At 44.7% G+C, this 72,089-nt stretch overlaps 1 protein-coding gene across 1 annotated transcript; it reads left to right on the top strand.

The window, feature by feature from the left end:
* Positions 1-25,171: 25,171 nt before the first annotated feature.
* LOC146184004 (chromosome-associated kinesin KIF4-like) lies at positions 25,172-38,914 on the top strand. Its single transcript, XM_084608470.1, has 5 exons — positions 25,172-25,397; positions 29,900-30,090; positions 34,892-35,153; positions 35,743-35,853; positions 38,733-38,914. Exons 1-5 carry the CDS (start codon positions 25,172-25,174, stop codon positions 38,912-38,914), a joined length of 972 nt encoding a protein of 323 aa, XP_084464596.1.
* Positions 38,915-72,089: the final 33,175 nt, after the last annotated feature.

Below are 72,089 nucleotides of genomic sequence, written 5' to 3'. Positions count from 1 at the left end.
GTCAGAACAATGGCGGAAAAGGCCCGCAACCTAAGCGAAAAGATATTTCAAAACAAGATGGTGGGTCTTCCAGCGAAGCCGCGGGGCAATTCTACAGAGCAGCAAAAGGGGAAAGTACTCGTGAGATGGAGTTCAGTAAGAATTCGGTACTCGAGTGCGTTGTTATGAAAATCAAGTCCTATATTACATAACAATATGAGAAGAAATCAACTTTTGGTTTTGAAATGTGAAAACACATTGCGGAAGTATTAGTGTGCTAAATATAGCTTAGGATTTATCGAATAATGTTTTTAGCGCCTTGAAGGAAAAAACAAGAACTACGCAGGTTTTTCGAAGACATTGAGGCCTTTTTGTGGACGAACTCAAACTTTGAGAGCAGTTGTCGGCCAAGTCATTAGGCCGCGTCGAAGGCATGGTTTATTTAGGTCCCTTTAAGCCACTCAGTGAACGAGAGCAGCTGCGTGACCACGGCATGGTTATTATGTTTTTACCGCTCGCGGGAAAGTGAACGCAAGTGATTGTTGTGTTCGGCACACATGGAAATGTGAAAGGGGAAGTTCTGGTAAAGATTCTTGCCGAAGCCGTGATACTTGCAGATGAGGCAGGCCTCCACGTTGACTTCGTCACGTGTGACGGGGCATCGTGGAATCGAAAGATCGTGAACATTTCTGTGAATCTGCATGACGGCTACCTCAATTACAGGTAGGATCAGGCATCCAACAGACAGCGGTCGCTTCCTGCACTTCGTGTCCGATTTCCCCCACTTGGTGAAGTGCACGCGCAACAACGCCCTCTCACATAATGGCATTACACCCGATGGCTTGGTTGGGTTTTGATATCTGTATTTCTTTCCTAACTATAGATTTGTTTCTCATCGGAGGAAAAAGTACGGGGCCTCGTTACAAAACAAAAAGGTGCCGGGCATGCACGATTGCTATGCAGTTGCTGTGGGGAAAGCATACAGTTAGGTTTGTCTGAAATAAGAGAAGTTAGAATATATTAGGCGCCGTAGCGGTCTGAGCAGGATAAAATTCTGTACTATCGAGTTCTGCTAAGATCACTGAAGTTTACCTCCGTCAGTCATATGTTTTTACCGCAACGCGCCCAGTTATGTGATGTTATTGCATGTTAAAGAACCCCATGTCGCCAAAACTTCCGGAGTCCTCTTCTACGACGTCTCTCATGTATCCTGAGTCCCTTGGGGACGTTAACCTCATATATATACACCATGTTTTTTTGTGTGCGTATGTGATTCTTCTGTACGGCCGACCTTAATTAGAACATTCCGCAGCTGACAAGGATTTCGTGCTCTTTATTCTTTCGATAAGAACGCCTGGGAAAAGGCATTACAGTCAAAATGATGTGAACGCGTGTACGCAAAGATAAACGGCTATATATTGGCGTGTACTTCAATTTGATTTCAGCTTGACTCGACATCATCAGGAGGGTGCACGAGATAGACGGTAGCGCGGTGACCCTGAGAGTCATGCACGGCATAACCGAAACCCATCTAAACCCGAACAACTTCGAGAAGATGCGCATGGCCTACCAGCTGTTCGGCCCACAAGTCATACTTGGGCTTTGTTTCTTCAGAGAAAGAAAGACAGTATTCGCCCCATCCTGCAGTTTTCGATTAAATATATAAAATAAACGCAGTGACCGTAGTTTTAAGCAAATCGGGAATACGTTTTTGAATGCATGCGACGAAACATATCGGTCTTCGCCTGAGGTTTGCGCATTCGTGGGATACAGAATGAGCTTAGTGAAGCTTGGTAAGATTTTTTTCTCAAAACAAGCCAGGCAGTTTACGCGTCATAGCAGACCGTGTCACAACACGTGAAATGACGTATACGACACGACGCTGGTCAGGATAAAAGTGAGAGCACTTCGACGTTCTCATATATATATATATATATATATATATATATATATATATATATATATATATATATATATATATATATATATATATATATATATATATATATATATATATATATGTATATATATATATGCTTAAGTCCGTATACAGGCAAAGGAAGACTTTCGGCCTCATTTGCGCCAAACGCTCTAGAGGGAGATTTGTGTAGGTAATAGGCACAGCTCAGTTTTCGATATTGCAAAAGGCATATTCTACGAAGGACACTTTTCGAGAAGACATAATGACGCACTTCCTGTTTTCTTTCTCCATGCAGGATGGTCAACACCATCGTCGCAGTCATGTCTGCACGTCACTCAAGGGACGCGCAGCGGAGCAACTCACTGGCTGCTGACTGTCTTTCGGCATTCCTCGCTTACCTTGCACAATGGAAGGCGCACACAAACAGTCTGATATAGGTTTTCTAGGGCAGTCTACTGCCAATAGGCTAAAGCTTACTCTCAAAAGCACTATCCTTTTGTTGGACTTCATCACGATAACCTTAGGCTACAGGTACCTAATGACAGCACGGTTAAGTCAAGAGTTCTTGAAGAACATATTTGGGATAGTTAGTGCGGCGCTTGCAATGACCACACAACTCCCAAGCAGTTCCTTGCGACCATGAGTTGGATAAGTTTTTTTCAGTTCGCTCACCAGATAAGAGGAACGCGGTTGAAGCAACCTTGAATACTCTCTTGAATCCAGGGACATCCGCTGCAGCGGTATCTTAGAGGCAAATGCTAAGTGAATTAAAAGATCGAAGCAGCAGCTGAGGGCACAAAGCACACCAAGCTTTTCGCTGGAAGTGATCTCGACTATGCCTCAACGAGGAGCATCTGGAGACTACTTCGTTATAAAAGTGGCTACGTTGCCAAAATGTGAGTCATGCCGTTGAAGTGCACTGAGTACGAATTATTGATTCTTACATCGCAGCACGAAGCAGAAAGTGACTGCGTTGAATTCACAATGCAGAACAATTTTGGCTGACTTATACCCATCTCTGCAGCTTTTAACTTGGTTTTCTTTCTTGAGGGTTCGAATGCTTGAGTGGCAGACGTCATCATCACGACAGCATGATAGATCTCATAGGCCTCTTGAAAACGAAGAAAGGAAGCTCAGTTGGATGTGGGGAGCACCACTATGAGCTCACTACGCACGTCATGTGTTTTTATATCATTCCAAGGCTCTACTTTTTCGTGAAGTCAATCAATCACCAAACAGTGTCTAGGCGGGAGTCATCGCAGTACAAAAAAATCAGCAGATGCTCATAGGGTTTATTGTCTGCACAGCCTGATTCAGCATGAAGCTCTACCATGCGACCTCTCCGGACGCCCTGACGCAAGCACGTGTGTTTCGTTTGGGATCGGCTGTTGTGAAAAAGGCGTTCTACACCTGAGGTTTTACTGAATTCACTACATGTCTGCATCGCAACCATGTTCAATTCGGAAATTCAGGGATGGGACGTGTCTGGGCACGTTGATCTCATCGTTAAAGCCTAAGGTGTCGCTTGCTTGCAATTAGGCCTCAAATAACACACCCTATTGTTCACAATTGCTCAACTATGCCTGGTGCGATACCTAGTAGTGAAGGCTTGACTTTATTCTTCACGAACTTGCTGTGCTCTTCCAGCTTTCATATGCATCCTCTAACGGCTTTGTCGTACTACTAGAGTTTTTTTTATTTCACTCAACCGCTTTACCAAGCAGATTGGTTTGTTGGGCGAGTTGGTTGAAAGTTATGTTAAAACAGCGCCAGAACACGGATAGATGTGTGTTTGTCTCTTTGTATCTGCCCCTGTTCTAGCGCTGGTTTAACATAACGCTTTGTCAAACCAGTTCACTGAGTTCATTTGCAGGCATCACTTGTCAACAAGCCCGATACTCTTTTGTCACTGAGCGTGCAAACTCGTAGCTCTTTTTGGCATATCCATGTTATAATTGGTAATATTGGAGTGTACGAGGCATAATGAAGGGACTAGAAAGTCTTAACCACGAGGCACGTGGATGTCTCGTCTAGCGCAATGTCCTACGTGTCACTCACTCATTGAGAATGATAAGCTGACACGCTCGTGATACGTGCTCCTTGTCCTGTGCAACGCTGAATTCGCTCACGGATTCACGAAGGCAATGGAGCACTCATTCCGTCCACAAAGTTACGTGGTCAGCGATTTTTATTATTCGCGCAGAGCGCCGATGCAGGGCTGCTTCTAAAATCAAGCCCCGTCGGTCACATTGGACGGCCGGGAACAACCTGGATGGATATGCCATGCGTATATTGTTTATATTTGAGGGCTTCCTGATGCTCACTGAGAGCCTAGTTACATTGATCAGCGTTTCTGAAGGCAAGTCTATTCGACAAGGCAGCGCTGCTATCCAGGGACATCCACTGGAGCGGTATCTCAGAGGCAAATGCTTAGTGAATTAAAGAGAGAAGCAGCAGCTGAGGGCACAGAGCACACCCAGCTTTTCGCTGGAAGTGATCTCGACTATGCCTCAACGAGGAGCGACTGCAGACTACTTCGTTATAAAAGTGGCTACGTTGCCAAAATGTGAGTCATGCCGTTGAAGTGCACTGAGTACGAATCATTGATTCTTGCATCGCAGCACGAAGCAGAAAGTGACTGCATTGAATTCACTATGCAGAACAATTTCTCAGCGGTCACACGAATGAAACCAATGCGCTCAGTACCCAACGTCGGCGGGGCAGCAAAAATAATGGGGTCTCGGGCCTTATATACCCTGCGACGCAGAACGCAGGGGAGCACTGCCTATTGCAGCACACAGTTCAGGCAGCGTCTTCTAAGACTGTCAGTGCCATGGTGAGGTTCGTATTCCATGAACTGAATGTGGAGTGCCCTTTATTGCCGTCACTCATGCTGGGGCGCCTCCTATACAGTCATTCCCGAATTACTCATCATCGTCCGGGAAAACCTCACTGCTGCAATCCCCGTGTCATGCGCACCAATCTCAGCGAGCGCGGAGGGCAGGCACCGGCCAAGACTACGCCGAAACTAATTTAAATTGTCTGATTTTGTGGATTGATTTGGGAAACGTAGCTAGCGTAACATTTCCGTAAATATTCCGGCATCATTTCTGTTTAGTTTGAAGCCGGAGACCACTATTCGAATTATATGTCATGAAAGGTGCTGGACGTGCACTGATGGCACTGGACCGACTGCCAAATCTCTACGTCGTGTTTACTTCCAACAGCCGCGAAGGGGAGAGGATATATGAAGAGAATATTTTTACTGGCACTAACTAGGATTACACAGGTGATATGGTTACGTGGTTGGGGGTTTAGGTGGTTCAGGGCACAAGACACAACACACTTGCCCGAAATATCGCGAGATCCATCCTGATGCTTTAGCGTAGTTTCGGCGAACACTCAGGAAGCGTGGCCAGAAAATGTTGCTGCGCAACTGTGCACCTTAGGTACCTTGTTGTCTATGTACCGAAGAAGTCAGCGAGTATATAGACTAGCCTGACTCGATAGCAGTGTACTGGGCGTAGCCACACTAGAACTGCAAGCAGTCGCCCATGTGGCCCGCATAAAACCCAACCACTCTCGTGGAGATGACGTTTCTCCTGGGGAGCTCCGGATGTCATCCAGAACATTTTAAAGACATGAGGAAGACTGTTAGAGCGAAGATGCGAAAAGGAAAGGGGATCGACGTTCGGCCTGCTGCCTTATTGGCCACACCTAGAGCATTCAATTGACATATATCGACTCCAAGCTACCTTCCCTGCACCATTATAAATAACAAACAACGCTTATTTATTAAAATACCTCTTTTGTTCAGTTTGGTTTCAGCGGTGCAACAGTGTACGTGTGACGGAACAAGTTTGGTGACGACGCCACGTATACACAATTTGCAATATTATTGCTCTAATTAGCGTTTTTATTTTGCGCTATCCTATCCCACAGGCCGATATTCCATTGAATGAACGGAAAGTTATGCACTTTTGTATGCCCCCTTGACCTCACACTTAAACTATTTGCCTGGCAGACCGAGGCGAAATTTCACACGATGTTCTACATTTAGCGAACTCTTGCGTATCGTCCTAAATAGATCAGTATTCCTCTTTTTTGAAAGCAGAGTTTCTAATGTTTGTTGAATTGGCACAAGACGGCAACTGCCTTTTCTGAGCAAAAATGTTGTATGTAGTGACTACACTGACTCCTTTTTTTATTAACAAAGCTCAAAATAATTCCTGATGATTGAGATGCCAATTTCTCTCAACAGGTGTTTTTTTTATTAGTGTTGACATGTCACATAATGTTCGTTTCTAATGTGCTTCGTTGTTGTCATAGCAAAGCAAAAGGTCAACGATTGCTTGGGGCTGCGTTTTGTCGACCCACTGCATGATGGTGTCCCAAATGAATCGAGAAGCATGCACATCGAATGCAAAAAAAAATGTAACGAATAAACATTGCCTAATTTCTTCAGGAACGTTAGATCGTTGTCAGAAAAACAGAAATAAAACAAAGGAAAGAAGTTGCATTATCCTCCATTTTTTGAAGTGCGGCTTTGCACTGGCGTCATACACCAAAACAGATGTGCGCCAGTGTGGCTATCATCAGAGTTCAGCGCAGCATGGACGATATGGTAATGCGTTCCTGCAGCTAGGCAGTTGCCCCATTTGCCGAATTGCCGTACGGTTACTGCATTTAGCGTATCTACCATACGACATATTTGCCATATCTACAATACAAGTTCTGCTTTGGAGCCAACGCACCAGCATAGCGACTAAGATAGTAACCGATACCCTTGCAATAACACGCACACTGTTGACGCGAAAAAGGGATCAGAATGCAATCTTGGCTTCTAACATTTACACATAAAATTACGGGATGACATTACAAACAAATGATTTTCTTTTTAGTTACGCATGAAATTTGGCTTTTATTTAAAGCGCTGCTTGTTACTCGCCAAAAAATCTTTTCTCACGCGGCATATGTCCTATAGAGATTGCCCCGGCTAATTTTTCCTTCCTGCTATTGACGGTTCTGAGAAAAACAATAAATAACATTTATCTACGTCACCCTTAGTGTAGAATTTCGACCTGTGAACGATATCTATTTGCAGCACATATTCTCCCATTCCTACTGGGCATAGGCATGTGTACGCTCCGTGTTTCATAAAACCACCTATATCCTTACTACCGATATACATAGGATATGCATTGGCTCTAGGAGAACTACGCAAGTGCTTACCCTTCTATCATAGTCTACACTGCTTCTGAGTAAGTTGAAAAGAATTTAGCAGTTGCAAGGTGTTTATTAGAACGTCAGCACGGTATACGATGACTGTGTACCGAGTGACTGAGTGTCACTCGAACCAGCTCTCAAGTGTCAACCGGGCTTCGTCTCCACTTAGTCGACCTCTTCGGTGGGTCGGGTTAGCTGGTGTCGATTGTAATTATTATACTGTGATACTCCGAAATTTCCCTGACGTCCAAAAAAACGAGGTGGAAATCGATTCATGCTTCGCAGTCATGCAGGCAGTGCATCACTCGGCCGCCCTGTTTAACATGTGGCCCCGGAAAATATGGCTTCGCAACCAATGCCAAAATGCGAATAGAACGAGCCGTCAAAAAGACACCATGCGCTAGCTTTCACTCCCTCCTCAAAGCGGAACAGACGAGAAGTAGTGCCATGGACATGCAATCCGTAATAATATAGTTCATTGGTCCACTATTGCTTTCTCACCTCCTCTCCTCTTCTACCCTCCCCCTTCAGTCCCCCATTTCCCTTCCCCAGTGCAGGGTAGCCAACCGGAATTCAATCTTTCTGGTTAACATCCCTGCCTTCCGCCCTCCTTTTCTTCTCCTCCTCCTCCTCCTCCTCCTCCTCCTCCTCCTCCTCCTCCTCCTCCTCCTCCTCCTCCTCCTCCTCCTCCTCCACTATAGGTGTATTCAAGTTTAAAAGGTTGCTAGAGCAATAACTTCAAGCAGTTCGCAGACGGCTTCTTTGAATCTGGCGCCTTGGTGGGGCCGCAGATCCCAGAAATTAGGTTGAGCGCGTGAAGCTTGTTCCAATCGCCAGGTGACCACACATAATCTTCAGCTATGCAGGTCTTTTTTTTTTTTTTTTACAAATGTATGCCGACACGACTCGACTCATCTGCAGTACTGCGCTACACGGCTTTGCATGAAAGTCAATAAAATTGTACCGATGTCACGAACTGAGAGACGAAGTGTTCTGACCGCTGTAACATATTTTTTTTAACATGATAGTGATTACATTGAAACAATGTCCTATATACATGGACTATGTACAAATGGTTCAGAAAAGAGCATCAAATCAACACGATACGCAATTGATGCACCAATTCAACAGAACTCTAAACAAGAGTCAATGTAAAGCACATTAACAAATAGTGAGTGCCACTTTTAGTTTAAAGTCACCCTGTGCATAAAATTCCGTTAAAAGGACAATCATCCTACAGAAATGGTGTTTTGTCGAAACAACAGGCTGACACTTTATGTCTATCATGCGCTTTTTTCAGAGGCTGTGTAACCCAGTAAGAAATAACGTGTCTAGAGGCTTATCAACAAATGGCAATACAATGAGATATCGTAGAGAATGCGGCGTCAAATCAAGACTTTTTTTTTAAATGTCCAATGCAAAAATCCCAGAACAATATTCCATCTTTACAATAGATAAAACAGTGCTCAGTGGTTTCCGGAGAACCACAAAGGCGCCAATTTACTGTAACGAAAATGCCCTTTTCCTTAATCACGTTTTAACAGGCAGGGTCTCAGCGTGTAACTTATAAAAACAAAGCATTCGTATATGGCGAAAGCGGCATTTTCCGTACTCTTTTGAGTACATCATGTCCCGGTGAACCAAAATACATATAACGTGTATGGGAGGACGAAAGAGCATAGAAATTAAATCTTTCTACATACGCTTCCACGATACAGAAAAACAGGAACTCAGGGGAGAAACGAACAAGTCGAAATCGAGGAGATAAATGCGCCTTATCCATTACACCACATAAGCACGGGCGTTCAGAAACGTTATAAGACACACAAACATTTGGTAAAACACGAACGAGATTACCTTGCAAAAATGCACGTACTATCGGATGGGAAATGTCACGAAGAAGAAAGTTTTATGTGGCTCAGCTTGGTTAAGCCCGGGGAATTGCGAAAGCAATTGGTCCTGCTTATACATAGACCAAACAGTTCAGCTAAACATTCAAGCTATGCCTAGTTGTGCCAAGCGTAGCCAGTCGGTATTGCTTTCGCAATTCCTCGGGCTTACTCAAGTTGAGCCACAGCAAACTTGGTCCAATGTACGCGCTCCTTTTCGAGACGTTTCTCTCGTTCTTGTGAAGTGTCTTGAGCGCGTCGCAACCGCTTGGTTTCATTCCAACGTTCAGCATTGGAAAGACTTGGGTCCTCACGAGCGTTAAGTGCACTCATTAAACTGGTTTCAGACTCCCTAGAGCTAGAACGCGTTCGACGAGCTGCATCTTGCGCCCGGCGTTCAGAAAGCCGTTGCTCCCGTTCTTCAGCAGTCTCCCCAGTCCTTCGTCTCTTCCTGGCCTTTCATTGGCGAGCAGTCTTCTCCTTCTGCTTACTAGTCGATGGCATGACCAAGCGTGGCCTGTGTCCCGTGCGGTGTTCTCCAACGAGCCGAGCTGAGGCTCTATGCCTTTTCTCTGTAACTGGTATGACGTCACACCAACAGTAGCCCCACTGGCGAGCGGCGTTCTCCGACGAGCCGAGCTGGGGCAACACCCCCTAGACTAAGATAAGGCCGGCGCAAGTCCCCCTTTCCACTAGTCCTACGTCACAACAGTGAGATCTGGGGATAGATCGGCGGCACCGAGCCCAAGTGTACGAAAGCAAGGCTATCTGGAACGACTCGGCCTGAGTGTGCGTGTTTTGAGCCTGTGCTTGCTGCCTTCCTAATCCGCGCTGCATAGCGCTTGCAAGCAAGGTATCTACAATGTCTGGGTGTTGTGCGCTAAACCGTCGCTCTAACTATGCCAAAGGATCCAAAGCGCAGGTGTACAAGTTTCCGTCGGACTCGGCTCAAAACGCAGCGAGGACAAATGCTGTGTCATGGAAAAGCTTATTACCGATGAAGTGCACTGTGGTAAGAAAGCGTTCTTGTTTTCTTCCCATACTCGTGCTGCTATTCACCACAACTTGATTGAGCACAGTGTATTAAAGCGTAGGCGCGCCCATATCGAGCACACAATTTGGACAGCACAGCTACTAATAATCGAGTAGCATTCGCCCTGTTTTGAGTGCGGAACAAAATAGTTTTGCAGCCTAAAGTATTTTTTTATGGAAATAATTTTATTTGGCTAGTGGCCACGTGATCATAGTTGCCGTAGTAAATGACTGGTTTAAAGCCAAATTAGCTGCTCGCTGCGTTAATATTGTCATGGCAATCGCTGCTCCCAGATAAAGCAGCTTTTTATATTTAGGTTACAGCTTTGTGACAGCACGTCCGTGAAATTGACCTCGTATTCACGACAAGCTACACGGAGTGTCGTCAAGGTCAACGTTCTGAGTAATATCTCTGCCTACCATTCTTAGCTTTATCTATTCATCTAACAAAAAATGTGCTCTCAGATTAAATTCGTGCCTGTCTTAAATGTGAAAATTTTCTCGCAACTTCATTTCTGACATTGAAATAAATGCCAGGTGTATTATGTCAAACTTCTCATATACTGCAAAAGATAGGCAATATTAGATAACACAGATAGCACAAGTATAACGCTCTTCATCGCTAGCACTAAAAATTTCAATAGGTAGCTCCAGAGCAACGTTGAATAAAAAAAAAACGCAACCGCGTAGGGTGCAGCCGACTTTCAGTATGATCTCTCTAAGATGACGTTGCATAAGCTTGCACAGCTTTGTAGTAGTCTAGGTGTTGTTGGCTGGGGCCCCTTTTCTCTGCACCTGGTATGACGTCACACCGACAGTAGCGCCACTGGTGTGCGGCAGGCTAAGCGCGGCGCGTGTCAACTGCCGTGTCACGCGAAGGGCTTGAAAATGCGCGTAGTATTAAAAACACGAAACGCGAAACTATCTGCCGGACATACAGGTGGACGAGGCCGCCGGCGCTTACAGGCCGGAAATGTTATCACGCCTCATTGGTTCAACAGATGAATTCCACACAAAAGTAGCGAACACTTTGTGGAAACGCTGGATATAGACTTGCAAAGAGAATTACTTTGCTGTACATAATAAATTTTATTGTCCTGAACCAGAGAAAGAGGCGGTAGCTCTGCCAAAATTAGAGTCCATGAGGGATAAAAGTTAGAGCGTAGAGCTGAAGAGTCAGCACGCCGTCTTTCCATAAGGTGCACTATTCTTATAGGCACTCAAAGAAACTCCAAGGTACTTGAGTGGCCTAGATGTCCTTGCCACACCAGCATATTCAGCGGGCATCGATCCCCAGATTCCTAACCAGAGACCGCGACTCTTTGATCGGTTGATTCGAACACCTGACACTGAACCGAAGTCTCCCATTAAGCAAATAACGTCATCAATACTTGATTTGTCAACGCAGAAAAATACGAGGTCATCTGTATAAGGTAAAAAAATTAGTTCTTGACCCATAATATCAAAACAACTAACTTTTCTGCTGTTTATGACACTTATTCAATGAAGCTGCAAGTATAGTGCGAACAAGGGCGATGACAATGGGCATCTTTGTTTAACAGAGGACTCGATGGCCAGGTTGTGATCGACAATAATTTGCAATCAATCGTGCGGAAGATTCTTTTTGTAACAGAGGCGTACCCTAGTAGAAGAAATTGAACCAAGGCTGGCGCGATCTAAGAGAGCAAAAGGGATGGGGCTGGGGAGGGGGGGGTGGAGAATGAGCCACACGATCAAACGCCTTTGCCAGATCAATTTTCAGCAGTGCCAGCTGCTCGTGAGCACCACTGCAATATTGCAACACCGCACGCGCCACATGTACATTAGACTGTATTGACCGGCCTCTCAAGCCGCATGTTTGATGATGTCCAGTAAAAATATACATTATAATCTATAGCCGATTGGAGATTATTTTAGCGAAATACTTATAATCAACATTTGAAAGCGTGATAGGTCTGTCGATAAACCGGAGTTCTTTATCATCAATTTTTGGTATTTGCACAATATAACTTTTGGTAAAAGACTGTGGCACTAACCCGACGTCAATACTACCCTACTGAAAAATTGTATGAGGCAATAACCTCATATTTTCTCACAGAATCTCTCAATTAACATACGAAATCACATACAAGTCGCATATAATTGCATAAGGTCTCATAATTTCTTGAACATTATCATACATTATGTACGATATTTTATATGGTTTGCTAATTTCAAAAAGAAAATGAACGCGAAGCTAGCTGGTTACGAATACGTGAACGAGACCAAAACGGCCAAACTTTTTTGGAAGTAGCAGGTTATTACGACGCATGGGTTCTCACTGCGAACACCATACTAAAGTTGTGAATATACTATGTATTGCGTGCACCTTCTGTCTCGCAAAGTGCAGAATTTGTAGGACGCAGGCGAGCTTTGCAAACAAGAAAGTTGTACAAATTTGCGTGCGAGCAAACATCGAAAGTTCCCGATGTATTGACGCCAGAGTTAGTCACATAATAGCTACGATTTCTGAATCTCAATATGCCGCACGCCCCGCCGGGGTGGCGCAGTGGTTACGGCGTTCGACTACTGTGCCGAAGGAAGCGGGATCGAATCCCGGCCTCGGCGGCCGCTTTTCGCTGGGGGCGAAAAGCAAGACGCCTGTGTGCTGTGCGATGTCAGTGCACGTTAAAGGACCCCAGGTGGTCGAAATTTCCGGAGTCCTCCACTACGGCGTCTCTCAAAGCCTGAGTCGCTTTGGGACGTTAAACTCCACAAACCAAACCAAACCAATATGCCCCACTGTTACGGACCTGATGCAGAGGAACCCCTAGGTAGTGTAGGTGGCCAAAATTATGTCCCTAAAGACTCGATCTCGTGCCCCATTGATCAAACCAGAATCTTTTAGATTTGTCCAAAGTGCCACACCGATGCTGCGCAAGAATTGTTCAGTTAAAAGCCGAGCCTCAAGCACACTCTTATCGTCACAACAAAAAAACGGCGTCACTAGCATAGGGAAAATCTTAATTTCACATTGAGTCAGGGATGAACCTCGAATAGCAGCCCTGCATTGAGCATTATTAGTGATAATTCTGAGACAAAGGGGTTCAAGATATAGGACGAACAGCAAAGGTGACAATGGACACCCTTGGCGAACGCATGATTTCAGTGGAATTTGTTTGGTTAGCTTTCGGTTTACGATTAGCCGTGTGTTGGGCTTCTTATAGCACAGTCTTATGCTCTGGAGTAAAAGATGACACACATTTGCATGCTGCAAGATCGCGAACAAGAAATCGTTACGGCCTGTATCAAACACAGTAGCAAAGCCAATATGAATTACAGGTAACTGGCCAGTTTCATCTGATACTCTAATACCAAACGAGAAGTATGGATATGGGTTTGTATACAGCGGCCTCTACTGCAACAGACCTGGTGCATTCATATTAAGGCCACAAAGAGTTAACGAAAACATTGTAGTGTACATTGCAGATGAAAATTTTTACGATACCTTTCAATAGTTTTCTAGCTATTTCTGTCTGCTTTTAGACACAAATGTAGTATATTCAGAATAGAAAGTGGGAGGAAGAAAACTACCATTGTAAGATGCTTGGAAAACGTGCAGCAAAACAGGTGCAAGGCAAGACGAAATGTTTTATAAAACTCGCCAGTAATATCATCCTCTCCACGGCATTTCTGACCCTTAAATTCAGAAATAGAAGATATAACCTCTTCTAAAGTGAGAGGTCCCTGTACTACAGCATGTTGCTCATCATAAGTTTAGGAAAAGCTTAGAACAGGTGATTGAAATATGATCTCTTCTTTTGGCCCTCACAGCTCCCAAAGAGCTTGCGATAATAGCCGAAAAAAGAATCCAGAATTACAGGTGCAACACTGTAGGTGAAACCGTCATACCGAATTTCCGATATCTTCTTCGAAAGAGCAGTCTATCTGTCATGACCTAGGGCCCGTCAAGAGGACTGTTCTTCTAGAAATCTATTGGAAATTTATTTAAGGCCCCCTTATATTTGTCAGTTTTTAATTGTAAGGTCTGCTTTAACATAATTGATTTCTTCTGTAAAGGCCTGAAGGCGTACTCATTCAAGCTCATGTAACTCAATGTACGCCTTAGCTGACAAGTGATACCTCTTCAGGAATGCGATCCTTACTGAAGCTTCAATGGCCAAATGCTTTCTCTCTTATTTAAGTAAGTCTCACTTTTGAAAAACGAAGAGGCCAATGCGCGATTTCAAACAAGCAAATACAGCAGGCTAAAAGATTTCATCTGACAGGAGACAGCTATTGGTATGAACCTCGGTTCTATAAGTCCTATTGGTTACACAATGTTCATTGTGGATATCAATTTTGATTATATATATCCATCTAATATGAAGCACTTACCTTCAAGTCTAATATCTCTTCTACCGGGTCACCTTGAAAAGGTTTCTGATCACCCTGTAATCACCCCTGATGTGTTGGTGACTGCGCAGAAAGCAGCGATTAGAATTTTTTCAGTTTCTTTCATGGAGTTTTTCGGTGCGCATACACGATTGCACACCAATGTTTTTAGCAGAGTTTATGGCAATTAGGCTTGCACTTTTAAAAGCCCCTGCGATCAGCCAAAAATAATTTTTCTATCCGACTCTCTTTCTGTTTTATTGTTACTGGAGTCAGCACAGGATGCTTTTTTGAGCCGCTGTGCTCAAAAGAGCACAGCGGCTGAAGCCATACTACCAACGATTATGTACGGCCAACCCCTGTTACCGTACCTGTAACCTTCACCCATCCCGGTATGAAGTACTGTAGTATTTCATACCGGGATGGGTGAAAGATATACGCTTCATCTGGGTCCCCGGTCAGTGCGGTATTTTCCAGAATGAAGTGGCAGACTTTCTTTCTTTCTTTCATCTTTATTTGAGACAATTCAGTAAAAATTGGCTCAGGAGGCAATAGCAAAAGGCTCGGAAAGAGCTAAATCAGCTCTTGATGCATCTGCTCCATGTACCATCCCTAATATCATCATTCTTTGAATGTCCCGTTTTCAGCGTTATCAATACATAGCAGCCTCATGGAATGATCCCTTGCTATCTACAGCAGGATACCAACATCTAATGTACTTATTATTATCTAAAAATGAATAAATCAGACTACTTTGAGATCAAAACTAATGAGGAATCAAGGCATTGTCATAGTAGGTTCATTCCATTGCCGGCTATAAAAAATAATTGCTTCAAGTTTACTTATTTCCCGCGAACTTGTAAGGACTGGAACTCTCTTCCAGATTCTGCTGTTCGATCATCATCATTATCTGAATTTGTACGCCATTTAGAAAATTTCATCTATGGCACTACCACAGGGTGATGAGGTTCTATGCTGTTGTGTAGGATGGCTCTTGTTCCGATTTCTGTGTAATTCATTTTTGTTTTGTTTGTGTGTGTGTGCATTTAGAGACAATTTTTGATTGACTATTGATTTTCATCGTGTTCTATATTGCTCATTTTTCGTTTTTATTTTCCACTCCTGTTATAGCCCCTTATGGTGGCTGAGTGTATTAATAAATGAAATGAAATGAAATGATAGAAAGTTCGTTGATATTAATCACGGCAGTGTGAGGTAACGCTGACTCTCATGCGATGCAGGATTCCCCGCCTAAATCTCTACTTTTGTAGATGCGGTTTCAGCCCCACAACCCTTTGAGAGACTTGCGGTGAGATTGAAAATATTGAACATTTCCTTCTCGCTTGCCGAAGGTTTCCACGTCACAGAAGGGTACTTTTATAAATTCCAATGGCACAATTAGGACTTACGTTGTCGGTCCCGTTTCTACTCTTATTCGGTGCAAGTGCAAAAAAGATTTGCGTTGCCTCAAATTTGTCACTATTTACATTTCTACCATCACAGCTACGGACAAATTCCCTTGCTAATTGTATTCCAAATTTACAAACTTCGAAATTTTTGCTCCATATTTTTTTCCTTTCATTCAATTCTGTGATCTTAAATCTTAAGTTTTTTGTTTCGTTTGTAATTATTTAATAAACTAATTCATTATCTGTGGACATTTGGCAGTCCATACTGAACCCTGGTCAATCCCCCTTTGTGGGTATGCGCCATTTATCAAGGTAGAAGAAGAAACAGACTCGCGAGGGTGCGTGTTGCGTTCGTTCGCCCGTGGCTGCGCTAGGCCACATAGGTTTCTTCGGGTGCTCCATTGTACTGATAACTGGACGGCCCCAAACAGGTAAGCCCGAATTTGACTTCGGTTGCAGTGGCGCCGAAGGTATTCTACTTACGGCTCCCCTATAGCCTATGGATGCACCTGGGCAACATTTTACCGTTACCGGCCTGTATTGACTTTGTAGCAACGTCTTATGCCACGAACCAGTTCTCCGTCAGTGTCACTGCTTTACGCAGGCTTGAAACTGTCGCCACGTTCAGCGAAAGAGAGGTTCACAGTCAAAATCACAATGGAGCCCGCTGCCTTCTTTCAACCCTCTCAGCGCTAGGCCACGTCGGTTGCGGCGGGTTTCCCCTCTACTGATCACTGTATGGCTTTGCTAGCGTATCAAGCCTACCGGGCGACATTTTACGATTACAAACCGTTTTTGATTCCGCAGCAACTTCATCTGCCATGCACCACTTCTCTATCTGCGTCACTGTTGTTCACCGGCTATAAACTGTTCCCGCGTTCAGCGAGCAAGTTTACATCCAACATCACGATGAAGCCCGTTGCGTTCATTCGATCCTGGCGGCGCTGGACCACGTCGGCTGCGGCGGTTGATCCTCTCCACTGCTCACTGAAAGGTGCCAGACAGGTCAGTCTGAATTTGGCTTCCGTGGCAGTGGCGCTGAAGATATTCTGCTTGCGACTGCTCTAGCGCATGAAGCCGCCCGGTACACACTTACCATTACCGTAATTTGTTGATTTTGTAGCGACGTAATGTGCCACGAACCGCTTCTTCGTCAGTGTCACTGATGTATCCGGCCTCTAAAATGGTCGCCACGTTCAGCGAAGAAGAGGTTCGCATTCAAAATCACGATATAGCCTGGCGGCGCTAGGCTACGTCGGCTGCGGCGGGTATTCCCTGCTCATTAAATGAAGCAAAACAGGTCAGTCCGATTTTGACTTTGGGGGCAATGGCGCCAAACGTACCCTGCCTGTAATGCTGTTAGCGTATGAAGGCGCCTCGGCAAGAGCTTTTGCTATTAGGCATGGAATACTTTTACCTCCTATGTCAGCGACGTTTAGGCGACGTAAAAGCGGAAAGGGAAGCAAAAGCGGAAGCTAAGATTTCGGAGACTACAGCGCAGTAGCGACACGGACAGAACAAGAGACGGATGCAAACATGGGCGCTAATAAAAATGTCTTCAACTGGCTTATATTGACGTCAGTTTTATGACAACAAACTGTAGTGCTTAAAATGATTGACCACGAAGTCAGCCACTTCGTAGTAAGATTTTGACAAACATTTCCGTTAATCCAAGCATGAAAACGAGATCCTCTCAGTTCTGAACGAGATGTAAAGAGAAGAGTTCGCTCTCATCCCTCGTGTGGCTCCGGCATACATGGAGGAAGGAAACAACTTAGGAGAGGCCCTTGCCATTCCATCGGAGAAAGTGTGGCGGAAGTGACGTCAAAATTTAGGGTTAGCCAAGTCGGGCCATTAGCAACGGCGACGCTGTTGCTATGAAAACTCAGGCCACTAGCAACAGCGTTGCTATGGGCCCTATGTACGTGAGCGTTGCGGAGAAAAAAATGCGGAGGGTAATGGAGGAGGAGAGACGTTGCAGCGTCCGGCCGCGCCGCCTTCAAAAAAATGACGTCAGGGCCTCTCCTAAGGTCTTTCTTTCCTCCATGCCGGCATACTAACGCTCTGTGCTGTACAAACGATTACCGATTGCGTACTGTTCGAGCCGCAATAATGAAATCCGCATAACTATCCATTTCTGGAAGGACACCTCAAATGCGTCTTGAAAGGAGGCTCATGAATTCTAATATACAATAATTAGTTTACTGGAATGAAAATCGGTAGGACGCTTCAGCTCCACCTTTAAGAGTGGCATGCGATAGCGTTAGTGAACACCGCTCGCATTGCGTTTCATGCGTTTTGTTGCAAGCGTCTTAAGCCCGCTTTTGGCACATGGCGTCCCTGGTGGTGGTGGTGGTGGTGAGGACGTTTATTGATTCTTGAGCCTTATTATTGTCTTCATGATGGGTCTGCTCAATATCGCGTAGGGTGGCCGGGAGGTTGTGGCTTTCAGCGACTGTTAGAGCACAGCCCACCAGCTCCTTTTGTGCAGCTGGGTCCGAGCTGGACACCGCGATCTCCCATCGCTCTATGTTTGTTAGTTGCCAATTGCTGGGTGGCTGGAGCTTAGAACAAATGTAGAGGATATGTGGTGGATGTCTGCTTTGGGTGCTCCGCAGAGGGTGCATACAGGGGAGAAAAGGCCGGGGTGGATATGGGCAAGGTGTGCTGGAGAAAGAAACGTACAAGACTGCAGCTGGCTCAAGGTCACCTGCTCGAGTTTAGAAGGATTGAGTCGTCGCTCCCTGTAGTGGGGGATAATTTCGTTATAGGTAACCAGGCATTCGCGTACACTGCCTGAGTCTGTAGATGGTTCTGGTCTGTTGACGTGCGCTCGAGCTGTGTTGTGGGGAGCTTCAATCCCAGGGTTGCCCACATGAGCAGGTACCCATAGGAGTTCAACTGATCTAGTCAAAGGTTGAACAGAATGAAAATGTTGAAAGCAGGCATGTGAATCCTGCCTTGTGCAAAATATGTGAGTCAACATTAATATCCAACAAGTTCCCGAGGGTTCAGAACAGAATTATTCAGAACAACGGCAAGAATACTGCCATTATTACTAGGCTCACAAACACAGTCCACCAGACCATGAGACTGATTAAACGAATTGCGAACCATCATCAGGGAATGTGGGAGCATGACCTCCGCCACCTTATACAAGCGTTCGTGGTGATTCGAGTGGTGTGCTTCCTTCTATACTTGTTTCTTTTCAAGGTGGAGGAAGAAAAAGTAAATTCACTACTCACGCAAGCTTATAAAACGGCCCTCAATCTCCCCAGACGCACTTCAAATACCCGTCTGCTCATTATAGGGATTCACAATACCCCAGATGAGCCTATCGAAGCTACTCGCACTGCACAAGTTGACCGCCTATCATGCACTGCAATACGGAGGCATATTCTCTCTTCCCTAGGCGTCAACCCTATTAGCTCCCTCAGACCCATCTACTCCAACTTTTAACAATCCATCCACTCCAAAAAAACGTCCACCTGGTCCATCACCTAGCTCGCCGAGGAGCCAACGCCGTGGCGCTGAGCAAACACTATCACGCAGATACCAGTGCAGTTCATGTGGACGCCGCAGAATATGCTACTCATTTAGGCTATGCCTTGAGCGTAGTTTCCAACACACTTCACTTTATAGTTTCTGGTTAGATTAAAGCTACATTCTCGTTAAAAGCAGATGAAGCCGCAATTTCTTTAACAGTCTCCTCACCCATTCCCAGACTAATCTTTAGTGATTCAAAAACAGCATGGCGTCCGCCTCCCTCGCTCGGTAGTCAACATCTTCGGCCCGATTGCGCCGCTTTGCTTCCGCCTCTCGGGTACGCTTCTGTCTCTCTGCCTCCGCGTCTCGTGCGCGCATCTCGGCATTTTCGCGCCGCCTAACCCTCATCGCCTCTGCTCGCGTAGCGTTCGTCTCCACCTCCTCGGCTTCAGGCTTTGCCGACTACGCCGCCGATGACCGGACGTAACGGTGCGGACAAAAGTAAATGGAGCACGCTATTTGTAAAACTTCGCGTGGTGCATAATTGAAATTGAGAGTCATAGTATGTGCATACTTGTAGTAGACACCAGTGCGCATTTACTTGGACAAATAATGTTTTATTATCTCAAGTACAAAAAGCGTGATTGTAACTTGAACGGCAAAGCGTGCTTCGTTTATTTATGTCCGCACCAGTACATGCACCGTCCACACTCGTAGAAGCCTCCGATCAGGAGCAGGCATATATACCCAGTCGGCACTTCTAGATGGGGATGACGAATCATACGAACGTCCCGCCCTGTTAGTCGGCAGCGTATATCCATCACACACGTAGTCACCGAGAAGGTATGCTCCGCGTCCAGTAAAATTTGCACAGCCAGCATACAGCGCCTGCGCTTGGCCGGCCGGCTGGTGATAGTTGTGATAGTGAGCTGGTGGCACCACAGTACGGAAAGAGTGCGAAGCGCGTCTCGGATGGAATGGATGGATGGATGGAATATAGAAGCGTCCCCTTTGAAACGGGGTGGTAGCAGTAGCTATCATGCTCACTTTTCTCCCTATATCTTAATTATTGATTTAGAATGGTTAACTAAACCATCATTCTATTTATTAAATTTTTGTTCCTACGTTACTAACATTATGTCACTTCTCTGCTTTTAAGCCACCAATCTTCCAGTCTTTTTTTGCTAGTTTCCACCGCCCGTTTATTCACCCGGCCACTGTTATCTCTAAACCCCAGAGCTTCAGGAACAGTGATTGCGCCTGCATCAACTTCCGGATGGATACCATTACATTCGAGTATATGTATGGTCAATTGTTTGACTGGAGTTTCCACATACAGCACATGCGTCATCTCCATTGTTAAATTTCTTTTTGTAGCTGCGTGTTCTAAGGCACCCTGATCTAGCTTCAAAGAGTAGGGCACTGTCTCTTGAGTTGTCAAAGAAATCTTCCTTCCTGATCTGCATTTTTCACTTTAGGTATAATTCCATACACTGTTTCTTTTCCATCGAATTTATCCAATTTTTACCTTCTGTGCTTTTCACCTGTTGCTTAATGCTGTCTATTCCTCCGTCCTTGTCTCTAGAATACTTACTGGTTAGTTTCCTAGTTTTGTTCCTCCATTGTGAGTCAACGCTTTTTAAGTACAGGAATTTAAATACTTTAGCTGCCCATCTGTTACTGTACAATTTCCTCAGGCGTTAATCATATAATATTTTACTCTGAAGTTCCCGTACTTCGAAAGATGCCCAGCCCATATCTCCCTGTACCGCCTCATTTGTAGTTTTGCCGTGGGCACCTAGTGCTAATCGTCCAACGGATCTCTGATTTATTTCTAATGTCGACTGTACCTCTGATTTTAGGCACAAAACCGCCTTCCGAAAGTAAGTACGGGCACCATAATTCCTTTCCAAATACCCTTCAAAACCTCATACCTATTGTATCCTCACAATGCCTTATGCTTCATTATCCAGGCATTCCTTCGCCCTTTGGCCTTAAGTGATTGCTCATGCTTTTCAATGTATGCCAATCCTTCGTTTACCCATACCCCCAGATATTTATATTCTGCTACTCTAGGTATTTCATGGCCTTCTGTTTTAAGACCCTGATCAGTTGAGCCGTTGAAAATCATCTGACCTAGAGCGTCCCCTTTGTCTCCGCAATACTTAACTAGATTTTGCAATTCTTCCAGACTATCAGCTAGCAGCACAATATCGTCTGCATACATCAAACCGGGGAGGCGCTGCTCTACCGCCTTTCCACCTAATCTATATGACAAGTTAAAACCTAGGCTACTGTTTGTATCCTCCGTTCCAGGTTTATCATATAAAGCATGAACAGCACCGGTGATAGAGGATGGCCTTGTCTTAATCCTAATGCATACTTTGACATCGTCCGTACTTCTTATCCCTTCCCACGTAATTTCTACTTTAATATCCCGGTATATTTTTTGTAGGAACTCTATTATCTCATAACCGATACCTTCTTCTCTTAATATGTTCCACAGGAGTTCGCTGCTTACGTTGTCGTATGCTCCGTTTATGTCTATTTACAAAGGTCTGTTTTCCACTCTAGATATTTCGATGCATTGGGTAAGGACGAACAGTTTCTCATCTAAGCGCCTACTATTTCTAAAGCCGTTCGGAAGTTCTCCGAGTATCTTGTTACTTTCTACCCATGCTTGCATCTTTAACTTTACCGCCTGCATGGCTAACCTGTACATAACAGATGTTATGATAATCGGTCTGTTGGATTTTATGTGCATCCTGTCTCCTTTCCCTTTATAAATCAAATTCATTTTACTCTGCCGCCAGCTGTCCGGAATTTGCGTATTCGTTATGACTGCTTCCAGAGTTTTAACAACGTTTCCTTACTTTTTGGACCGAGTTCATTATTCAGCTTGATTGGAATTCCATCTATTCCTGTAGATGTGTTTTTAGGAATATTTTTTTCCGCCTTTTTTCAGTTTAGATTGGTCAGTTCTAAGCTGCTTTGTATTCTGCTACCTTGTGTTGCTTCCTGATTTGCGGAGATTACCCTATCGTCGCTCTTAAATGACTCGGCTATAACTGATGTAATGTAGTTCACTACGTGTCACCCTTTAAACAATTTCCCGCGTTATCTTGAATCCGAACCTGCCTTATTTTACTTTGGACGAGGGCCTGCACCTGAAGTTTCTTTTGTCGATATGATTCCCATTTTTGGTCGATTTCCTTCTGAGATACCTGTGCTTTCTTTGCCATTCGATGTTCTCTTGAGCAGCCCGTCGTTGTTCAATAGCTTCCCTTATTTCCTTATTCCACCAGCTCCGTGGCTTCCTCTTTCCATTCCAGCGGTTTGCTACTTTAACCTCCTGAATTTTCCTCCTTATGAGTAGTTCTACCGGTTCATAATCCCAGTCTTCCATGGGGCTTTTCTCTATTCCTTCCTCTATGTCTGCTGCTATCTGCGCTATTTGATCGTCGTTTAATTTTGCGTTTACGTTTTGTCTAAGTTTCATTTATCTTTTCATCATGGGCCCCATCTGCAGACTAATATGTTTATGATCACTTCCCAGACTATACTCCCCTTCTTCGCCTATTTCCAATTTTGTGACCTTGCTATAAATTTCCTGCGACATTAGACAATAGTCAATGGTCGTTTGCCTGTTGCAGAATTCCCACGCGATTTGGCTTTCACATTTTGTTTCTCTATTTACTATACCTAGACCGTGTCGCTCAAAGAAATCTAGCATTAGCTACGTGGTGGTGCCATCTGCACTAAAGAAGTCGTACTAGATAGAGTTCTGGTTTTCGCCGGCATCATATCGCCATCAAATTGTATGTTAGCAATGCGCAAAATTTTCGGAAATGTACTGTTACTTGCTTAATTTCTTTTTAGTTCCGTAACAGATCATTTCTAATGACATAGTGTGTGACAAAGCTTACACAAAACACCCCTTTACTCAAACGAAATAGTGAGGATCTTTGATATATCGGTGGCATGCTCGTCTCACAGTAAGAAGCACAGGAGAAAAATCCCGGTATGTTCGGAGTACTTTCATTTACTTTTATTTCTTTCATTCATTTTTTATTTTTGCGTTACAACATAGAAGAAAAACAACGCCGGTACCGGATTTTCTGCGACACGGGGCCCTTACGGTTTAGAGTAAAAGGCACTGTATCGGTGACTTTTCTCCTTGGACAGCTGACCGCATCGTAAGAGAAAGTAGAAATGTGGGAACGAAAACACCAATGGGAGCAGTAGTAGAGGGCTACAGAGTATTTTGACCACCTGCGGATCTTTGACGTGCACTGAGATCGCACAGCATACAGATTATAAGACGTAAAGGCGGGGTATTTGTCACACTTCTCGGTGCACTCCAGAACCTCGCCTTAAGGGAAGAGAGGTAGGAGGTACTGAAAGTGTGCCATAGTGGAATACTACCGAATCATTTCGAACACCTGGGGATCTCGCGGTCACTGACGTCTTGGCAGCATGCGAATACCTTTTTTAATACGAAAACCTTTCTAGGCTCCCTTGTGAGTGTTTCTGTGTTCTCGCTCGGCCATTGTTTTATTCCAGCAGTTTTAAAAATGAATAAGCTATGCGCGTAGCCTGTGTATCGCGACTGTGCACTGATGTGTCACTCGCAAATAGCGGGCGCACGATCAGGGAGGTTATGAATTAAAGCGACTACTGGTGGTAGGTAAATAATAAAAATTATAGGCCTCGATAGAGTATGGCTATTCCTATCGACTGATAATGATAATTAATGATGAATAAAAATGACTTCTAATGGTGAATATGCAAAAGTATACGATCGTAATGACCGTCACTAATTGGAAATGAGTAAAAATGCTTAGCTATGAATCGTAAGCACTAAAATGACTAGACATGACTCGTCATGACTACGAAACGACCAATACGTCAAACGACGACTTGAGTGTCCGCAACTAACTAAAAAGAAGTAACAATGCTTACCGATGGGAGGCAAATGATAGGAGATGAGGGGTAGGCTTTCGCCGTTCTTCTCTTATGATTGACATCTAAGAGACGCGAGAGCTTCAATGCGCTAGGAGAGCCAAGGCTGCTGTTGCCGGGAGTTTGCCCTGCAAGGGTCCTTGACCTAATTAGGATTGGGTGTCCCTGATTCCGAGATGCCTAGCCAAGATTATTCGCCTTCCTTCTCCAAAGCCTAACTTAAACAGATTGGATTTGCCCTTCCACATGCGCTCCACGTTCACCCCCATGGTGCGTCTGCCTACCAAGCGCGCAGGCTTCTGCGTATATTAAGCTCTGCGGCTAGTCACGTTGTTATGCGGGAGCCCGGAGCCGCTGTGGAGATCCGGCGTGGAGAGCCGACGCAGCTGGTTGCCATAGCGATGGCGCATGCGCAATTAAAGCCTTGGCCGACCACGGCGAAACTCGCGGAACTAAGCCAGTAAAGCTTTCACTTTAAAAGCATGAAAGCGACACCATAGTTGTGCACGGGCAGATTCCTCAGCTGGTTGCTGCTTTCAACCCCTCTCTCTGTTCCTGTTTATTTAAATCGAGCATAGATGTATTCTTTAAGCAATTCTCTGTTGTTTTTTCCGCATTCATCTGCTTTAAGCGCTGGAGAAGCTTGATGAATTTAAACGTACCGGATTTGTGAGGCTCTTGCATGAATGCGTCGGCTCATTTTTGAATTTGCAGTGAATTGCGGCAACTCATTGCAATGCCAGATGCGCAGCACACCTCTTTGTAGTAATGTTTCAAGCTACTGCTGTACCTCCAAAGTTTCTCTTTCATTTCCTCGTTAGCTGCTTTCGGAGAAAGTTTTATCCTTTGATTACCATTTTTCTCTGCAGACCTCTTGCTCAATCAAAACCGGAATGGAGAAAACTATCCCCGTGAAAGTGGCGGTGCGCTGCCGCCCACTAGTGTCCAATGAAGTACTGGAAGGGTGCCAAGTTTGCACACGGACAGTGCCGAATGAACAGACTATAGTTTTACGTGGTGAAAAAATGTTCAAATTTGACTACGTTTTCGGTGAAGAATCGAGCCAGGCTGAGGTCTACGAGGCATGCGTCTCCAGCCTGCTGCCCAGGATATTTGAAGGTGAGCATATAGAGCCTGCCCACTAAAATAACGATTAAAAGTTTTCATTTCTATCCCACGGGTAAACTTGGTTCTGGAGGCACGAAAATGTAGCAGCATCGTTATTTACCTTTCTTGCATGGCCGTTAAAGAGAACAACGGTGTTGGCGCATTGTTGTAGTGCCAAAATTGTTACTACGTTTGTCATAATGTCGGGTTCTGACGAACTCGCTCCCTTTCTGAAATGAGAGATTAGCGCCATTTTTCAAGCGCCTACAAATCTTGTTAAACCAGTATTCCTTGTTTCCCTTGCCTTGGTGGCTAGGTATGGTAGTGACGTATAGGTGGTTGATTTTCTAGAAGACGTTATTAAGGTAGTAACATAGTATAGCTAAATTAGGCTGAATTATTTTGTTGCCTAGCATGATGAATTAGAAAATGAGCTTTCGCACGCTAAACTTATTTAAGGGTAATGAACAAAACGCTGGTCATTGCAGTCTTGCTCCGAAAAGCAATGATAAACCGCAGTGTTCCTGCACCACTTATCTGTTCTTGTGGTGCTGTGTAGAGCATCATGAAGCACCGCAACAACACAAGGCATGAGATGGCCAATGTGTGCCAGCGCGCTCCTAATCCGCGAGTAAAGAAACGGCTGACAAAGGCGCTTAACAACAGTAATGCGTGAAGAAGTTGCTTTATTAAAATCGGTGGGAATTTTTCAATAATGTCTTCTTGTGAGTAGCTCCGAAACACGCACAGCAAACAGAAATGGTTCAATGCATGCTCATTACACTGGTTTGCATTATCTCCGAATGCAGAATAAAACATTTTCTACCTTATTGAAACATTGTAATGTATTTGCAGCCGTAGCAAACACTTTCTCAATAACCAAAATTTTGTGGCTTGAAATGACTGCACAATGGCTGAATTTCAATGGAGACGAAATTTAACAGCACCTGTACATGTATTATTATTTTGAGAGGTGAAGAGAGTCAAAGACAATCGTCAGACAGTGAGGCTTCTTATCCAGTAAATTCAATGGACATTCAGATGCAACAAAAACACAGTTACAAACAAATTACAAGATTGCATTTAATTTCACTTAAGAGCTTAATGGCGAGAGCGTTTGCACCTTCTTTTCTTCAACCTCTTCTCTTCTACCTGTATATTGTCTTTGTGTACTCGTTATAATTTCGTTTCTTTCCTTTGGTGTCGTGGTCGGTGACATCGGCGTCTTAGGACTCCTCTGCTTGACACGCGAACTGAAAGGATTTACATGGACCATACTGGGCTTTTATAGGCACTAGTCTTAAGTAGCCGAATCGGGAAATTATGTCGACGTCAAAACGTATTTCGGCGTCCTGGCCGGATAAATTATGTCGACTTTAGAACCAATTGCGACGTCTGCCGGACACATCTGGCGAACCAATCTCGCGTGCGCGAGATTTTCGACGTGATCCTTGAAAGGTTTTCGTCTTAAAAGAACGGTACAGACACAGAACATATTTTGATGTATGCGCGTGAAAGAACTGCTCTCTCCGTTTCTTCGAAGCGTTTGGATAAGAGGCCTCTGTCGGAGGAGCTGCTGCTGTGCGCTTGGAAGGACAAGGGGAAGGGTGTCCAGGCAGTGCGGGCTGTCTGCCGTTTTTGGGGCGTCACCAGACTCGATTCGAGCTTGTAAAGCGAACTATGGTTCCTGTATAATTTTTCCATAGGCCTTCTCCCACATCGTCACCCATCTGATTCTCTCTCTTCTCCCCTTCCTCAGGGCAGAGTAGCAGGCCAGATTTTAAACATTCCGGCCGGACTCTCTGCCTTCCATGTCAATAAACCCATCTATTGATGGAAGAGATGAAATGGGCTCTTTGATAGCTGAAACATCTCAAACTAGTCAAATTCTGTACCTTAGCAGGCCTTGGCAGGCGAACGGAAGAGTAAATGTCCTGCATGCCAGGATTATTAACTCACTATAAATACCTCTGGTGCATTTTACGGTGTAGAACTTGCCATGGCACTATATCGCTGCCGCATATTATCTGCTGAACAGCGTCATTTATCTGCTTCTATAGTGTCATCGAATGTAAAACTAAGCCTATAAATTATGTAGTTACAGTTTCTCTCAATCCATGCCGAAAGGAGGGCCCCTGGTGTGATCTTGGAGCCAGGTTCGTTCATTCACGGGACGTTCTGCGTAGCAGCTAAAGCATTTAGTGGTGATTTAGCTTGGCTCAGAGCATAAATGGATATAAATATATGATCTAGCGTTCATTGAATTAAATTTTAATTCGCGTATTTTATACGTATGGTTAGGTTTAGCGAAGTATGTAACAGGTGATTTAGGCTTTGTTAGGATGGAGTCCTAATTAACGTATTTAGTCCAACCTTGTCAGAACGTATGAAGGCGGCGACATCCGAAGCGTAGCTCGAAAGTCTGGCAACTTAGCATGAGAAGAAACCGGCTACCGAGATGGCGTGCAAAGCTTGTCCTGGGGCTGGTTTGAAAGCCACTCGTAGCGAGGTATTGAGCCTGCCCAGCAAATTTGATGAGTGCGTGTGGTTAAGCGTTTGCAATAAAAATGTTCGATTTCTCTCATGCCATAAATGAAATTACAGCATACACAAAAAAGTCATAAAGGATTGAATACCTTTTTTCCTCTGCCCACATAACTGTTTCATTTGCCTATGGTTGGTGAACTACCGTAAGTGCAACATGCAGCAAGAGTTCAAACTTGAGACAGCAAAAACACTGTTAGTGTAATGCGCTTCTCAAGTAGCAATAATATGCATCATATTGTGTACCAAAACTGAACAGTTTAGTACGTGTTGCACATTTCTATTAGGCGTCTGTAAGCTGAAATCGCCGTGATCGAGGTGTGTGCACGAGAGAAGACGTATGGCATTGAAAACCAAGAGGGCCTAGGCAAAAGTATTTTCTATTCTTTTTGGGGCTTTCTTTGAAGAATGCGCATTCTGTAATCATTTTTTCATCAGGAGTGCTCTCAAAAAGAGAAAGCCTTACTGCTAGGGGTGTGCGAATAGTACTTTTTCCAAACCGAATCGAATACGAATAGTGCACTCTTGCTATCGAATCGAATACGAATAATGTAGCTAAAAAGAGAATCGAATACGAATCGAATAGTGAAAGCAGCGAATCGAATACGAATCGAATAGTAGAGCGCTACAGAGCGCTCTACTATTCGTTATAGCGCTGTTATAGCGCTGCGGTAGAGCGTTGTAACTCGTGGAGTAATAGATCTGACGGGAAAACGCTGATCTCCTCTAGGGGACGCAACTATTAATCTCTACGCACATTGTCAGTTGCTGGTTGTTTTTATCTACAACAATTACGTTTCAACGAGTTTATTTAGTGAACTAGATTGCATGATACAATATATCAGAGATTACGAATGGCTGAGCGACGCTTTCGTCCGACTTGCGTCCGCGTAACCCGAGGCCATAGAGTTGCGCTTCTCCTGCTGTTGGCTCTTCGAACTAGTTATCGCCGAGCGCGCGATCTCCTCATCGTCCTCTTCTTTTCAGTGACTTTCGTTGCTTTCGTTCTTTCTCAATTAGCTCGCGTGCTCCCCTATAGCTGCCGCTAGGCGATTGCAACTGGCGCTAGGCGACCTGAGATATATAGTGGAAAGATGTATGAACATAAGCTGACAACATTCATGCAACTCTCATGTCATGCGCCACTCGCATAATAAACTTAACCTCAACTTTTGATGATGAAAGTGAATGAAATTTTCAGGGAATAAACATGTAGCGTTACTTCTCGGCAGATTAGAGACACGACTACGAGAAGTTGCCTCCGCGATTCGTGATATGTCCAATCTTTAAGAATGTTTCCATGCGAATGGACCGTGTCGCGGCCACGCTGAAGCATGTAGGCTCCCTAAAACGGTGATCTCTGCTTCTCGCGTAGGTTTATTGCGGCAGCAAGTTGTGCCTGCTCGGAGCTGACCCTGCCTTCGCGAGAATGGTCGGAGGTAACCGAGACGTTAATTTGTGCCAGTTATTCGAAAAGTATTCAAAAATTATTCGAAAATTTGCGAAGATATTCGAACAGTTTCGAGTAATTTTCAATTTCCACTATTTGATTCGTTTAACGAATCGAATATTATGATATTCGATTCGATATTCGAAAATTTCGAATATTCGCACAACCCTACTTACTGCTGCCATTGGTTCCAAGCCCTCTACATCGCATCCAGACCGTGCACTTCCATCACACGTCGCATGCACGCCTAAGCTAAGGCAGTGGCTGTCTCGGACTTTGATTTTGAGCAGATTCACGTTATAAATTTTTTAACTTCGTGTCCGTATTGTCGTCATACCCAAATTTGTCAGGAAATGAGGCGCCCCCTTTTCATCTCTTAGTTGTAGGTATAGTTCGTGCGTTTTGCTAATTTTCTATGAGGCCCTCGTCCGCTTATACTTGCTAGATTAAATTTTACATTTTCAATGAGTTCACGTCAGCAAATATGTTTGAAACCAAGAATGTATCTTCTATGTTCAAGGCTACAACGGCACCGTTCTCGCCTGTGGCCAACCGGGCTCAGGAAAGACGTTCACTATGGGAACGCGCTCGTCGTCCAATGACACCGGCTGTGACGATGCGGGCATTATCGCCAGGATAGTTGACAATATTTTCAAGCATATCACGACAAGCACAGAGAAAATATTCCTTGTGCGAGCTACTTTCCTCGAGGTGAGTGCATTGTATGCAAGACAGCAAATACGAGACGTATAATTCGCGAAAATGTACTAAATATGGAAAATAAAGTTTAAAGAGCCAAGCTGTGAGAGCTATTTTGCTGTATGTGCATATCACTGTCGATAATCAGGTCATGAGTGAAACGTCACCGATATATTTGTTGAGATGAAGACTTCATTCCCAAGTTGTGCTTCTTGAACGAGTTCCCCTATAAATAGAGAAGCTTTGTTCCCTAATGTGTTGCACAATTCGACCATTTCCTAAGCATCGCACAACGAGATTGCGCCATTGCGCTTGTCGTCAAAAGACATGAATGCTGCTTCTGAAGGAATTATTGATTTTAACCTTTTACACAACCACCACATAGGCGGAATAAGCGGCGTTTATTTTATTTTAGGAATCTGAGTGGCAAAAAGATCCAGCTCTGTTTTGATTCGAGCGCGATCGTAGTAGACTTTGTGGGCAAACCAAGCACAGTCATCAAATCTGGCTGATGAATCATTTGCTTGAAGTCTTGACCCTTCAAGCTTTTACTTGTCTATGCTCTGCTTTCTGTGTATATGCCTATTTCTCTTGAAGTAACCCTGTATGTTATACCTACATCAAGGGTTTTTTCTTTATTTTGCTGCAAATTCCTCGAATAAGCAGGCGAATATTCTAGTGCAACTGAATTTCCTTTCATGCCTTTGAGATACAAACTGAACCTAAATGTAGGAGGCATCAGGTTTGTAGTTGTACAACTGGCTTGTCATGGATTTAATGTCATTTCTACTTTCTCGCAGATATACAAAGAAAATATTTTTGATTTATTCTCCAAAAGTTCATTCCGAGAACCATTGACGATACGGGAGGATCACGCTGGCACGATAAGGGTAAGACTTCACTAGTGCATTAAATTGTTTTGGGCTAACAGCATGATTAGGAGCGTGCAGCTCGAAGTACGTCGGCTATGATTATATAGGCACGTGATTATAATAGGCTGCTCCTATTTTGGGGTACCCGCATTAGCAATGATGCAGTGCTTATGCATTGTGCTGCGCTCTTAAACCTTAATACAGAACTGTAAGCTTAAAATTAGAATTTCCCAGCTAACTAAACAGGCAGAAACATAAGCGTGATCTCAAGCAAAAACCATCTGGATATCCAGATGCGATTCCATCTGAGGCACCCTCAGCAGGAAAAGTACATGGAGCCTTGTCAGCCCTACTGAAAAACCAAAAGTTCTACCAGGCAATAACTTCACACAATCTCGCCTAATCGCATAGACTCTCATACGGTGGACATCATTATCATAAAATATTTCGCATAATTTATAATAATACACAACAGTATATGAGATCTTATGCAATGATATGCGACTTGTATGTGATTGCTTATGCGAATTAAGTGAGTTCGTGGGAGAAAATGTGAGGATATTGCCTCACATGTTTTCAGTACCCTACTGAAAAACCAAAAATTCTACGTGGGAATAACCTCATAAAATCTCATCTAATCGCATCGACTCTCATACGGTTCACATAATTACCATAAAATATCCTACATAATTTATGATAATGTAGAAGAAGCTGTGAGACCTTATGCAATTATATGCGACTTGTATGTGATTTCTTATGTGAACTGAATGAGATTTTGTGAGAAAATGTGAGGTTATTGCTCCATACAGTTATTTCAGTAGGGTAGGGAGGTGCTTCATTGAACCTAATAAATCCAAAGGCAAACAAAGCAGTAACTTGAGGAGGGTACTCAATAACTTCAAAGGCACAGATCACAGCTCGCCGGCAAACTAAAAGAAACATACTCGTGTACGACCGTAGATGAAGATGAGGAATTTAGAACATACACTAGAGAAAAAACACCACAATTAGGATGTAGAATTTCCCGTCGTAGAAATAAAAACCGCATTAATGAGTATGAGGCGAGATACGACACCGGAAGACGACATGATAACGGTCGGACTTCTGGCCAACCTCAACGATCAAACCCTGGAAGATTTTACGGCCAGTAATGATTGCTGGGACTCGGGATGTTACCAAATGACTGGAAAACATCCATAGTAATGTTCATCCCAAAGCCGGGCATAAAGATAAAAAAGAAAATTTAAGACCAATCACTCTCACGTCCTGCACCGTTAAGATTATGGAGGTGGCAGTAAGGCAAAGGCTGTCCGACTATTTGGAACAGCATGGGCTGCTGCCGCCCTCCATGTTCGGCTTCCGGATACATTTATCAGCGCAGGATGTACTGCACCAAATCAATAGGGAAGTTATTGATCTCCTTTTAGGGAGTTCAGAGACAGGGCGATTTGGACCCTGGACCTGATGATGGTCTTTGAAAACGTGAAGTATTGTAAAAGTGAAAATTTCAAACGGCAACGATTGCGGCGAGAAATATTTTAGCTACATAAAAACTTAGAAAATCAGAAATCTTATATCAGATTGGGCAATAAAAAAATTAGCTGAGGTTTAGCTTTAGTTCAATCCGGTAGGTAGCGTAAGCAAAGCCGAGGTAGCTTCTCTTTCTGTTCTTATTCTTCTTCCTTCTTTCTTCTTCTGCTTCCGCGGCGCGGCGGGCTACCGACCGGGTTTACCCGACGGCTTGAAGAGGGGCCCATCTACGGTCGCTGTAAAGGTCAAACGTGGCTACCGGCCAGGTTTACGCTACGGGTTGAAACATGGCGTAGTATTGCTGAGGCAATAAAAATTCGGGCCAATCGATATGGGAACACGGGGAACGCCTCAAGGAGCTGTTCTTTTCCGCTGCTCTTTAACGTTGCCCTCATAGCGCTCCCAGAGAAGCTCAACGCCAGTGAATGGCGTACGCCACGCCATCTACGAGTACGACGTTAGCATCTGGTCGTTCCATGGGTAACTTAGGGCAGATGGTGGGAGCCTTCCGAGAGGAGTGCGCTTCGAATAAATCAGAACTCTTGCAGATTGCAAAACCTAATGATCTAGGACAAAACATACACATTTACGTTTACGGCAATCCGATACCAGAAATGGACATACTTCGGGTATTGGGATTACAAATTGATAACCTGGGTAACACTTACAAGACCCTGAAAAATGAAAGTCCACCTGCGGAGAAATTGGTAGGATGATTGGCAGGATCGCCGGCAAGAACGGTGTACGTATTGAACAAGAAACCGTTTGCTTGGTTTCGGCGTTCGGCGTCACTCGTGGGGAGTACGTGGCGCCCTATCTCAAGCTGAGGAAGAACGACCGTGGAACCCTTGACGCGGTGATTCGGGCGGCGGTTAAAAAGGCGCTAGGACTCCAGGCCAGAACCTATGCGGAGTGCCTGCTCCAAATCGGGATCCATAATAGTATACGGGAGTAGATTTAGGCCCGCAGAACAAAGCATATTTCTAAGCTGTCCGTGAGCAGCATCGGCAGGCAAAACCTCAGAGAACTAATTCTCAGGCTTCTCCCCATCATCTCCCCGTCATCGAAAACAGATTGGACATCTGGGATATGTGGAAAATATTTGGACGGTTAAGCCGCTCTCTAAAAACATGAATTGGGAGCATAATAAGGGGAAGCTGCAAGCCTGCAGAGCAACATTTATGCAAAATAACTATGGCAGTAAGAGAGGCACATATATATTACGTGGATGGAGCGGGTCCCCTGCGAGGACGGCATCTGCACCATCACTGTTGTGCACGAAGAAAGACAGGTGAACGGGCTCTCGGTAAAAACTATTGACGCGCTGATGTTGGAGGAAGTGGCGATTGCGCTGGCCTCCACCCACTCCGACGCAGCGTATATAATGTTGGACTCGCAACAGGTTTGCCGAAATTACGTGCGGGGTACGATAGCGCCACTCACCTGCAGAATATTATTGGCACATACGAGCAATTCAGATTCAGCTACTTGTAAAAAAAAAAACAAATAATGTGGGTGTACGGTCGCCAGATGGTGGAGGGGCACGAGACCGCTCGCGCGGTTCCCGAGCTTTCTTACCCGTGGTTTCGCTAAAATAATCCGGTTCCACCGCAGCAACTATAACAATCCCGCTCATAATTTATGCGAAGATGGAAACTCATTTCCGCCTCTGCAGGGGGGAGCTCCCGTGAGCCGCCAAGGTTTCAAACCGGGTGTTTTATAATCTCGCCATACTAAAATACGTACGTGGATCCGGCATTCACGGGTAGGTGAAAATTCTGCGGGCAGTATGCTAACCTATCCCACATGGTCTAGGCTTGCAAGCAAAACACAAATATAGCAGTTATAACATTCAAATAGGGAGGGTTGGAAGGCGTTCCTGTCCAGCTCGGACCTGGAGGAGCGGGCCTGGATCCAGAGAGCTCGAGCAGTGGCAGCGGCCAATGGCGTCTTGGAATGGGGTCTGACACCCAGCGCCATAGCCATCCCCACTTTCCTTTCACAGATTATTTCAGCCTCACAATAAACGTATTCTCTTCCTTCTCCTAAACTTATAAAAGGGCTGTGAACAAATATCTACCTTGAAATAACGTTTTGTCGGGCTAGTTGGTGAGAGTTCATGTTCAAGGCGCGAAAACGCACATCGACACAAGAAATGCAACGGGACGACGCGCTCGTTCCCGTTGCCTTTCTTGTGCCAGTGTTTGGTCTCGCGCCTTGAACTTATGGTGAAATCTCTATACTTGGTATTTTTGAACAGTGCAATGTTCCTTGCATGCTTATTCTCAGATGAAAAAAGGGTGGTACTAGAAATGTTCGCTCTTTCTTTTGATCCCATTTTCAGCTTTCACGTTGAGCGCGAACGCTTGCTGATACACTGTCTGTGCTTTTGTTTCAACTTGTATGAACAGGTGGCCAACCTGACGGAAGTAAGTGTGACCACTCCCGAAGAGACAATCCAGCTCCTCGAGAATGCCTCTACATCTCGATGCACAGCTTCGACCAACATGAACTTGCGGTCATCTCGGTCTCACGCAATCTCCACCATGATTGTAGAGCAGCGGGACAAAGGAGATGGTGTCTCCACAAGGCTAGCCAACTTCCATACAGTGGATCTCGCTGGATCTGAACGAGCTGGAAAAACTAAGGCAGTTGGCGAAAGGCTCAAGGAAGGTTTGTTGCCAATGTTTCAATGTTTAAGCTGCTAGTTGTTGGTGGATGGGTCTAATGCTGGGAAAGGGCGAGCAGCTGGAAGGTAAAAAGGCACAGTAGTCAAACTCAGGCAGAATAGTTCAGATGAGGGTGCGCTACTGTTACGCTCCGTAACACATCCAGTGATATCGAAATTTTTGGACGAGAATGTACAGTTTTTGTGCAGCTTGTAGTCCGCCATGTTCTCCATGCAGCCTTTATAGTCGACGTTTCGATAATTTGGTTTGAAAGCCAGATTTCATACACTACATGTAGGGTTGAATATTTCTCTACGAGGTTCAATACTTTGCTTCATTACTCACGCAAGAGACTCAGGACGTCTTAACCAGTGTCCTACATGGCTTTTGTGATAAGCGAATTACGTGTAATAGTAAATTATCCATTGCGATCACAGCACACGGTTGTAATTTAGTGCTTCATTTTCAAAGATACAGCGCTTGATATCAAATCATATCGTGTTGTAGGTTTTAGCTGTTTGGTTGGCCCTTAGCTGACATATCATTATCAGTGCCAAAAGATGGATGAGTGTGTACTCCTAATTTGTTCACAGGAATCAAAATCAACAGAGGTCACTCGTCACTTGGCAATGTCATCAGCGCTCTATGCGATGGCGACCACCACGTACCATGCCGAGACTCTAAACTGACGAGGCTGCTTCAGGGTACGTACAAACATTTTTTGGCTTTGATCATGCCTTGGTTGCACGGTTGCGCATTGGGAATGTGGCACATACTGTGTACTTTACTGTGCACAGCGCACAATAATTGCTTTCTTCACCACCATCTCAAGTTTTAGAGAGCGCAGCTTTGACCAATACTTGAAGTTAATAATGCGGATTGCATTTAACGACTACATTTTCGACTTCCTTTGTCTGTCATGGCTCCATCCACAAACTCTGCAGGACAAACGTGGGTGCCTTAACGAGGTTCACAAAAATTTTTATTTTTCACGTTGTTTTTCTCAGTCCACTTAAACATCGTTAAGTAAAGTGCACTGACAGCGAACGGATATTTTTATCCCAGTTCAGGTCTTTAATTTCACATATCTTGACTTCTACTGGCGACTACTGATGTTATTTTCTTTCGCTGTGTCCTTGCTTTGGGTTATAGCTGTATTTTTTCCCAGGTATTGAGAAGCTCTCGATTCTGCAGCAACCAGCTGCGCTGCAACCGTATTGAACAGCCCAGAATTTAATATTGTCGGTGTCAGGTTTTCTCATAGAGCTTTGTTTTTGTAATTTAGAATGACATTTGATCTAAAATTTTCAAAAGTATTTCGAGAATTACGTGTTGTGAGATTGAGGTATTGTTAGTCAGTGTTTAGTAAGGGTGTCCTAATAGTAATGCCCAACCTTTTTATTTTCCTCGAACGGTGGTAATTCACACAGATATGATATTAGGAAACATTCAATCTGCACCACTGCTGCTTACGACTATATTGTACCGCACCATACTCTTAGCGTATTTGATTTGTTAGTGATTTTTATATGTGCACATTGCTAAATCAGAGTAAGATTGACGAGAGCAACATATTCACCGTACAGACAGGGCTACACATAAATGGGAAATATGGAAGACAGAAGTTTATCCCACGACATTGACGTGATATTGGTGAATAAAATTTTGTTATTTGGGGCTCCCCTCGAGGCCTGGTGTCCTATCTCCTGAGGTATTTATGTTTTGGTGCCCTTTTACTATACTCATGTCTAAATACAAACGGCTTTAGATAAATGAAAAAATGTCGAGTCGCTTATGCAATAAAAAATAAGAGCTGAGTTTCACTTTGATTTATTCCAGTTTACAATAGCGGGATTGTGGAAATACAACTCGGATGATTAGTTACGGGACACTAACCTATTTTCTCTTAGATCCGCAATCAATAAGTTACTATACTAAAGGTCTATAATTGTTCACACTTCGCCGTGAGAGAAGTGGCAGTACCTATACTAAATTAGTGCGCTTTGCAGTTGCAAGGCATAGCAGTTGACTTGTGCGAGACTTCAGCTTGCTAGTGTTGTCCATGAGAGACTCGCCAATGCAAACTGCACTGTTCTGCTCCAGATTAGGCGGGATTTACCATGCGCCCACCATGTGCTCTTTTTACAACTGACAGCTGCCTGTCTGTGTGTGTGTCTAAAAGCTGCGCCGTGGTGAAAGCTCACCGATCTACTCTTGGCGTTTGTGGCATTGCATTCTTAGAAGATGCATATTACGAAAGTACCAGGGTAACAGGGAAGTGTTTTGCCAGTGACTGAGTATACGGAGAAAGATGGGACACTATATTCTGAAATGGTTGAAGCCGGTGTTAGAAATTTTCAGACGACGAACAGCAATGGTAAAATCATGCGAGTCTGAGCATGCGACCAATGTGGGAGGGGTTACACATCAGCTGTAGAAGAACGGAGGTTTGGGCTAGCTGGTGATCATTCATGTTTAAGTAACAGTGCAAAAGGAGAGAGACGAGTGGAAGGATGTACACAAATGCTTTGTGCACCTCCACCGTCGTTGTGTACCTCCTTCCACTCGTCTCTGTCCTTTTCCGCTGTTGCTTAAACATGGTATACACATCAGCTACGCTCTAATGTGTGTGACAGTACACTCAGGAGGAAAACTGTGCAGCATCACCCGTGCCATGGTGAGAACGCAGTGATAAGACATTTTGTTAGTGCCGTCTGAGTCTCTGAATACCATTAAACAACCGTAAATTTCGGCTGATACGGGACAAGTAACATTTTTATGGGATCACCACGTATGTTTCCCTCGATGTATTAGGGACTGTTCGAAATATGCAGAAAGTTTTCTGACCCTCTAACAAAGTGCTGTGAGTTTTAGACTAAGGCTGATAAAGCATATTTTATTGTTTATGCCCCTTCATTTTGCACATTGTAAGTTTGGAGGTATAAGTAAATCCTAGCTGGCTCAAAAATGGGAACCATTTCTGATAAGAAGCATTTAATTGCCACGAGGGTTTAACTAAAATAAGGCGACTACAAAGTGGGGAGGCTCTACAGTGATTAAAAGGACGCTGAGTACGTATTGGCCTGCGTCGAAATAATTCCAAATTCTAGTCACACTCAGGCGAGCCTTGCCAAATTCGGAGATTTCTGAAGCTAGAAGACAAGAAAAGGGATATCGGTAAAACTATAGTGCCAGCCAATTTTACGAGCAAAATGCATGCGTCAATAAACAATTCAGAAACGAATACGAGAGGTCATGGTGCGCTTAAATTCAGTTCTAGACGGCGGCGGTCTGTCCTTTGTTTTCCAAGGACGCTTTTTATGGGATATTTCGAGGTATAGCTTTCAGAGCGACAGTTATATATTTGCCACTGAACTATTGCCAATATAACCAAAAAGACCTGGAGGACCAATATTTGCTAAAAGTAATTGAAAAACGTGGTTCTCGATGTCCCTTGTATGTTCGTGTACTAGGCAACCTATCGTTTGGAGGTAGCATTATACGTGGTTTATGGTAACTACGTTAGAGATGCGTCACTTCCTAGCACTGAGTTTCCTCTTCGCGTTCATTTTTATTTCTCTAGATTCCTTGGGGGGCAACAACCACACTGTGATGATTGCCTGCATCAGCCCGGCAGACAGCAACCTGGAGGAGACCCTCAGCACATTACGCTACGCGGGCAGGGCTAGAAGGATCAAAAACAAGCCTGTTGTCAACTTTGATCCGACACAAGCACGAATCGTCCGACTTCGCCAGCAGGTGTGATCCCGTTTGATGTGTACTGTGGCCTACCCTTGTGTTATTTTTTCGTCATTTTTATTTATTTTGTAAATGTGTATAATTTCAAAATATATACCACATATATTTATTACATTCTGAGACAGCAGGAAGCACCGGCAGGATCTCTTTTCTATTGCCAGCCCAGCTGAAGCAGCAGCTACAAACCGGCAGCGTTTCATTCACGCTTCGTCTTCTCTCCGACGAGATGACAAACGATGATGATGAATATGTACAGATGAAGATGACATGCACGCAAGGTGCCTACACTCTTCCCCCTCCCGGACGAAAGCGATCATTGTGGTCGCAGGTTACAGATGGTCAGCGGTTAGAGACGACGGTCACGAACAGGCGATGCAGGGGCGTTTAGATAGTTCACACGTTATGCTTGCTTCAGAACCGTGTAAGGACCAAAGCAATTCTAGAGGGCACTTTGGACCAATAAAGCGCGATGAGGCGAAATCCATTAGAGCGCGGTGGATCGTAGCCCTCCACTACGACATCTCTATCTCCCTCTCTTCTTTCACTCCCAGCTTCCGCCGTTCCTTTATGGCGTCGTACATGTGTCAGCGGAGAGTTGTTACAGATACTGCGCCTTTTCTATCCTGTAAATCAATTTCAAACGTCGCTCATGCCTGCTATACTAAGGCCTCCTGGACATCTTGGTCTGCTTCTATTAGCTTTGTGTTGCTGCGTTCGAAAAACCGACAAATAAAAGGCGCCACACGGACGCCTGGATTGTACGCCCGGTTGATCAGCTTTGCATATGCATGAATCACCCGGTGACGTCATGACCTGTCGTGACAGTACGTCGATCGCTCTCTTGTCGAACACAACCAGCATTTAATGAAACGCATCAAAGTTCACCGGCGTTCTATAATTCGTTTGCAGGAAAGGAAAGTCGCACTAGCATCTGTCACTCGCGGAATCCCGCGTTCATCCTCAAGGTAGACAAGGAGAATTATGAAGAGCGCTGTGCGATACGAGCGTGGCGCATTTTTTTTTCAGCATGGTATTTATTACATGCTTTTAAATTCGGCGTAGAGTTACATACATTATTTACAGAGTAATCAGCCAGTAGGCGAAAAGTCCATTGGGAACATACAACACAACATAACTAGAATACGACTTAGCACAACTTCACTAAAACGGTGGCAAGAAAAAAAAAACCATCAGTGGCGCAATGGATAACACTACTTACCTCAGCACTGAGTGAATAAAAAATGTGTTCGAATGTTGAAAAAAAAATCCTAGAGCGGCGCTATTGGTAAAGCGCCCGGCTGGGGATCTAAGGAATGGAGGTTCGAGTCCGGTGGCGACAAGGTTTATTAATTTATTTTTAACTCGCTCTCAAAAGCGTGACACTTCTGCTGACAACCTTTTGTCGACAACGATGAGGCATTAAAGGCATTTCGATGCATTTCGTCGTAATAAATCGGCTAATCAATTTTCCACACAAAAGCTACGGATGCGAGCGCACTCAGAGGGGGGTCGAATATTAAGGGCATTTTCTGGTAGCTTGAGTGGCTTAAGTTTGGAGGCGGGCAAGCTCACGGCAGTGAGTAATGCGAGAAACGAATTATTCGGGGGAAGGTGCGTCAGAAGGTGTGGTAGCTGAGAAGAAAGATGCTTCGAGCGAGAAAGTGAGGACGGCCATAAACCAAAAAAAACAAAAACGGAGAATAGGTGGTGGTTCGTTGAAAGGCAGTGTTGTAGGCAAAGGTGACAGGGGAGTAGGGTCCAGTTGTTTTGACGGGGGTGAATGTATGTGGATAGCTTGTCGGAAAGGGTGCGATGAAAGCGTTCTGTGAGGCCATTGGTCTGTGGCTAGTAAGTGGATGTACTTTTGTGCACCGTGCCATAGCATGAAGCACTGCTTCGAGCACTGAGGAGAGGAACGACTTTCCACTATCACTGAGGAGGAGACGCGGGGCGCCATGGCGAAAGTCTGGTGGGGAGAAAAAAGTTGGCAATTTGAGAAGCAGAGCTGGAAGAAAGAGCTGTGGTTTAAACGTATCAGGTGAGGTGGTCGACCGCAGTAATGACACAGCGGTTGACCGCTAGTGTCAAAGGCAGGGGTCCATACAAGTCGATTCCAACCGTTTCGAAAGGCGTGAAAGGACACGGGGGAGGCAGCAAGAGACCGGCCAAAAGTGACGCAGACCATTTGGATCGTTAGCAATGGATGCAAGACGCGACGTATTTCAATACAGAGGTTGAGAGGCCAGGCCATACGAAGAGGATTTGGATGCGGTCGTAGGTTTTCATGTAGCCAAGATGGCCAGCGTTGGGATCGTGGTGAAAGGCTTGCAGAATTTGAAAAGGTGGAGAGCGGGGAATTACGGGAACCCAGGCGTGGCATAGCGGGCTGTAGTTGTGCCAAAATAGTTTGCCATTCCTTGGCTTTAAATATTTGAGCTGGAGACGGAGACAGGCATTTGGAGTTCTGGTAATGCCACTCAGACGATCAATCAGCTTGCGACAGTATGGATCAGCACGTAGGTAGTGGGAGAGATGACAGCCTATTGCTGGCGCAGGAGTAACGGAGGCGGAGATAAAAAGCTGCATGACTGTAGGCTCTGAACGGTGCGGCTCAAAGGCGCAGGTGAGGAAGGCGAAGACATATATTTTGATTGCGAAGAAGTGGGCAACATGAGAGAGCGTTGGCGTCTTTGTGCTGCTTGCCCGATTTGTAAGTCATCATCATCATCATCATCATCATCATCAGCCTGATTATACCCACTGCAGGGCGAAGGCCTCTCGCATATTTCTCCACTTAACCCGGTTCTGTGCTAGCTGCATCCACTTGACCCCTGCGAACTTCTTAATCTCATCCGCCCACCTAACTTTCTGCTGCCCCCTGCTACGCTTTCCTTCCCTTGGAATCCAGTTTGTTACCCTCAGCGACCATCGGTTATCCTCTCTTCGCACTACATGTCCTGGCGATGTCCATTTCTTCTTCTTAATTTCTACTAGAATGTCGGTAACTTGAGTTATTTCTCTGACCCACTCTGCACGCTTTCTATCTCTTAACGTTACCCCTACCATTTTTCGTTCCATAGCCCTCTGGGTTGTCCTCAACTTAAGTAGAACTCTCTTGGTTAGCCTCCACGTTTCAGCCCTATAGGTGAGTACAGGCAAGATGCAACTGCTGTACACTTTCCTCTTGAGTGATACCGGTAAGCTGCTAGTCATAATCTGCGAGTGCTTGCCAAATGCGCTCCATCCCAATCGTATTCTTCTTGTTATTTCCTTTTCGTGGTCCGGGTCTGCGGTTACTACCTGTCCTAAGTAGACATATTCGCCTACTACTTCCAGTATTTCCCTACCTTATGTAAACTGCTGTTCCTTCCCGAGGCTGTGGAACATTACCTTAGTCTTCGGGATATTGATTATCAAGCCTACCTTTCTACTTTTCCTGTCTAGGTCATCAATCATTATTTGCTGTTCATCCCCCGAGTTGCTTAGCGAGGCAATGTCATCAGCAAATCGTAGATTGCTGAGGTATTCTCCATCTACCCTTATCCCTAACTGCTCCCATTCCAAGTCTCTGAATACTTCCTCTAAACAAGCTGTGAATAGTACTGGGGAGATTTCTCCTTGCCTAACACCTCTCTTTATGGGAATTTTGTTACTTTCTTTATGCAGAACTATGGTTGCTGTGCAGCCGCTATATATATCTTCCAGCACTTTTACGTATGGCTCGTCTACCCCCTGATTTCGCAATGCCTGCATCACCGCCGAGGTTTCAACTGAGTCAAATGCTTTTTCGTAATCAATGAATGCTATGAATAAGGGTTGGTTATATTCCGAGCATTTTTCTATCACCTGATTGATGGTATGGATATGATCGATAGTAGAGTACCGTTTCCGAAACCCTGCTTGATCCTTTGCTTGATTGCAGTCTAAGGTTGTCCTGATTCTATTAGCGATTACCTTAGTAAATACCTTATACGTAACAGACAGTAAGCTGATTGGTCTGTAATTTTTAAGGTCCTTAGAGTCCCCTTTCTTGTGAATGAGGATAATGTTTGCATTCTTCCATGGTTCTGGTACCGTCGATGACACCAGGCACTGCGTATACAGGGTGGCCAGGTTTTCTAGCACGATATCCCCCCCGTCCTTCAGCAAATCTGTAGTTATCTGATCCTCTCCAGCTGATTTCCCCCTTTTCATAGTTTCTAGTGCTTTCTTGACCTCGTCCTTCGTCACTGGTGGAACGTCTGACTGTTTTTCCCTACCGCCAATCTCATTACGGTCCTGACTACTTTGGCTACTGTAGAGATCTGTATAGAACTCCTCGGCTACTTTGACTATCTTTTCCATATTAGTGATGACGTTGCCCGCCTTGTCCCTTATCGCATACATCTGGTTTTTGCCTATGCCCAATTTCTTCTTTACCGCTTTAAGGCTTCCCCCGTTCTTTACAGCATGCTCAATTTTCTCCATGTTATACTTCCTAATATCAGCCACCTTGCGCTTATTGATTAGCTTTGATATCTCGGCCAATTCGATCTGGTCTGTTGGATTGGAAGCTTTCATACTCTGGCGTTTCTTAATAAAATCTTTCGTCTCCTTAGACAGCTTACCGGTATCCTCTGTAACTATAGTACCGCCTACTTCTACCGCGCACTCAGTAATGATATCTCTGAAATTATTGTTCCTTGCCTCTAGGGTAATGTCGCCATCCTCAGTTAGAGCTGAAAACCTATTCTGCAGCGAGATCCTGAACTCTTCTGCCCTCCCCCTCACCGCTAATTCGTTGATGGGTTTATTTCTTACTAATCTGTTGCGTTCCTTCTTCAGATCGATTTGTAAGTAATAGTGAAGAATTGTGCTCTTGAAGATGGAGAATCCAACGCCCGAGACGTCCAGACGTTTTCCATTGAGGATAACCCAAAAGGGTGTGGTGGTCAGTGACGACCGTACAGGTATGGACAAAACGTCTTAACGGCTAGACATTCCTGCTACATAATAGTATAGTTTTAGTCCGCGGGACTCAGAGCGCGGCTTGCATAGGCAACAACGTTTTCCGTAGAGCTGTCTTGGCGTTGCAGAAGAACAGTGCCAATGCCGTGACTATCGATGTGCAAAATGGTTGGAGCTGTATTGTCAAAATGGCAGAGGACGAGACTCGAAGTCAGAGCATGAGACCAGACGAAGGGTGTATCCATGTGGAGAAACGCATGTAATGGGGAGACAATAGAGGCGAAATCGCTTATGAAGCGCCGGAAGTAGGATGCCAATCCCAGGAAACTGCGTAGATCTTTGACCCGAGTCGGGCGTGGGAAGTGCAGTGCAGCAGCGAGTTTTTTCAGGGTCAATCTTAATTCCGGCGCTGCTTACGAGGTGACCAAGAACTTTAATACATTTGGACGCAAAACAGCATTTCATTGTGTTTAGCTGAAGGCCAGCGTTGGAAAGTGCTGTCAAAACTTAGCCAAGTCAAGTAAGATGATCTGAAAATGTACAAGAAAAAATGACGATGCCGTCCATGTAACTCAGACACGTTTTCTATTTGAGCCCTCATACAACTGTGTCAATCGTGCGCTCGAAAGTTGCAGGAGCCTTGCAGAGCCCAAAGGGCATTGCATTGTATTCATATAAATCATCCGGAGTGACAAGGACAGCCTCCTCTTTGTCATCTTCATGCATGGGGATTTACCGGTACCCTGATCGTAAGTCAAGGCTGGAGAAATTTGGGCACCTTGTAGACAGTCGAGGGCGTCGTCAATTCTAGGGAGGGGGTACAAATCCTTACGAGTCATTCTATGAGAGCACGGTAATCTACACAGAATCAAACCAAGCCGTCATCCTTCACTAAAACAACGGGTGATGACCAAGAACTAGACGAATGGCATATAATGTTGCGGGCGAGCAAGTCAGCAATATTTTCCTTGATAACCTTGCGCTCGGTTGAAGACACACGATATGGCCGGCGTCAAACGATGCCCGATCGGTAGGTGTGGATGCGATTCGTTGCTGCAGCGGTTTGACCCGATGCTCGAGACCTCACGTCGAATGAGGCTGCGTGCATGGTCAATACACCGAGCAATGCTTCTGTTTGCTGTGAGGACGGTGCTCATCATGTTGCAAAGTTCTCCACTGAGCAAAATAGGAGATATATCGGAGCGAGCTGAGGTGCAAATTGAAGAAGGATGCCAGGCTCTGCGGAAGAGACTGAAGGAACAGTAGAGTGACGGCTCAGAAAAATGGGCTCAGATGTGGTGTTGAAGGCGAAGAGATGAAAAGAACTACTGGAGGATCGAAGCAGTGACACGCTGCTTATGATACCCTTTGACAGGAGACGGGAGATGGTTGTAATCAAGACGTCCCATCAGTCACGGCATCAAAAGTCACAGAAAGAATAACTTCACAGCCGGCATAGAGGGTGTGATCGGCGACAATAACCAAGAGGGAATAAGCGGGCTCTGAATATGCAGCAGTGGTGCATTCAATGACTTGAAGAGTAAGAGGGGAAGAAATCCCTGCCGAGGATGAGTGGATGGGCACAGGATAATAGCACAGCGAACTCATTGTAGTGCAACATGCCGTCAATGGTGATTCAGGCTAAGCACAGTGATGAAGAGTTGGTATGCTCCCCATTGGCAACACGTAATGTAAGGCCAGTGCAAGGAGTTCGCACTTTGTGTAGTTTTTCGTACAAGTGAAGCTGCATGACGGAAACAGCAGTGCCTGTATCAATTAATGCTTCTAGTACAATGCCTTCACCTGTTACAGTTCACATGTTTCATGGGGACAGCGGAGGAATAGTAGCGATGGCAGGTGACGCAGCTTTACCTTCGGAAGCTGCACAACTCAGGTTACCATGCGGCGGTCAGAGGTCGACGAAAGCGGGCGCTCTCGTGTATATAAAGTGTATACGCTCCTCCGTATACACTTTGTGACGTCACACGAGCATTTCAGAATTGCGGTACCTCTCGGTGGGAAGAGCTTCCGAATCCCGATTTCTATTGCATTTTCTTTTTTTTTTGTAGTATGGGCTTCGCGCTAGGCACTAAACCTTTGCGAGTAGAATCACAGGCCTATATATTATTCAAAAAAGTATAAAACAGCAATACATCGAACGACCCCGTTAACTATCCATATGGTTGTTATCCTAATAATGTTTGCTGCTGCAAGTCTTCAACTAATTTTATTTTCCAATACGGTTGTGCATTTATCAAAAATCAGTTTTTAATTTAGACGCTGTTTTAATGGCCGCAGGTGCCGCCACTATTCGTAAACATCTCAATTTTGACCAATCAAAACCGCCGTTTTTGTTTATACATGGGCCTCGTGGGAAGTTTTGCAACTGGTAGTATTGAGGAGCTCTGATGGCAACCACGGAAAAGCGGAATCGGAAATAGGATCACTCGTAGTGCAAGCTGTTAGAGAGTATCATGCAATGGAAGCTCTTCTGCTTGAGTTAGGCTCTCCGTCTCCGCAAGGGGCGCTACCTGCTCATTGTTTGTTCCGCATCTGCTTCCGCGGCTGCGGGTGGCTTTTACCTTGTTTCGCGCTGTCGCCCGCGTGTTTCGTTTTGAGTGCAGTCCCGAAATGTACACAGAAGGTAGATGCTGCAGCGGCATGTCAGCGTACTACAGACATCAGCTAAAAATATATAAAAAACACTGTCGCTTTGCAAACGTTCGACAAGCATATGACACACACTAAGCATGGTAGCTACTTTTATTCATTTTAATCCGCATTTTTCCCAAGCCTGCACAAGAATAGGAATACAAAATTGTATGAGAAGCGATCACATCGGAACTCTTTCTAAGCTATCATAACAGCAACTCGTCCGCAACGGCATAGCTGTCTTTCAGCACTAGATGCGAAACCACATAGGTAGCACTGATGGTGAAAATAGCTTTACACAAATGTATTGCAAGTTGCATAATGCTTGGATAATAAAATATTACTATAACATTCTGTGCAAACGCTGTAAGGTTTGTTTTCACTGTTATTTTAATTTATAATGAGCAATTGTCTTGTATTATTAACATTATTTTAATTTCAAACAAACTTTGTTTTAATAAAATCTTTTCATGATATTATGTTTTTTAGGAAAACAATCAAAGAATGGTTTGATATTCATGACGCTACTTGCGCTGGAAGCGGTAAAAGGAGGCCAATAAATAACACAGGTGATACTCGATTGCAGTGGCTAAGAAATGTGTTCACCTGCTATATCGCAAGCATCCAAGTAACTTCTAAAGCGTTAAACAACGACACTTTCACTGAAGAAACCTTTCAGGCACTGCATTTCATCACGAAGTCTACTGTACAAGTGATAGGATACCTCCTGCGGAGATATGCCGGCTCCGTTCTCACTAAAAAACTCAATAGCGACCCCATAAAGGCTCTCTTCGGGTAACTAAGGCTAATGTGCGGAAGAGAACGACATGCTAGATACGAGGGCCCTAACAGCGGCACTTGACCACATTGTCAAGACGCACGTTTCATCTTGGAGCAAAATCAAGGCACCTCGCGTCGACGCCGAAAAAATCATTTCTGCTCTGCTGCATTGACTAACCGAGGAGCTGAAGGAAGTAGGAAGGAAGCAAAGGAAAATCACAAGGTCCTAGTGAACTGCATTATCCAAAAGCAGAGTTTGTTGCCCTATTGGAGAGGATTCTTTTAAAAAAAAGCTTTCGTTCACCTACCACACGTACATCAATGTTCTCGAAGTACTTCAAATCCTCATTCATCCTGCACTCGAGAATTCACCATTGCTGAGAGTCTGTCTGGCCGTTTTCCCAGCATTTACTGTTTATTTACTAGTCCATAGCGCTGAAATGATAATACTTTGGCCGTCATTACAAAAGTAGCTCGAAACAAATACGCTGTAAGCTGAAGGCAAACAGGATGTGAAAGATTGCTTCTAAGAACCGTGTTTAGGTGTTATAGCCGGATTTGCGCACCGGTTTGAGCGACAGGCCAAAGTACAGTTGATTATTACATATAGCTAACTCTCAGAGTATCCCATTAAAACTTCATGCAAAAGCATAGGAACGTTGCTTGGAGTTTATCGAACTCCTGTTCAGTGAAAAATTATTGTATATATCGAAGTTCGTGCCGTAGCCTTGCAACATCCTTTCTCCTAATTGAGCTGAGCGATTTTTGTTGTGCGATCAGAGTCGGCTGGGCAGCCTTCGGCACCTGATGGCAACGCTAACGCTGTAAAACCGCCTGGTAAGGTGGACGTCGAGTCTGCTTGAAAGTTGCCTTCGGTCTTTTGCGCTTGTTTTCAGCGCGACACTGCTATCTTACGGGGAAGCTGGCATTCAGGGCACAAGGTACTATGCGGTGAAGCCAGCCAAGCCGGCCGAAGGCTTGCGACGGCTCTCGCTTGTTCTGCTTTGCGGCCGAAGAACACTGGGAAATCAACTACACTTTATTTTAATTGAGTTATTTGACACCTTTAGCAGTTCGTATTGCGTGTTTTCAGTGTTACTAGATTTCCGAAATTTGTCCCACCGGCCGTGATCCCGCATTGATTGGTCCTGACGTGATGGGCATGCGCTAATTTGACGAGCTACTAGCGCCATCTGCCACGCGTCACGCTGCCACGCGTCACGGCCATTGAAGCACGTTCGCACTGCTGGTGGAAGGGATCGCGAACTCCGCTAACGCAGATGGCAAAACGTAACATGGTCTGCTAAAGGTGTCCATAATTGCCCTTTGATGTCCCAGTAACAGAAGTAGGCATCTCGGGGAAAGGCACCGTTCGCAGCAGATTTTGTGCAAAATACAACAGCACTGCTACCACACAGCGCGAGATGCTACTGCAAGGTATGAGCAGCGCGAACTACGACACATCGACATATACTCATCAAATATTTGGGGGACAGGCTCGCGTCCACGGAGCGGCACTGCGCCCAGTGCGTCCCTGTTTTCGACGCCGGATATACATGTGCGCTTCGCAGATGAGCTGCCAGTACGCCGGTGGGTAGTCCATCGCTGCAGGAAGCATGCTGCTTAATTTCCCAGGTACATCACATAGGCGCTTATGGGTTACACAGAAGTTTATGTGTTGGCATATTTTATATCCCGGAATATCGACATATCAAAATGGTTCGATTTCAATTCGTATGCGATGTATCCGAGATCGAGTTATACCGCTACTTGTGTACGTACCAGTCGTTGCAGTAGCAAGATCGTGAAACTTTTTTGTGACGCTTATACACAACTTCGTGTCGGCAACCAATATAGGCAGTTCATAAGCCTCTACCGAGCCGGCTAAATGCGCTATGCTTTGATAATTAAAAAAAAAAGTGTTTAGCCAAGAGAACGAGAGGGGGTGATCCCTGTCTACAAGAGTCAAAAGGCCTGCCTGAAATCATACATTTGCACGGCTTATGCAACAATACCACCACCACATCTCTCCACTGGCTGCTGTATTTTCTTCCTTCCTTTTTTCACCGAGTGGAACCACGCGGTGCTCAGCACTTAGCTAGTTATGCTCTGCATAGCAAGAATACTCGACTTTTTACCGAATTTCTAACACTGATTTAGCAAAACTATTGGTCTTCATTGAGCCGCCACCTCCAACCCGCAAAATTTGTCGGCTGTCATGCACGTAGCCACGACTTTGTGTTTTTGTTTCTTTGGGGGAAGGGGGGGGGGGATATTAATGAGGCTGCATATGTTATAGTTCGAAGCGCCGTGGATTTGTATAGCTTAGCGCAAAGCCACACGACTGAACAATGGAGAGTTTGATATTAGGCGGCCCGCGTCCCCCCCTCCCCCCCTACGCTTATGGACGTGCCCGACTAGTCTTAATGGATATGCAGGCAGATTCGATGCGCATTCCTGCAGAAACAAGATACACGGTATTGATGACGCAGCAACCACGATCGAAGTAGGCGAGTTCATGCAGCTTCCTTATAGCTTCTTTCCCGGCGTTACTAATTCGTTGAGGAAACATATTTTTTGTCTCCCATATCGATATTTTCATATTTACTACAGTGCAAATTCGCTGTAATCTGCTTTCGTACACGCTTCTGGTACTGCTGCCTATTGCAATGCTTTTATTTGATATAGAAAACAGCAAGTGAAGTACATGTGCCTGCCATAGTATTTACGGATCTGCAAAGTAGGTTTTACAAAATGTTGTAAACGTGGCCGTAATTGTTGCGTTTCTTTTGCACGTGCCCAGTGTCACCCATGCAGAGAGGCAAGACTCTTTCTGATAAGAAAGAAGTACAAGTTGAATTAAGATAGCATCCGCCGCCGTATAGAGCGCCCTAAACAGCCACAGCAAAAGAAAAACTTGCAACAGCAACAGCGAAGGCTCAGGGCTCAGGGGGTGAATTTGGGGAAGAAAGTCAGAACAATGGCGGAAAAGGCCCGCAACCTAAGCGAAAAAATATTTCAAAACAGGATGGTGGGTCTTCCCGCGAAGCCGCGGTGCAATTCTACAGAGCAGCAAAAGGGGAAAGCACTCGTGAGATGGAGTTCAGTAAGAATTCGGTACTCGAGTGCGTTGTTATGAAAATCAAGTCCTAAATTATATAACAATATGAGAAGAAATCAACTTTTGGTTTTGAAATGTGAAAACACATTGCGGAAGTATTACTGTGCTTGAAATATAGTTTAGGATTTATCGAATAATGTTTTTAGCGCCTTGAAGGAAAAAACAAGAACGATGCAGGTTTTTCGAAGACATTGAGGCCTTTTTGTGGAGGAACTCAAACTTTGAGAGCAGTTGTCGGCCAAGTCATTAGGCCACGTCGAAGGCCTGGTTTATTTAGGTCCCTTTAAGCAACTCAGTGAACGAGAGCAGCTGCGTGACCACGGCATGGTTATTATGTTTTTACCGCTCGCGGGAAAGTGAACGCAAGTGATTGTTGTGTTCGGCACACATGGAAATGTGAAAGGGGAAGTTCTGGTAAAGATTCTTGCCGAAGCCGTGATACTTGCAGAATAGGCAGGCCTCCACGTTGACTTCGTCACGTGTGACGGGGCATCGTGGAATCGAAATATCGTGAACATTTCTGTGAATCTGAATGACGGCTACCTCAATTACAGGTAGGATCAGGCATCCAACAGACAGCGGTCGCTTCCTGCCCTTCGTGTCTGATTTCCCCCTCTTGGTGAAGTGCACGCGCAACAATCCCCTGTCACATAATTGCAATACACCCGATGGCTTGGTTGGGTTTTGATATCTGTATTTCTTTCCTAACTATAGATTTGTTTCTCATCGGAGGAAAAAGTACGGGGCCTCGTTACAAAACAAAAAGGTGTCGGGCATGCACGATTGCTATGCAGTTGCTGTGGGGAAAGCATACAGTTACGTTTGTCTGAAATAAGAGAAGTTAGAATATATTAGGCGCCGTAGCGGTCAGAGCAGGATAAAATTCTGTACTTTCGAGTTCTGCTAAGATCACTGAAGTTGACCTCCGTCAGTCATATGTTTTTACCGCAACACGCCCAGTTGTGCGATGTTATTGCATGTTAAAGAACCCCAAGTCACCGAAACTTCCGGAGCCCCATACTACGACGTGTCCCATGTAGCCTGAGTCACTTGGGGACGTTAACCTCATAAATTAACACCATGTTTTTTTTTTGTATGCGTATTCTGTACGGCAGACCTTAATTAGAACATTCCGCAGCTGACAAGGATTTTGTGCTCTTTATTCTTTCGATAAGAACGCCTAGGAAAATGCATTACAGTCAAAATGATGTGAACTCGTGTACGCAAAGATAAACGCAGGAGGGTGCACGAGATAGACGGTAGCGCGGTGACCCTGAGAGTCATGCACGGCATAACCGAAACCCATCTAAACCCGAACAACTTCGAGAAGATGCGCATGGCCTACCAGCAGTTCAGCCCACAAGTCATACATGGGCTTTGTTTCTTCAGAGGAAGGAAGACAGTATTCGCCACATCCTGCAGTTTTCGAGTAAATATATAAAATAAACGCAGTGACCGTAGTTTTAAGTAAATCGGGAATACGTTTTTGAATGCATGCGACGAAACATATCGGTCTTCGCCTGAGGTTTGCGCATTCGTGGGATACAGAATGAGCTTAGTGAAGCTTGGTAAGATTTTTTTCTCAAAACAAGCCAGGCAGTTTACGCGTCATAGCAGACCGTGTCACAACACGTGAAATGACGTATACGACACGACGCTGGTCAGGATAAAAGTGAGAGCACTTCGACGTTCTCATATATATATATATATATATATATATATATATATATATGTATATATATATATGCTTAAGTCCGTATACAGGCAAAGGAAGACTGTCGGCCTCATTTGCGCCAAACGCTCTAGAGGGACATTTGTGTAGGTAATAGGCACAGCTCAGTTTTCGATATTGCAAAAGGCATATTATTCGAACGACACTTTTCGAGAAGACATAATGACGCACTTCCTGTTTTCTTTCTCCATGCAGGATGGTCAACACCATCGTCGCAGTCATGTCTGCACGTCACTCAAGGGACGCGCAGCGGAGCAACTCACTGGCTGCTGACTGTCTTTCGGCATTCCTCGCTTACCTTGCACAATGGAAGGCGCACACAAAGAGTCTGATATAGGTTTTCTAGGGCAGTCTACTGCCAATAGGCTAAAGGTTACTCTCAAAAGCACGATCCTTTTGTTGGACTACATCACGATAACCTTAGGCTACAGGTACCTAATGACAGCACGGTTAAGTCAAGAGTTCTTGAAGAACATATTTGGGATAGTTAGTGCGGCGCTTGCAATGACCACACAACTCCCAAGCAGTTTCTTGCGACCATGAGTTGGATAAGTTTTTTTCAGTTCGCTCACCAGATAAGAGGAACGCGGTTGAAGCAACCTTGAATACTCTCTTGAATCCAGGGACGTCCGCTGCAGCGGTATCTCAGCTAATGCTAAGTGAAATAAAAGAGAGAAGCAGCAGCTGAGGGCAAAATGCACACCAAGCTTTTCGCTTGAAGTGATCTCGACTATGCCTCAACGAGGAGCGACTGCAGACTACTTCGTTATAAAAGTGGCTACGTTGCCAAAATGTGAGTCATGCCGTTGAAGTGCACTGAGTACGAATCATTGATTCTTACATCGCAGCACGAAGCAGAAAGTGACTGCACTGAATTCACTATGCAGAACAATTTCTCAGCGGTCACATGAACGAAACCAATGCGCTCAGCACCCAACGTCGGCGGGGCAACAAAAATAATGGGGTCTCGGGCCTTATATACAGTGCGACGCAGAACGCAGCAGAGCACTGCCTATTGCAGCACGCAGTTCAGGCAGCGTCTTCTAAGACTGTCAGTGCCATGGTCAGGTTCGTATTCCATGAACTGAATGTGGAGTGCCCTTTATTGCCGTCACTCATGCTGGGACGCCTCCTATACAGTCATTCCCGAATTACTCATCATCGTCCGGGAAAACCTCACGGCGGCAAGCCCCGTGCCATACGCACCGATCTCAGCGAGCGCAGAGAGCAGGCACCGGCCAAGACTATGCTGAAACTCATTTTAATTATCTGCTTTTGTGGATTGATTTGGGAAACGTAGCTAGCGTAACATTTCCGTAAATATTCCGGCATCATTTCTGTTTAGTTTGAAGCCGGAGACCACTATTCGAATTATATGTCATGAAAGTTGCTGGACGTGCACTGATGGCACTGGACCGACTGCCAAACCTCTACCTCGTGTTTACTTCCAACAGCCGCGAAGGGGAGAGGATATATGAAGAGAATATTTTTACTGGCACTAACTAGGATTACACAGGTGATATGGTTACGTGGTTGGGGGTTTAGGTGGTTCAGGGCACAAGACACAACACACTTGCCCGAAATATCGCGAGATCCATCCTGATGCTTTAGCGTAGTTTCTGCGAACACTCAGGAATAGTGGCCAGAAAATGTTGCGGCGCAACTCTGCACCTTAGGAACTTTGTTGTCTATGTACCGAAGACGTCAGCGAGTATATAGACTAGCCTGAATCGATGGCAGTGTACTGGGCGTAGCCACACTAGAACTGCAAGCAGTCGCCCATGTGGCCCGCATAAAACCCAACCACTCTCGTGGAGATGACGTTTCTCCTGGGGAGCTCCGGATGTCATCCAGAACATTTTAAAGACATGAGGAAGACTGTTAGAGCGAAGATGCGAAAAGGAAAGGGGATCGAAGTTCGGCCTGCTGCCTTATTGGCCACACCTAGAGCATTCAATTGACATATATCGACTCCAAGCTACCTTCCCTGCACCATTATAAATAACAAACAACGCTTATTTATTAAAATACCTCTTTTGTTCAGTTTGGTTTCAGCGGTGCAACAGTGTACGTGTGACGGAACAAGTTTGATGACGACGCCACGTATACACAATTTGCAATATTATTGCTCTAATTAGCGTTTTTATTTTGCGCTATCCTATCCCACAGGCCGATATTCCATTGAATGAACGGAAAGTTATGCACTTTTGTATGCCCCCTTGACCTCACACTTAAACTATTTGCCTGGCAGACCGAGGCGAAATTTCACACGATGTTCTACATTTAGCGAACTCTTGCGTATCGTCCTAAATAGATCAGTATTCCCCTTTTTTGAAAGCAGAGTTTCTAATGTTTGGGGAATTGGCACAAGACGGCAACTGCCTTTTCTGAGCAAAAATGTTGTATGTAGTGACTACACTGATTCCTTTTTTTATTAACAAAGCTCAAAATAATTCCTGATGATTGAGATGCCAATTTCTCTCAACAGGTGCTTTTTATTAGTGTTGACATGTCACATAATGTTCGTTTCTAATGTGCTTCGTTGTAGTCATAGCAAAGCAAAAGGTCAACGATAGCTTGGGGCTGCGTTTTGTTGACCCACTGCATGATGGTGTCTCAAATGAATCGAGAAGCATGCACATCGAATGCAAAAAAAAAAATGTAACCAATAAACATTTCCTAATTTCTTCAGGATCGTTAGATCGTTGTCAGAAAAACAGAAATAAAACAAAGGAAAGAAGTTGCGTTATCCTTCATTTTTTGAAGTGCGGCTTTGCATTGGCGTCACACACCAAAACAGATGTGCGCCAGTGTGGCTATCATCAGAGTTCAGCGCAGCATGGACGATATGGTAATGCGTTCCTGCAGCTATGCAGTTGCCCCATTTGCCGAATGGCCGTACGGCTACTGCACTTAGCGTATCTACCATACGACATATTTACCATATCTACCATACAAGTTCTGCTTTGGAGCCAACGCACCAGCATAGCGACTAAGATAGTAACCGATACCCTTGCAATAACACGCACAATGTTGACGCGAAAAAGGGATCAGAATGCAATCTTGGCTTCTAACATTTACACATAAAATTACGGGATGACATTACAATCAAATGATTTTCTTTTTAGTTACGCATGAAATTTGGCTTTTATTTAAAGCGCTGCTTGTTACTCGCCAAAAAATCTTTTCTCACGCGGCATATGTCCTATAGAGATTGCCCGGGCTAATTTTTCCTTCCTGCTATTGACGGTTCTGAGAAAAACAATAAATAACATTTATGTACGTCACCCTTAGTGTAGAATTTCGAGCTGTGAACGATATCTATTTGCAGCACATATTCTCCCATTCCTACTGGGCATAGGCATGTGTACGCTCCGTGTTTCAGAAAACCACCTATATCCTTACTACCGATATACATTGGATATGCATTGGCGCTAGGAGAACTACGCAAGTGCTTACCCTTCTATCATAGTCTACACTGCTTCTGAGTAAGCTGAAAAGAATTTAGCAGTTGCAAGGTGTTTATTAGAACGTCAGCACGGTATACGATGACTGTGTACCAAGTGACTGAGTGTCACTCGAACCAGCTCTCAAGTGTCAACCGGGCTTCGTCTCCACTTAGTCGACCTCTTCGGTGGGTCGGGTTAGCTGGTGTCGATTGTAATTATTATACTGTGATACTCCGAAATTTCCCTGACGTCCAATAAAACGAGGTGGAAATCGATTCATGCTTCGCAGTCATGCAGCCAGTGCATCACTCAGCCGCACTGTTTAACATGTGGCCCCGGAAAATATGGCTTCGCAACCATTGCCAAAATGCGAATAGAACGAGCCGTCAAAAAGACACCATGCGCTAGCTTTCACTCCCTCCTCAAAGCGGAACAGACGAGAAGTAGTGCCATGGACATGCAATCCGTAATAATATAGTTCATTGGTCCACTATTGCTTTCTCACCTACTCTGCTCTTCTACCCTCCCCCTCAGTCCCCCATTTCCCTTCCCCAGTGCAGGGTAGCCAACCGGAATTCAATCTTTCTGGTTAACATCCCTGCCTTCCGCCCTCCTTTTCTCCTCCTCCTCCTCCTCCTCCACTATAGGTGTATTCAAGTTTAAAAGGTTGCTAGAGCAATAACTTCAAGCAGTTCGCAGACGGCTTCTTTGAATCTGGCGCCTTGGTGGGGCCGCAGATCCCAGAAATTACGTTGAGCGCGTGAAGCTTTTTCCTATCGCCAGGTGACCCTACATAATCTTCAGCTATGCAGGTCTTTTTTTTTTTCAAATGTATGCCGACACGACTCGACTCATCTGCAGTACTGCGCTACACGGCTTCGCACGAAAGTTAATAAAATTTTACCGATGTCACGAACTGAGAGTCGAAGTGTTCTGACCGCTGTAACATATTTTTTTTAACATGATACTGATTACATTGAAACAATGTCCTATATACATAGACTATGTACAAATGGTTTAGAAAAGAGCATCAAATCAACACGATACGCAATTGATGCACCAATTAAACAGAACTCTAAACAAGAGTCAATGTAAAGCACATTCACGAATAGTGAGTGCCACTTCAGTTCAAAGTCGCCCTGTGCATACAATTCCGTTAAAAGGACAATCATCCTACAGAAATGGTGTTTTGTAGAAACAGGCTGACGCTTTCTGTCTATCATGCGCTTTTTTCAGAGGCTGTGTAACCCAGTAAGAAATAACGTGTCTAGAGGCTTATCAACAAATGGCAATACAGTGAGATATCGTAGAGAATGCGGCGTCAAATCAAGACTTTTTTTAAATGTGCAATGCAAAAATCCCAGAACAATATTCCATCTTTACAATAGATAAAACAGTGCTCAGTGGTTTCCGGAGAGTCACAAAGGCGCCAATTTACTGTAACGAAAATGCCCTTTTCCTTAACCACGTTTTAACAGGCAGGGTCTCAGCGTGTAACTTATAAAAACAAAGCATTCGTATATGGCGAAAGCGGCATTTTCCGTACTCTTTTCAGTACATCACGTCCCGGTGAACCAAAATACATATAACGTGTATGGGAGGAGGAAAGAGCATAGAAATTAAATCTTTCTGCATACGCTTCCACGATACAGAAAAACAGAAACTCAGGGGAGAAACCAACAAGTTGAAATCGAGGAGATAAATACGCCTTATGCATTACACCACATAAGCACGGGCGTTCAGAAACGTTATAAGACACACAAACATTTGATAAAACACGAACGAGATTACCTTGCAAAAATGCACGTACTATCGGATGGGAAATGTCACGAAAAAAAAAAGTTTTATGTGGCTCAGCTTGGTTAAGCCCGGGGAATTGCGAATGCAATTGGTTCTGCTTATACATAGACCGAACAGTTCAGTTAAACATTCAAGCTATGCCTAGTTGTCCCAAGCGTAGCCAGGCGGTATTGCTTTCGCTATTCCTCGGGCTTACTCAAGTTGAGCCACAGCAAACTTGGTCGAATGTACGCGCTCCTTTTCGAGACGTTTCTCTCGTTCTTGTGAAGTGTCTTGAGCGCGTCGCAACCGCTTAATTTCATTCCAACGTTCAGCACTGGAAAGACTTGGGTCCTCACGAGCGTTAAGTGCACTCATTAAACTGGTTTCAGACTCCCTAGAGCTAGAACGCGTTCGACGAGCTGCATCTTGCGCCCGGCGTTCAGAAAGCCGTTGCTCCCGTTCTTCAGCAGTCTCCCCAGTCCTTCGTCTCTTCCTGGCCTTTCATTGGCGAGCAGTCTTCTCCTTCTGCTTACTAATCGATGGCATGACCAAGCGCGGCCTGTGTCCCCTGCCGTGTTCTCCGACGAGCCGAGCTGAGGCTCTATGCCTTTTCTCTGTAACTGGTATGACGTCACACCAACAGTAGCCCTACTGGCGAGCGGCGTTCTCCGACAAGCCGAGCTGGGGCAACACCCCCTAGACTAAGATAAGGCCGGCGCAAGTCCCCCTTTCCACTAGTCCTACGTCACAACAGTGAGATCTGGGGATAGATCGGCGGCACCGAGCCCAAGCGTACGAAAGCAAGGCTATCTGGAACGACTCGGCCTGAGTGTGCGTGTTTTGACCCTATGTTTGCTGCGTTCCTAATCCGCGCTGCATAGCGCTTGCAAGCAAGGTATCTACAATTTCTAGGTGTTGTGCGCTAAACCGTCGCTCTAACTATGCCAAAGGATCCAAAGCGCAAGTGTACAAGTTTCCGTCGGACTCGGCTCAAAATGCAGCGAGGACAAATGCTGTGTCGTGAAAAAACTTATTACCGATGAAGTGCACTGTGGTAAGGAAGCGTTCTTGTTTGCTTCCTATACTCGTGCTGCTATTCACCACAATTTGATTGAGCAAAGTGTATTAAAGCGTAGGCGCGCCCATATCGTGTACACAATTTGGACAGCACAGCTACTAATAATCGAGTAGCATTCGCCCTGTTTTGAGTGCAGAACAAATAAGTTTTGCAATGTAAATTATTTTTTATGGAAACAATTTTATTTGGCTAGTGGCCACGTGATCATAGTTGCCGTAGTAAATGACTGGTTTATAGCCAAGTTAGCTGCTCGCTGCGTTAATATAGTCATGGCAATCGCTGCTCCCAGATTAAGCAGCTTTTTTATATTTAGGTTACAGCTTTGTGACCAGCACGTCCGTGAAATTGACCTCGTATTCACGACAAGCTACACGGAGTGTCGTCAAGGTCAACGTTCTGAGTAATATCTCTGCCTACCATTCTTAGCTTTATCTATTCATCTAACAATAAATGTGCTCTCAGATTAATTTTGTGCCTGTCTTAAATGTGAAAATTTTCTCGCAACTTTATTTCTGACATTGAAATAAATGCCAGGTGTATTATGTCAAACTTCTCATATACTGCAAAAGATAGGCAATATTAGATAGCACAGATAGCACAAGTATAACGCTCTTCATCGCTAGAACTAAAAATTTCAATAGGTAGCTCCAGAGCAACGTTGAATAAAAAAAAACGCAACCGCGTAGGGTGCAGCCGACTTTCAGTATGATCTCTCTACGATGACGTTACATAAGCTTGCAGAGCCTTGTAGTAGTCTAGGTGTTGTTGGCTGGGGCCCCTTTTCTCTGCACCTGGCATGACGTCACACCGACAGTAGCGCCACTGGTGTGCGGCAGGCTAAGCGCGGCGCGTGTCAACTGCCGTGTCACGCGAAGGGCTTGAAAATGCGCGTAGTATTTCTTTCGCAATAAAAACACGAAACGCGAACCAATCTGCCGGACATACACGTGGACAAGGCCGCCGGCGCTTACAGGCCGGAAAAGGTTATCACGCCTCATTGCTTCAACAGATGAGTCCAACACAAAAGTAGCGAACACTTTGTGGAAACGCTGGATATAGACTTGCAAAGAGAATTACTTTGCTGTACATAATAAATTTCATTGCCCAGAACCAGAGAAAGAGGTGGTAGCTCTGCCAAATTTAGAGTCCATGAGGGATAAAAGTTAGAGCGTAGAGCTGAAGAGTCAGCACGCAGACTTTCCAGTAAGGTGCACTATTCTTATAGGCACTCAAAGAAACTCCAAGGTACTTGAGTTGCCTAGATGTCCTTGCCACACCAGCATATTCAGCGGGAATCGATCCCCAGATTCCTAACCAGAGACCGCGACTCTTTGATCGGTTGATTCGAACACCTGACACTGAACCGAAGTCTCCCGTTAAGCAAATAACGTCATCAATACTTGATTTGTCAACGCAGAAAAATACGAGGTCATCTGCATAAGGTAAAAAATTTAGTTCTTGACCCATAATATCAAAACAACTAACTTTTCTGCTGTTTATGACACTCATTCAATGAAGCTGCAAGTATAGAGCGAACAAGGGCGATGACAATGGGCATCTTTGTTTAACAGAGGACTCGATGGGCCAGGTTGTGATCGACAATAGTTTGCAATCAATCGTGCGGAAGATTCTTTTTGTAACAGAGGCGTACCCTAGTAGAAGAAATTGAACCAAGGCTGGCGCGATCTAAGAGAGAAAAAAGGGATGGGGCTGGAGAGGGGGGGGGGGGGGGAGAATGAGCCACACGATCAAACGCCTTTGCTAGATCAATTTTCAGCAGTGCCAGCTGCTCGTGAGCACCACTGCAATATTGCAACACCGCACGCGCCACATGTACATTAGACTGTATTGACCGGCCTCTCAAGCCGCATGTTTGATGATGTCCAGTAAAAATATACATTATAATCTATAGCCGATTGGAGATTATTTTAGCGAAATACTTATAATCAACATTTGAAAGCGTGATCGGTCTGTCGATAAACCGGAGTTCTTTATCATCAATTTTTGGTATTTGCACAATATAACTTTTGGTAAAAGACTGTGGCACTAACCCGACGTCAATACTACCCTACTGAAAAATTGTATGAGGCAATAACCTCACATTTTCTCACAGAATCTCTCAATTCACATACGAAATCACATACAAGTCAAATATAATTGCATAAGGTCTCATAATTTTTTGAACATTATCATACATTATGTACGATATTTTATATGGTTTGCTAATTTCAAAAAGAAAAACAACGCGAAACTAGCTGGTTACGAATACGTGAACGAGACCAAAACGGCCAAACTTTTTTGGAAGTAGCAGGTTATTACGACGCATGGGTTCTCACTGCGAACACCATACTAAAGTTGTGAATATACTGTGTATTGCCTGCACCTTCTGTCTCGCAAAGTGCAGAACTTGTAGGACGCAGGCAAGGTTTGCAAACAAGAATGTTGTACAAATTTGCGTGCGAGCAAACATCGAAAGTTCCCGATGTATTGACGCCAGAGTTAGTCACATAATAGCTACGATTTCTGAATCTCTATATGCCCCACGTCCCGCCGGGGTGGCGCAGAGGTTGCGGCGTTCGACTACTGTGCCGAAGGACGCGGGATCGAATCCCTGCCTCGGCGGCCGCTTTTCGATGGGGGCGAAAAGCAAGACGCCCGTGTGCTGTGCGATGTCAGTGCACGTTAAAGGACCCCAGGTGGTCGAAATTTCCGGAGTCCTCCACTACGGCGTCTCTCAAAGCCTGAGTCGCTTTGGGACGTTAAACTCCACAAACCAAACCAAACCAATATGCCCCACTGTTACGGACCTGATGCAGAGGAACCCCTAGGTAGTGTAGGTTGTCAAAATTATGCCCCTAAAGACTCGATCTCGTGCCCCATTGATCGAACCAGAATCTTTTAGATTTGTCCAAAGTGCCGCACCGATACCGCGCAAGAACTGTTCAGTTAAAAGCTGAGCCTCAAGCACACCCTTATCGTCACAACAAAAAAACCACGTCACTAGCATAGGGAAAATCTTAATTTCACATTGAGCCAGGGACGAACATCGCATAGCCGCCCTGCATTGAGCATTGTTAGTGATAATGCTGAGACAAAGGGGTTCAATATATAGGACGAACAGCAAAGGTGACAATGGACACCCTTGGCGAACACATGATTTCAGTGGAATTTGTTTGGTTAGCTTTCGGTTTACGATTAGCCTTGTGTTGGGCTTCTTATAGCACAGTCTTATGCTCAGGAGTAAAAGATGACACACATTTGCATGCTGCAATATCGCGAAGAAGAAATCGTTACGGCCTTTATCAAACACAGTAGCAAAGAAAATGTGAATTACAGGTAACTGGCCAGTTTCATCTGATACTCTAATACCAAACGAGAAGTATGGATATGGGTTTGTATACAGCGGCCTCTACTGCAACAGACCTGGTGCATTCATATTAAGGCCACAAAGAGTTAACGAAAACATTGTAGTGTACATTGCAGATGAAAATTGGACGATACCTTTCAATAGTTTTCTAGCTATTTCTGTCTGTTTTTAGACACAAATGTAGTATATACAGAATTGAAAGTGGGAGGAAGAAAACTACCATTGTAAGATGCTTGGAAAACGTGCAGCAAAACAGGTGCAAGGCAAGACGAAATGTTTTATAAAACTCGCCAGTAATATCATCCTCTCCAGGGCATTTCTGACCCTTAAATTCAGAAATAGAAGATATAACCTCTTCTAAAGTGAGAGGTGCCTGTACTACAGCATGTTGCTCATCATAAGTTTAGGAAAAGCTTAGAACAGGCGATTGAAATATGATCTCTTCTTTTGGCCCTCACAGCTCCCAAAGAGCTTGCGATAATAGCCGAAAAAAGAATCCAGAATTACAGGTGCAACACTGTAGGTGAAACCATCATACCGAACTTCCGATATCTTCTTGGAAAGAGCAGTGTATCTGTCATGACCTGGGGCCCGTCAAGAGGACTGTTCTTCTAGAAACCAATTGGAAATTTATTTAAGGCCCCCTTATATTTGTCAGTTTTTAATTGTTGAAGGTCTGCTTTAACATAACTGATTTCTTCTGTAAAGGCCTGAAGGCGTACTCATTCAAGCTCATGTAACTCAATGTACGCCTTAGCTGACAAGTGATACCTCTTCAGGAATGCGATCCTTACTGAAGCTTCAATGGCCAAATGCTTTCTCTCTTATCTAAGTAACTCTCACTTTTGAAAAACGAAGTGGCCAATGCGCGATTTCAAACAAGCAAATACAGCAGGCTAAAAGATTTCATCTGACAGGAGACAGGTATTGGTATGAACCTCGGTTCTATAAGTCCTATTGGTTACACAATGTTCATTGTGGATATCAATTTTGATTATATATATATCCATCTAATATGAAGCACTTACCTTCAAGTCTAATATCTCTTCTACCGGGTCACCTTGAAAAGGTCCTTGATCACCCTGTAATCACCCCTGATGTGTTGGTGACTGCGCAGAAAGCAGCGATTAGAATTTTTTCAGTTTCTTTCATGGAGGTTTTCGGTGCACATACACGATTGCACACCGATGTTTTTAGCAGAGTTTATGGCAATTGGGCTTGCACTTTTAAAAGCCCCTGCGATCAGCCAAAAATAATTTTTCTATCCGACTCTCTTTCTGTTTTATTGTTAGTGGAGTCAGCACAGGATGCTTTTTTGAGCCGCTGTGCTCAAAAGAGCACAGCGGCTGAAGCCATACTTCCAACGATAATGGACGGCCAACCCTTGTGACCGTACCTGTAACCTTCACCCATCTATGAAGTACTGTAGTATTTCATAACTGGGATGTGTGAAAGAAATACGCTTCATCTGGGTCCCCGGTCAGTGCGGTATTTTCCAGAATGAAGTGGCAGGCTTTCTTTCTTTCATCTTTATTTGAGACAATTCAGTAAAAATTGGCTCAGGAGGCAATAGCAAAAGGCTCGGAAAGAGATAAATCAGCTCTTGATGCATCTGTTCCATGCATCCCTAATATCATCATTCTTGGAATGTCCCGTTTTCAGCGTTATCAATACATAGCAGCCTCATGGAATGATCCCTTGCTATCTACTGCAGGATACCAACATCTAATGTACTGATTATTATCTAAAAATTAATAAATCAGACTACTTTGAGATCAAAACTATGAGACATCAAGGCATCGTCATAATAGGTTCATTCCATTGCCGGCTATAAAAAATAATTTCTTCAAGTTTACTTATTTCCCGCGAACTTGTAAGGACTGGAACTCTCTTCCAGATTCTGCTGTTCGATCATCATCATTATCTGAATTTGTACGCCATTTAGAAAATTTCATCTATGGCACTACCACAGGGTGATTAGGTTCTATGCTGTTGTGTAGGATGGCTCTTGTTTCGATTTCTGTGTAATTCATTTTTGTTCTGTTTGTGTGTGTGTGCATTCAGAGACAATTTTTGATTGACTATTGATTTTCATCGTGTTCTATATTGCTCATTTTTCGTTTTGTATTTTCCACTCCTGTTACAGCCCCTTATGGTGGCTGACAGTATTAATAAATGAAATGAAATGAAATGATAGAAAGTTCGTTGGTATCAATCACAGCAGTGTCAGGTAACGCTGACTCTCATGCGATGCAGGATTCCCCGCCTAAATCTCTACTTTTGTAGATGCGGTTTCAGCCCCACAACCCTTTCAGAGACTTGCGGTGAGATTGAAAATATTGAACATTTCCTTCTCTCTTGCCGAAGGTTTCCACGTCACAGAAGGGTACTTTTATAAATTCCAATAGCACAATTAGGATTTACGTTGTCGGTCCCGTTTCTACTTTTATTCGGTGCGAGTGCAAAAAAGATTTGCGTTGCCTCAAATTTGTCACTATTTACATTCCTACAATCACAGCTACGGACAAGTTCCCTTGCTAATTGTATTCCAAATTTACAAACTTCCAAATTTTTGCTCCATATTTTTTTCCTTTCATTCAATTCTGTGATCTTAAATCTTAAGTTTTTTGTTTAGTTTGTAATTATTTAATAAACTAATTCATTATCTGTGGACATTTGGCAGTCCATACTGAACCCTGGTCAATCCCCCTTCATGGGTATGCGCCATTTATCAAGGTAGAAGAAGAAACAGACTCGCGAGGGTGCGTGCTGCGTTCGTTCGCCCGTGGCTGCGCTAGGCCACATAGGTTTCTTCGGGTGCCCCTTGTACTGATAACTGGACGGCCCCAAACAGGTAAGCCCGAATTTGACTTCGGTTGCAGTGGCGCCGAAGGTATTCTACTTACGGCTCCCCTATAGCCTATGGATGCCGCTGGGCAACATTTTTCCGTTACCGGCCTGTATTGACTTTGTAGCAACGTCTTATGCCACGAACCACTTCACCGTCAGTGTCACTGCTTTACGCAGGCTTGAAACTGTCGCCACGTTCAGCAAAAGAGAGGTTCACATTCAAAATCACAATGGAGCCCGCTGCCTTCTTTCAACCCTGGCAGCGCTAGGCCACGTCGGTTGCGGCGGGGTTCCCCTCCACTGATCACTGGACAGAACCGAACGGGTGAGTCCGAATTTGACTACGGTTGCAGTAGCGCTGGATATATTCTGTTTGCGGCCTTGCTAGCGTATCAAGCCTTCCGGGTGACATTTTACGATTACAAACCGTTTTTGATTCTGCAGCAACTTCATCTGCCACGAACCACTTCTCTATCTGCGTCACTGTTCCCCGGCTATAAACTGTTCCCGCGTTCAGCGAGCAAGTTTACATCCAACATCACGATGAAACCCGTTGCGTTCGTTCGATCCTGGCGGCGCTGGACCACGTCGGCTGCGGCGGTTGATCCTCTCCACTGCTCACTGAAAGGTGCCAGACAGGTCAGTCTGAATTTGGCTTCCGTTGCAGTGGCGCTGAAGATATTCTGCTTGCGACTGCTCTAGCGTATGAAGCCGCCCGGTACACACTAACCATTACCGTAATGTGTTGATTTTGTAGCGACGTAATGTGCCACGAACCACTTCTTCGTCAGTGTCACTGATGTATCCGGCCTATAAAATGGTCGCCACGTTCAGCGAAGAAGAGGTTCGCATACAAAATCACGATATAGCCTGGCGGCGCTAGGCTACGCCGGCTGCGGCGGGTGTTCCCTGCTCAATAAATGAAGCAAAACAGGTCAGTCCGGTTTTTGACTTTGGGGGCAATGGCGCCAAACGTACCCTGCCTGTAATGCTGTTAGCGTATGAAGGCGCCTCGGCAAGAGCTTTTGCTATTAGGCATGGAATACTTTTACCTCCTATGTCAGCGACGTTTAGGCGACGTAAAAGCGGAAAGGGAAGTAAAAGCGGAAGCTAAGATTACGGAGACTACAGCGCAGTAGCGACACGGACAGAACAAGAGACGGATGCAAACATCGGCGCTAACAAAAATGTCTTCAACTGCCTTATATTGACGTCAGTTTTATGACAAGACACTGTAGTGCTTAAAATGATTGACCAAGAAGTCAGCCACTTCGTAGTAAGATTTTGGCAAACATTTCCATTAATCCAGGCATGAAAACGAGATCCTCTCAGTTCCGAACGAGATGTAAACAGAAGAGTTCGCTCTCATCCCTCGTATGGCTCCGGCATACATGGAGGAAGGGAACAACTTAGGAGAGGCCCTTGCCATTCCATTGAAGAAAGTGTGGCGGAAGTGACGTCAAAATTTAGGGTTAGCCAAGTCGGGCCATTAGCAACGGCGACGCTGTTGCTATGAAAACTCGGGCCACTAGCAAAAGCGTTGCTATGGGCCCTAGGTACGTGAGCGTCGCGGAGAAAAAAATGCGGAGGGTAATGGAGGAGGAGAGACGTTCCAGCATCCGGCCGCGCCGGCTTCAAAAAAGTGACGTCAGGGCCTCTCCTAAGTTCTTTACTTCGTCCATGCCGGCATACTAACGCTCAGTGCTATCCAAGCGAGTGATTACCGATTGCGTACTGTTCAAGCTGCAATAATGAAATCCGAACAATTATTCATTTCTAGAAGGACACCTCAAATGCGTCTTCAAAGGAGGCTCGTGAATTGTAATACACAATAATTAGTTTATTGGAATGAAAATCGGTAGGACGCTTTAGCTCCACCTTTAAGAGTGGCATGCGATAGCGTTAGTAAACACCGCTCGCATTGCGTTTCATGCGTTTTGTTGCAAGCGCCTTAAGCCCGCTTTTGGCACATGGCGTCCCTGGTGGTGGTGGTGGTGGTGGTGGTGAGAAAGTCTATTGATTCTTGAGCCTTATTATTGTCTTCACTGATATCGCGTAGGATGGCCGGGAGCTTGTGGCTTTCAGCGACTGTTAGAGCACAGCCCACCAGCTCCTTTTGTGCAGCTGGGTCCGAGCTGGACACCGCGATCTCCCATCGCTCTATGTCTGTTAGTTGCCAATTGCTGGGTGGCTGGAGCTTAGAACAAATGTAGAGGATATGTGGTGGATGTCTGCTTTGGGTGCTCCGCGGAGGGTGCATACAGGGGAGAAAAGGCCGGGGTGGATATGGGCAAGGTGTGCTGGAGGTAGAAACGTACAAGACTGCAGCTGGCTCAAGGTCACCTGCTCGACTTTAGATGGATTGAGTCGTCGCTCCGTGTAGTGGGGGATAATTTCGTTATAGGTAACCAGGCATTCGCGTACACTGCCTGAGTCTGTAGATGGTTCTGGTCGGTTGACGTGCGCTCGAGCTGTGTTGTGGGGAGCTTCAATCCCAGGGTTGCCCGCATGAGCAGGTACCCATAGGAGTTCTACTGATCTGGTCAAAGGTTGAACAGATTTGAAAATGTTGAAAGCAGGCATGTGAATCCTGCCTTGTGCAAAATATTTGAGTCAACATTGATATCCAACAAGTTCCCGATGGTTCAGAACAGAATTATTCAGAACAACGGCAAGAATACTGCCATTATTACTAGGCTCACAAACGCAGTCCACCAGACAATGAGACTGATTAGACGAATTGCGAACCATCATCAGGGAATGTGGGAGCATGACCTTCGCCACCTTATACAATCGTTCGTGGTGAGTCGAGTGGTGTACTTCCTTCTATATTTGTTTCTTTCCAAGGTGGAGGAAGAAAAATTAAATTCACTACTCACGCAAGCCTATAAAACGGCCCTCAATCTCCCCAGACACACGTCAAATACCCGTCTGCTCATTATAGGGATTCACAATACCCCAGATGAGCCTATCGAAGCTACTCGCACGGCACAAGTTGAAAGCCTTTCATGCACCGCAATACGGAGGCATATTCTCTCTTCCCAAGGCGTCAACCCTATTAGCTCCCTCAGACCCATGTACTCCAACTTTTAACAATCCATCCACTCCCAAGAAACGTCCACCTGGTCCATCACCTAGCTCGCCGAGGAGCCAACGCCGTGGCGCTGAGCAAACACTCTCACGTAGATACCAGTGCAGTTCATGTGGACGCCCCAGAATAAGCTACTCATTTAGGCTATGCCTTGAGCGTAGTTTCCAACACACTTCACTGTATAGTTTCTGGTTAGATTAAAGCTACATTCTCGTTAAAAGCAGATGAAGCCGCAATTTCCTTAACAGTCTCTTCACCCACTCCCAGACTAATCTTTAGTGATTCAAAAACAGCATGGCGTCCGCCTCCCTCGCTCGGTAGTCAACATCTTCGGCCCGATTGCACCGCTTTGCTTCCGCCTATCGGGTACGCTTCTGTCTCTTTGCCTCCGCGTCTCGTGCGCGCATCTCGGCATTTTCGCTCCGCCTAACCCTCATCGCCTCTGCTCGCGTAGCGTTCGTCTCCAACTCCTCGGCTTCAGACTTTGCCGACTACGCCGCCGATGACCGGACGTACCGGTGCGGACAAAAGTAAATGGAGCACGCTATTTGTAAACCTTCGCGTAGTGCATAATTGAAATTGAGAGTCATAATATGTGCATACTTGTAGTAGACACCAGTGCGCATTTACTTGGACAAATAATGTTTTATTATCTCAAGTACAGAAAGCGTGATTGCAACTTGAACGGCAAAGCGTGTTTCGTTTATTTATGTCCGCACCAGTACATGCCCCGTGCGCACTCGTAGAAGGCCCCGAGCTGGAGCAGGCATATATACCCAGTCGGCACTTCTAGATGGGGATGACGAATCATACGAACGTCCCGCCCTGTTAGTCGGCAGCGTATATCCATCACACACGTAGTCACAGAGAAGGGATGCTCCGCGTCCACTAAAATTTGCACAGCCAGCATACAGCGCCTGCGCTTGGCCGGCCGGCAGGTGATAGTTGTGATAGTGAGCTGGTGGCACCACAGTACGGAAAGAGTGCGTAGCGCGTCTCGGATGGAATGGATAGATGGATGGAATATGAAAGCGTCCCCTTTGAAACGGGGTGGTAGCAGTAGCTATCATGCTCACTTTTCTCCCTATATCTTAATTATTGAATTAGAATGGTTAACTAAACCATCATTCTATTTATTAAATTTTTGTTCCTACATTACTAACATTATGTCACTTCTCTGCATTTAAGCCACCAATCTTCCAGTCGTTTTTTGCTAGTTTCCACCGCCGGTTTATTCACCCGGCCACTGTTATCTCTAAACCCCAGAGCTTCAGGAACAGTGATTGCGCCTGCATCAACTTCCGGATGAATACCATTACATTCGAGTATAATATGGCCAATTGTTTCACTGGAGTTTCCACATACAGCATATGCGTCATCTCCATTGTTAAATTTCTTTTTGTAGCTGCGTGTTCTAAGGCATCCTGATCTAGCTTCAAAAAGTAGGGCACTGCCTCTTGAGTTATCAAAGAAATCTTCCTTTCTGATCTGCATTTTCCACTTTCGGTATAATTCCATACTCTGTTTCTTTTCCATCGAATTTATCCAATTTTTACCTTCTGTGCTTTTCACCTGTTGCTTAATGCTCTCTATTTCTCCGTCCTCGTGTCTAGCAAACTTACTAGTTAGTTTCCTAGTACTGTTCCTCCTTTGTGAGTCAACGCCTTTTAAGTACAGGTATTTAAATACTTTAGCTGCCCATCTGTTACTGTCCAATTACCTCAGGCGTTATTCATATAATATTTTACTCTGAAATTCCCGTACTTCGAAAGATGCCCAGCCCATATCTCCCTGTACCGCCTCATTTGCAGTTTTGCCGTGGGCACCTAGTGCTAATCGTCCAACGGATCTCTGATTTATTTCTAATGTCGACTGTACCTCTGATTTTAGGCACAAAACCGCCTTTCCGAAAGTAAGTCCGGGCACCATAATTCCTTTCCAATACCCTTCAAAACCTCATACCTATTGTATCCCCACAATGCCTTATGCTTCATTATCCCGGCATTCCTTCGCCCTTTGGCCTTAAGTGATTGCTCATGCTTTTCAATGTATGCCAATCCTTCGTTTACCCATACCCCCAGATATTTATATTCACCTACTCTAGGTATTTCATGGCCTTGTGTTTTAAGACCCTGATCAGTTGAGCCGTTGAAAATCATCAGACCCGACTAAATTGCGCTGAAACTGAAGCCTAGAGCGTCCCCTTCGTCTCCGCAATAATTAACTAGAGTTTGCAATTCTTCCAGACTATCAGCTAGCAGCACAATATCGACTGCATACATCAAACCGGGGAGGCGCTGCTCTACCGCCTTTCCACCTAATCTATATGACAAGTTAAAACCTAGGCTACTGTCTGTATCCTCCGTTCCAGGTTTATCATATAAAGCATGAACAGCACCGGTGATAGAGGACGGCCTTGTCTTAATCCTTTGCATACTTTGACATCGTCCGTACTTCTTATCCCTTCCCACGTAATTTCTACTTTAATATCCCGGTATATTTTCTGTAGGAACTCTATTATCTCATAACCGATACCTTCTTCTCTTAATATGTTCCACAGGAGTTCGCTGCTTACGTTGTCGTATGCCCCGTTTATGTCTATTTACAAAGGTCTGTTTTCCACTCTAGATATTTCGATGCATTGGGTAAGGACGAACAGGGTCTCATCTTAGCGCCTACTATTTCTAAAGCCGTTCGGAGGTTCTCCGAGTATCTTGTTACTTTCTACCCATGCTTGCACCTTTAACTTCACCGCCTGCATGGCTAACCTGCACATAACAGATGTTATGATAATCGGCCTTAGGATTTTATGTACATCCTGTCTCCTTTCCCTTTATAAATCGAATTCATTTTACTCTGCCGCCAGCTGTCCGGAATTTGCGTATTCGTTATGACTGCTTCCAGAGCTTTTAACAACGTTTCCTTACTTTTTGGACCGAGTTCATTATTCAGCTTGATCGGAATTCCATCTATTCCTGTAGATGTGTTTTTAGGAATATTTTTTTTCTGCCTTTTTTTCAGTTTAGATTGGTCAGTTCTAAGCTGCTTTGTATTCTGCTACCTTGTGTTGCTTCCTGATTTGCGGAGTTTACCCTATCGTGGCTCTTAAATGACTCGGCTATAACTGATGTAATGTAGTTCACTGCGATGTCTCCCTTTAAACAATTTCCCTCGTTATCTTGAATCCGATCCTGCTTTCTTTGATTCTTCTTCCCAAGCCAGCTTATATGGTCCCAGAATTTTCTTGCTTTGCCTCTAGAGGCATCGTGTATGTCAGCCATCCAGCGATCGGTGCACGGCCTTATTTTACTTTGGACGTGGGCCTGCACCTGAAATTTCTTTTGTCGATATGATTCCCATTTTTGGTCGATTTCCTCCTGAGATACCTGTGCTTTATTTGCCATTCGATGTTCTCTTGAAGCAGCCCGTCGTTGTTCAATAGCTTCCCTGATTTCCTTATTCCACCAGCTCCGTGGCTTCCTCTTTCCATTCCAGCCGTTTGCTACTTTAACCTCCTGAATTTTCCTCCTTATGAGTAGTTCTACCGGTTCTTAATCCCAGTCTTCCAAGGGGCTTTTCTCTATTGCTTCCTCTATGTCTGCTGCGATCTGCGCTATTTGATCGTCATTTAATTTTGCGTTTGCGCTTTTTCTAAGTTCCATTTCTCTTTTCATCAAGGGCCCCATCTGCAGACTAATACGTTTATGATCACTTCCCAGACTATACTCCCCTTCTTCGTCTATTTCCAATTTTGTGACCTTGCTATAAATTTCCTGCGACATTAGACAATAGTCAATGGTCGTTTGCCTGTTGCAGAATTCCCACGCGATTTGGCCTTCACATTTCGTTTCTCTGTTTACTATAACTAGATCGTGTCGCTCAAAGAAATCTAGCATTAGCTACGTGGTGGCGCCATCTGCACTAAAGAAGTCGTACTAGATAGAGTTCTGGTTTTCGCCGGCATGATATCGCCATCAAATTGTATGTTAGCAATGCGCAAAATTTTCGGAAATGTACTGTTACTTGCTTAATTTCTTTTTAGTTCCGTAACAGATCATTTCTAATGACATAGTGTGCGACAAAGCTTACACAAAACACCCCTTTACTCAGACGAAATAATGAGGATCTTTGATGTATTGGTGGCATGCTCGTCTCACAGTAAGAAGCAAAGCAGAAAGAATCCCGGTATGTTCGGAGTACTTTCATTTACTGTTATTTCTTTCGTTCATTTTGGATTTTCGCGTTACAACGGAGAAGAAAAACAACGCCGGTACCGGCTTTCCTGCGACACGGGGCCCTTACGCTTTAGCATAAAAGGCACCGTATCGGTGA

This window comes from Amblyomma maculatum, chromosome 7, assembly GCF_055883805.1.
Source record: "Amblyomma maculatum isolate TAMU_Amacu chromosome 7, ASM5588380v1, whole genome shotgun sequence".
NCBI classification, from domain to species: domain Eukaryota; kingdom Metazoa; phylum Arthropoda; class Arachnida; order Ixodida; family Ixodidae; genus Amblyomma; species Amblyomma maculatum.
Note: the sequence above shows the minus strand (reverse complement) of the source record. Positions and strands in the feature narration are given on the sequence as shown.

Excerpts from the sequence above, each read along its gene's own strand:
- LOC146184004 (XM_084608470.1), top strand. The coding sequence starts at position 25,172 with ATGGAGAAAACTATCCCCGTGAAAGTGGCGGTGCGCTGCCGCCCACTA. Across the intron at positions 25,398-29,899 it reads GCTGCCCAGGATATTTGAAG|GCTACAACGGCACCGTTCTC; the intron begins GTGAGCATATAG and ends TCTATGTTCAAG. Across the intron at positions 30,091-34,891 it reads TGCGAGCTACTTTCCTCGAG|GTGGCCAACCTGACGGAAGT; the intron begins GTGAGTGCATTG and ends TTGTATGAACAG.